This window comes from Rosa chinensis, chromosome 1 (genome assembly GCF_002994745.2).
Source record: "Rosa chinensis cultivar Old Blush chromosome 1, RchiOBHm-V2, whole genome shotgun sequence".
Taxonomy (NCBI): Eukaryota; Viridiplantae; Streptophyta; class Magnoliopsida; order Rosales; family Rosaceae; genus Rosa; species Rosa chinensis.
This window is the reverse complement of record NC_037088.1, coordinates 65,214,757-65,286,845: the sequence shown is the minus strand read 5'-3', so window position 1 is coordinate 65,286,845 and position 72,089 is coordinate 65,214,757. Positions and strand designations below refer to the sequence as shown.

At 39.1% G+C, this 72,089-nt stretch overlaps 3 protein-coding genes across 8 annotated transcripts; 1 reads left to right on the top strand and 2 right to left on the bottom strand.

Annotated features, from left to right (window-relative positions):
- Nucleotides 1-32,764: 32,764 nt before the first annotated feature.
- On the bottom strand, nt 32,765-38,313 carry LOC112182800. 5 transcript variants are annotated; one of them, XM_024321358.2, is made up of 10 exons: nt 37,691-38,307; nt 36,908-36,997; nt 36,441-36,796; nt 36,086-36,367; nt 35,595-35,969; nt 35,192-35,322; nt 34,848-35,092; nt 34,445-34,747; nt 33,287-33,399; nt 32,765-33,190 (listed from the first exon to the last, which is right to left on the bottom strand). In XM_024321358.2, the coding sequence occupies exons 2-5, from the start codon at nt 36,980-36,982 to the stop codon at nt 35,597-35,599; spliced, it is 1,086 nt and encodes a 361-aa protein (XP_024177126.1). In that variant the 5' UTR covers nt 36,983-36,997; nt 37,691-38,307; the 3' UTR covers nt 32,765-33,190; nt 33,287-33,399; nt 34,445-34,747; nt 34,848-35,092; nt 35,192-35,322; nt 35,595-35,596. The 5 variants fall into 5 exon arrangements, with proteins under 5 accessions (XP_024177126.1, XP_024177122.1, XP_040369030.1 ...); XM_024321354.2 differs by lacking the exon at nt 32,765-33,190 and having other exon boundaries at nt 33,374-33,404; nt 34,445-34,575; nt 34,660-34,747; XM_040513096.1 differs by lacking the exon at nt 32,765-33,190 and having other exon boundaries at nt 33,374-33,404; nt 34,445-34,565; nt 34,660-34,747.
- A 4,833-nt stretch (nt 38,314-43,146) lies between these two features.
- LOC112172293 (zinc finger MYM-type protein 1) lies at nt 43,147-45,657 on the bottom strand. The gene is made up of 2 exons (XM_024309579.1): nt 45,393-45,657; nt 43,147-44,711 (listed from the first exon to the last, which is right to left on the bottom strand). Exons 1-2 carry the CDS (start codon nt 45,655-45,657, stop codon nt 43,147-43,149), a joined length of 1,830 nt encoding a protein of 609 aa, XP_024165347.1.
- Nucleotides 45,658-50,483: 4,826 nt separating this feature from the next.
- LOC112186446 lies at nt 50,484-55,607 on the top strand. Of its 2 annotated transcripts, XM_024324916.2 has the most exons (5): nt 50,484-51,130; nt 51,884-51,946; nt 52,583-52,639; nt 53,907-55,007; nt 55,140-55,607. In XM_024324916.2, the coding sequence occupies exons 1-5, from the start codon at nt 50,640-50,642 to the stop codon at nt 55,381-55,383; spliced, it is 1,956 nt and encodes a 651-aa protein (XP_024180684.1). In that variant the 5' UTR covers nt 50,484-50,639; the 3' UTR covers nt 55,384-55,607. The 2 variants fall into 2 exon arrangements, with proteins under 2 accessions (XP_024180684.1, XP_040368368.1); XM_040512434.1 differs by lacking the exon at nt 52,583-52,639.
- The last annotated feature ends 16,482 nt before the right edge of the window (nt 55,608-72,089 follow it).

Sequence of the window (72,089 nt, the reverse complement as noted above, 5' to 3'; positions counted from 1 at the left end):
GTGGACAACTCTTAATGAGCATTGTTGTCTTGAACTTCGTTACATTTTGATGAAGACAAGCAACCAAATAATAATCACTGCAGCCCCGAACGTTGCTGGTCTGACTCATTTATTGTTTTTCATTTTGCATTGTCATGCACGTTAATTTAACTAGTGGAGTGGCTAATCAGATGATCGAAAGATAAAACCGTAAGAAAGTATCATGTTATTATAATTGTAATTGAACTAGAAGATTACATGGATCACTTATATGAAGTCCTAAATTGTAGAATGGATGCTATACTTTTTTGTTAGTTTTAGCTTGCCTAGCTTTTGTTTTTGTTATTTTTCATTCAAAAGAATTAACTTAGATTCTTGATTTGTTGCCAAACTTGCCTCCCAGCTCATGAATGTAGACATCATGCAATACGAGTTTTCATTCACAAAAAAGGATGACCCGTATTTTTGTGGAAAAATCAAATTCTCTTCTGATGAAGAAAGAGAGGCGAGGTTTTTCGTGGTTGAAGACAAACAGATAGCTATGAAGATATGGAAGGAAAGCTCAAACTTAAGACACAATGCAATTTTAAAGCTTTGGTTTGTCAGCTATTGCGACAAATTCGAAGGTTGGATTTTGGGCTATGAGAAATTCGACCATCTTCTAGATGCTTGGCTAAAATTACCGGACATAGCAACAAAGATTAGAGATCATGATTTGCTAAATACTGAGTTTAGCCCTTCCATTAGGTACAAATTTAACATTATTATTATTTGTCTCTTATTTACCTTTCTTATCACATTCACTAAAGTTTTGGTATAAATCCATGAAATTAACATATTTATTTTTATTGGTGTGTACACACACATATGTTGCAGCACACTTATAGAAGGAATCAATTACCTCAACGAGCGTAATCTTTTTCACGGGGGCTTGGACCAAAGCTGCAACTTCGTTGTTATAGATAAGGAGGTGAAAATTATCAATATCGGCAAGCATAGCACTCATATGGCCGAGATAGATCCAAAGCAAGCAGCACAATTCATACAACTAACTCAACTGAGGGTGACGGATATAATGGGAATTAAATCTTTGCTAAACCACATTTTGAATACTACGCCAAACGCTTGGATTGAACGAGACACTTTTCTCGCTTTCTTCAATTTAGCTCGAACATTAAGGTATGTCATTTGTGATATTAAATTTTTAGTGTTACATGTATAAAAATAGGTTATGTGTATATGTTAGCAATTTCATAGGAAGACAGCCACACTTATATGTTAATAATTTGTATAATAAAAATCTGGATAAATTCATAAATATCAGTCTTCTACTAAATCTGATCCTACATATATGTATGTACTTTTTTTTTTTGCAGCTACGAGATGTTCATCTTATTGGTTCTTGGACATCCATTTTTGAAGACTAGTGATGAAGCAAGAGTCAAGACATCTTTCGACATTTTACACGTCAGAGATTGCAATGAGGAAAAAAGATGGGAGTTTCATCTCGCTTTGGGGGATCCAAAATTTGGCAGGTATTACCCTTGGAATGAGGTGGCTATGAGCGATCGGTTGAAAGAAGTTTATGATTACGACTATGGGGACTGGTCATCTAACTACCAGGGGCATAGCAGCGTGAGCCTCCTAATTTTCTTAAGGAATGTATATTGGCATCCCAAAACTAGCATGGAGGCATACGATGCTGAGATTAGGACTCTATATCCCGATTTTCTTAATCGTGCTTATGAGGCGGCATGCAGGTGATAAGTATATCAAATTGTCTCAAGTTTTTTTTTTTTTTTTTTAATAATTTTTTTGGGTCATATGCATGAAAAGAAACAGTTATCTAATTGGTTTCGATTTTGTTTTTGTTGCAGAATATTTGCGGTTGAAGTGACGTCACTTGTAGATTTGGATATAGAGAAGCAGCACGTACAGAATCAAAATGTTGTACCCGGACGTGGCAGAGGCAGAGGCAGAGTTGGCGGACGATAATGCGTTGATATGTTTGGTTACAGTGGAAAGCAAATGGAGACTACGTTTAGAGTCTAACAGACACAAGAATTTGTGGTACTTATAATTGACATTTACCCTTGACCCTTGTATTCTTCTTTCTCCTAGCCTATATCACACTATATGTATATATAGGTGGAAAGAACTGATGTTTCAACAATGCCTGCTTTAGTTCGCTTTTCATCTTGAGTTTCTATTTTAAATTCCTGAAACATTGAGTTGAAGACCAGGGCCACTGTGAATGGTGATTGTAAATGCAACATGTTGAATATTCTAGACCATATGACTTTTGGGTTCTCCCATAGAGATAGTTATTGTCTCTACGCATTCCTATGCAAGTTTCTTGAAGGATTCATGAATATGGAAGATTCATGAAGGAGTATTCATTGGAAGAGTTGAATGGAGCATTAATGAAGACATCTAGAGGGTTCCTCCTTAGCCTATATAAGGAGAGGTCATTTGCTCATTCTAATCATCCAATCCAATCTCATCTTCATCCAAATAGAGAGTGAAGAGTGTCCGCTCTAAGTTGAGAGTGTTGTAGTTGTTAGGTAGCAAAACAAGTGTGAGAGAAATGTTAGTGTGAGTCACCGTTCCCTATTAGGAATAGATACACGGGAATATATTGTTGTAATTACTTACGTTGTGTATGTTGTGTAGTACGGTTGTACACAATAGGCGTAGTACGTTGTAGTACGATTATAATCTGTTTATATACACCACAGAATGGGTGTAATAATATTATCACTGAAATTGGTTCTCTCAATACTTGTCTTATTTGACTTGGTATCAGAGCAAAGATCCGAGAGGACTTTGTCTCTTTTCTTTAGTGTGAGGAATTAATTCAAAAACCATTGTTAGGGTTATTTCGTCCAAGAACGATCGATTGTATCTTCTTCTTGGTATTCAGACTGACCTCGCCTTCAGCTAAAGGCCGTCCTCGTTTTTTTCTCCTTCAGATCGACGCCGTCACCAGCTGCTGTCTTCACCGGCATCTGTTTCATCTCACAGCAGCGTCTCTCGCACCTGTCGTCTTCATCTGCACCGGTCGTTCCGGTCGTCCTCATCACTCGACGTCTCACGCCCAGATCCGGCTTCGTCTCCGACAACCCAGACCGCCGTTGCTTCCATTCCTCACCCAAGTCGGCCGGATTCTTCACTTGGCCCGAGTCGACCACGTCTGACCAGATTACCCTCCCCGTCACAACCCAGATCGATCACTTCAACCGAGTCAACTCAGCCGAGTCAACTCAACTCGGCCAACCCAACCCGGTCCACCTCAACAGGTTTCAAAAAAAAAAAAAAAAAAAAAAATCTGTTGTTATTATTTCTTATTATTTCCGCTGCATACTCTGTGTTCTTTGTTACTGTATTGTTGGGATGGGTGGTGATCAAAGTGAAGGTCAGGGTTCTAAGGCCAATGAGGTTCAGAAAGTTGAGGTCTCTGTCAAGAGCTCAGAAGGTGGTTCTTTCGGGGGTACCAAACTCACTGGTACCAATTTCCATGGAAGAAGATTATGTCAGTTTATCTCCGTGGAATACACAAGATGGGGCATGTGACTGGAACAATCAAGGCTCCTAATGCAGATGATGTGGAGGCCTATGCTAAGTGGGAAGATGATGATGGTTTTGTAATGTCCATTCTATTTCGAGCCATGATTGATGATGTGCTACAAATGGTGGAGGAATGTGAAACTGCTGCGGCAATCTGGAAGACATTGGGGGATTTGTATACCAATGAGTCTGATTTTATACAGGTTCATGAATTGATGTGTAAAGCTGCTAGTATGCAACAACATGGGCAACCAGTAGCTGTGTATTTCACCAAGCTGAAGAATGTATGGGCTGAAATTGATCAGAAGCGTCCTTGCAAGATTAAGAATCAAGAAGATCTTGTGTGGTACCAGAAAGAGAAGGAGCTAGAAAGGGTCCATGTATTTCTGAGAGGGCTGGATGAGAAGCATAGCAGTGCCAAGGGAGAATTGCTTAGAATGACAGATCCTCCTAGCCTGAACACAGCGTTTACTTACATCCGTAAGGATGAGTCTCAACAGGAGAGTGTCAAACATGCACAGATTGAAGTATCTAGCTTAGCCATTCAGGCCAAGCCACCGACACCTTTCCTTCAGCAGCAGAGTTCAGCCCCATTTCATCCGCAAGGTTTCACCAATCGCCCTCGTCCTCAGTGTTCTTATTGCAACGACCTTGGGCATGTTCGGGAGACTTGTTGGAAGTTGAACCCACACCTTAAACCTAAAAAGCAGGGTTATCGTCCTAAGGCGAAAGCAGCTGTTGTTCAATTGGTCCAAGAACCGGATTTCTATGGAGTGGCTGGCCAAGATCATCATACAGCAGGTGGAACTACCCCAACAGCCTCTATAGCTGGTCGAGGTAAAATTGGTATCGCTTTACAGATTTCTAACTTTGTTGGTTCTGATACATGGATTATTGATTCTGGTGCCTCCGATCATATGACTTATGATAAATCATATTTTACTGAATTGTCTTCCCCATCAGTGTCCTATGTAACCAATGCCAATGGTGAGGCTTTTCCTGTGTTAGGGTCAGGGTCAGTGCGTCTTACTCCCACTTTGGAACTTCATAATGTGTTATATGTGCCTGACTTATCTCATCACTTGATATCTGTCCCACAATTGAACACTGAGTCTAAATGCTCTGTAACCTTTTATCCTATGTATGTGATTTTTCAGGATCTTCTCACCAGGGAGATAATTGGTCGGGGGTATCTGAGGGGCAGGTTGTTCCACCTGGATCAGACATAAGCAGGAGAGAAACCAGGAGCACAGTCCCGCGTTGCTTTGACTTCGAGTTCTGATAAGCTAAGTGAAATTTGGTTGTGGCATCGCCGTTTAGGGCATCCTTCTTTTAGTCTTATGAGAAAAACCATGCCGACTTTGTTTATTGGTGTGGATGAGTCTATTTTACATTGTGAAACATGTGTTTTGGCCAAGAGTCATCGTGCTACTTATTCTCCTAGCATTTCTAATAAAAGTGTTGTTCCTTTTGAGTTGATTCATTCTGATGTTTGGGGGCCATCTAGAGAACCCACTGTGTCGGGTATGAGATACTTTGTTTTGTTTATTGATGATTGTACGAGATTGTCATGGGTTGCTCTGCTAAAAAACAAAGATGAAGTTTTTCCAGCTTTTCAAACTTTTCGTACTCTTGTTCAAACACAATACCATAGCACCATTAAAGTCTTTCGCTCTGACAATGGGGGGGAATATGTTAATCATGTTTTCCAAGAGTTTTTTACAACCAATGGGATTGTCCACCAAACTACTTGTCCACAAACACCAGAACAAAATGGAGTGTCTGAAAGGAAAAACCGTCATTTACTTGATATGGCTCGTGCCATTCTCTTTAGTGCTCATATGCCTAAATATCTTTGGGGCGATGCTGTACAGGCTTCCTCCCATCTTATCAATCGTCTGCCATCTAGTGTCCTTCAGGGAAAAATTCCATTTGAGGTTCTTGCATCTCATGTCTCCTTACCTTCCTTTCATAATCTTCCAGCTCGTGTCTTTGGTTGTGTTGCCTTTGTCCATGTTCCTAAACACCAGAGGTCTAAGTTGGATGCCCGGGCACTTAAGTGTGTCTTTGTTGGCTATGGAGGGAATCAGAAGGGATACAAGTGCTATCATCCACCTACCCGGAAGTACTATGTCACTATGGACGTTACCTTCTTTGAAGACATGAGTTATTTTTCCTCTTCAGATACGGCTCTTCAGGGGGAGAATTCATATTTTGAAGAGCTGTATCATGGAGAGGGGGAGGAAATAGAAGGAGGAGAGGAAGAAGTCATACAGGCAGGAGGTATTTTGACAGATCCAGCTGAGACCATCAGCTCGCCACCTCTTAAAGCGGAAGCTCCAAGCATCCAGGCACCAGTTTCTATGGCTGAAAATGAAGTTGAAGACACAACTGTCCCTCCTGCCATCACTTCTACCCCTGACCCACAGCTCCCTGGTACGGAAGATCACTCATTTGAGGTATGTCCACCCACTAGTACTAGTAGTAGTGAGTCTAGTGTTGAGCAATATGTGTTACCAAATAGGACAACTCGAGGTCAATTAACCAAAAGATATGAACCTACTCTTACTGCCAAATCAAAATACCCAGTAGCTAACTATATGTCCACTAGGAGATTGTCTAAGTCATATGAATCATTTGTGAATCAAATATCTGCTGTATCAGTACCTAACAAAGTGCAGGATGCGTTGGGGAATCCAAAGTGGAGGAAGGCAATGGAGGAAGAGATGGAGGCGTTGCAGAAGAACAATACTTGGCAACTTGTGCCTCCACCACAAGGCAAGAAAGCTGTTGGTTGTCGTTGGGTGTTTACTGTGAAGCATAATGCAGATGGATCAGTGAATCGGTACAAAGCACGCCTTGTAGCAAAGGGGTTTACTCAGACATATGGTATAGACTATGATGAAACATTTGCCCCTGTTGCCAAGATGAACACTATTTGGGTTCTGCTCTCATTTGCTGCTAGTTTAAATTGGCCACTCCGACAGTTTGATGTCAAGAATGCATTTCTTCATGGAGAGTTAGCCGAGGAAGTGTACATGAGCCTTCCACCTGGATATGTGGTTGCTTCTCCTGGTGATTTTGTCTGTAGATTGAGAAAATCTCTGTATGGTCTCAAACAGTCACCACGTGCTTGGTTTGGAAGATTTTCACAGTTTATGCGAAAGGTTGGTTACAGGCAGAGCAACTCAGACCACACCTTGTTCCTCAAACATCAACAAGGGAAGGTAACAGCTCTAATTATTTATGTGGATGATATGGTAATCACTGGTAATGATACTGTTGAGATGGATAGACTGCAGAGACAGCTAGCCTCTGAGTTTGAGATGAAGGACTTGGGTGAACTTAAGTACTTCTTAGGAATTGAGGTAGCCAGGGGGAGAGAAGGAATCTATCTGTGCCAGAGGAAGTATGTTCTTGATTTGCTGACAGAGACAGGATTGTTGGATTGCAGACCTATTGACACTCCTATTGAGCAGAATCATTGTTTAGCCGAGTATCCAGATCAGGTACCTACTGATCGAGCTCGCTATCAGAGGTTAGTTGGGCGCTTGATTTATTTGGCTCATACTAGACCAGATGTTGCATATGCAGTGAGTGTGGTAAGTCAGTTCATGCATAATCCGAGTGAGAGTCACATGGATGCGGTTATGCGAATTCTGAAGTACTTGAAGTCAGCTCCAGGAAGGGGAGTACTGTTTTCTAAACACAACAACATTCTTGAGGTTTGTGGCTTCACAGATGCAGATTGGGCTGGAAATATCACAGACAGGAGGTCGACATCAGGTTACTTTACCTTTGTGGGAGGTAATCTGGTTACATGGAAGAGTAAGAAACAGAAAGTTGTGGCACGTTCTAGTGCTGAGGCCGAGTATAGAGGTATGGCTCACGGAGTGTGTGAATTGTTGTGGCTGAGAAATCTGTTACGTGATCTGGGTTTCAAACTCAAAATTCCATGCAATTGTATTGTGATAACAAGGCAGCTATTGACATATCACAGAATCCAGTACAGCATGATCGTACTAAACATGTGGAGGTTGATCGTCACTTTATAAAGGAGAAACTAGATGCCAAAATTATTAGTTTTCCTTTTGTTCCAACTGAAGAGCAACTTGCAGATGTACTTACCAAAGGAGTTTCCAGGAAGGCGTTTTATGACTCACTTAGCAAGTTGGGCATGGTTGATGTATATGCGCCAACTTGAGGGGGAGTGTTAGTGTGAGTCACCGTTCCCTATTAGGAATAGATACACGGGAATATATTGTTGTAATTACTTACCTTGTGTATGTTGTGTAGTACGGTTGTACACAATAGGCGTAGTACGTTGTAGTACGATTATAATCTGTTTATATACACCACAGAATGGGTGTAATAATATTATCACTGAAATTGGTTCTCTCAATACTTGTCTTATTTGACTAGAAAGAGTTTCCTTAAAGTAGTATTCTTGAAGTTGTGTATTTCTTGTACCCACCTTATCATAGTGGAAGTTCTTGTTGTTGCTGCCCCGTGGACGTAGGCACCTTGCCGAACCACGTTATATCTGGTGTTCTCTTTCCATTACTCTCTTTATTTCTTTGCATATTATCCTATTGTGGTTTGAGTTATTATTTCCATTCTATTAATTTTCCCAACAGTGGTATCAGAGCCCTTGGTTCGTGGGGGCGTTAGAATGGAAGGCTCAAGGAGTACCATGATCCGACTCAACCACTCAAATTGGATTACATGAAAGCCGAGAATGGAGGATATTCTCTATTTGCAAAGATTTGCATGAGCCAATTGAAGGAGTGGAGGCCAAGCCAGAAGGGACATCAGATGCAAATTGGACGAAGATGAATCGCAAAGCCATCGGTCATATCCGCGAATGGGTGGATGATAGTGTATTCCACCATGTCTCAAATGAAACCAACGCACATGAATTGTGGTTGAAACTGGAGTCCTTGTTTGAGAAGAAGACCGCTGCCAAGAAAGCATTTCTAATCAAGGAGCTCGTAAACATGAAGTATAAAGATGGTGTTAGAGTGACTGAGCACCTCAACAACTTCCAAAGTACAATCAATCAATTGACCACGATGGACATGAAGATTGATGATGAGTTGCAAGCCTTGTTGCTATTGGGATCGTTGCCGGACAATTGGGAGACCTTTGTTGTAACTGTAAGTAATTCTGCTCCAAATGGTGTATTGTCTATGGATAATGTTAAAAGTAACATGTTGAATGAAGAAACCAGAAGAAAATCTTCAAGCTCAGACAATAGCCAAGTCTTTGTGACGGAGAATAGAGGAAGAAGCAAAAGCAGAGGTCCCAAAGGCCATGGAAGGAGTGTGAGCAGATCGAGGACAAGATTCAATGGAAAGTGCCATCATTGTGGTATTTTTGGCCACATGAAGAAGAATTGCTACAGGTTGAAGAAAGAACCAAAGGAGGGTCGAGATGGCAATATTTATCAACCGACTGACGACACGAAAAATACTGCAGCTTCCGTGTCTCATGATGGGTGTGAGTTCGTTTGTCTTGAAGGTGAATGTCTACATGTTGATGATTGTCCCGGTGTTGCATGGGTCGTTGATTCCGGAGCCTCTTTCCATGCCACTCCACACTTGGAGTACTTCACTACATACAAAGGTGGTGACTTTGGGATTGTGAAGATGGGCAACGATGGCTACTCTAAGATTTCAGGAATTGGAGATATTTGTTTTGAGACCGATTTGGGCAACAAGCTTATGTTGAAAGATGTTAGACATGTTCCGGGTCTACGTCTCAATTTGATGTCAACCGGTGTGCTTGACCGACAAGGGTTTCATCATCATGGAGGTGATCAAAAATGGAGGCTTACCAAGGGATCATTGGTGGTTGCTAGAGGGAAGATGTGTTGCACTCTCTACAAGACATATGGCAAGATATGCAAAGGAGAGTTGAATGTTGTAGACGATTCTTCTCCAAGTCTATGGCACAAGCGGCTAGGCCACATAAGTGAGAAGGGATTGCAAGTTTTGGCAAAGAAGTCTCTAATTCCCTTTGCCAAAGGTACCTCACTTGACACTTGTGATTATTGTTTATTTGGTAAGCAACATAAAGTTAGTTTCACAAGAACATTTACAAGGAAAGAAAATATATTAGACCTAGTACACTCAGATGTATGTGGCCCCATGGAAGTTGAATCACTAGGTCATAATAAATATTTTGTCACTTATATTGATGATGCTTCACGAAAGGTTTGGATTTATTTGTTGAAATCAAAAGACCAGGTGTTCCAAACTTTTAAGGAGTTCCATGCTATGGTGGAGAGGGAGACAGGAAGAACCCTCAAAAGTATCCGTAGTGACAATGGCGGAGAGTACACTTCGAATGAGTTCAGAGATTATTGTTCAAAGCATGGCATCAAACACAAGAAGACAATTCTTGGCACTCCACAGCATAATGGTGTAGCAGAGAGAATGAACCGCACCATTTTAGAAAAAGTGAGAAGCATGCTAAAGACTGCCAACCTGGCAAAAGAGTTTTGGGGCGAAGCAGTGACAACCGCATGTTACCTTATCAACCGAACACCATGTGTACCCTTGGACTTGGAGACTCCCGAAGGCGTGTGGACCGGTAAAAGTGCTTCATATTCCCACTTGAGGGTGTTTGGGTGCAAAGCATTTGCACATGTGCCAAAGGAGCAAAGGTCAAAGCTAGATGACAAGGCCATGCCATGCATCTTTCTTGGGTATGGCAATGAAGAGATGGGCTACCGGTTGTGGAATCCAAAGACCAAGAAATTATTCAGAAGCAGAGATGTGGTGTTCCATGAAGGTCAAACCATTGCGGATTTTGACAAAAAGGAAGTAGAAAATGCAGACCGCCTCATTTACGATTCATCACCGCTTCTACAAGAACCTAGTGACAAAACTCAAGATATGGTAAATGAAGATGTTCCTGATATGACAGAAGTAGAAGCAGAAGCAGCAGAACCTGAAGATAATGATCAGGTGGATCATGATCAGGGGGAGCCTAATCAGGGGGAGCAACCAGAAAATGCCCAAGTACCAGTACGAAGATCCAACAGAATGCCAAAGCCAAGTACCAAGTATCCTTCTTCACAGTATATTTTGGTCACTAGTGATGGAGATGATCCATATTCCAGATACATTCTGTTGACAAATGATGGAGAGCCTGAATGCTTTGAGGAGGCAAAGACTCATGCAGACAGTGATAAGTGGATGTTGGCAATGAAGTATGAGATGGAGTCCTTATTGAAGAATGGCACCTATGAGTTGGTGGAGCTTCCTAAAGGTAGAAAAGCACTCAAAAATAAATGGGTGTTCAAGTTGAAGAGAGACGAGAATGAACAGTTGACAAAGTTCAAGGCTCGCTTGGTTGTGAAAGGTTTTGGGCAGAAGGAAGGAGTAGATTTTGACGAGATCTTCTCACCAGTTGTCAAGATGACTTCTATTAGAGTTATTTTGGGCATGGCAGCTAGCATGGATCTTGAGATAGAGAAATTAGATGTGAAAACGGCATTTCTTCATGGTGATTTGGAAGAAGAAATATACATGGAGCAACCGAAAGGTTTCGAAGTTGAGGGAAAGGAGAACATGGTTTGCAAGTTGAAGAAAAGTTTATACAGTCTTAAGCAAGCACCAAGGCAATGGTACAAGAAATTTGACTCATTCATGATGGGTCATGGGTACAAGAGAACTGATGCAGATCCATGTGTGTATATTCAACTGTTTACTGGAGGTAACTTCATAATTTTGTTGCTCTATGTTGATGATATGTTGATAGTGGGCCAAGATGTTTCTATGATTCGCAAGATGAAAGCAGATTTATCAAAGTCATTTGATATGAAAGACTTAGGGCCAGCTAAGCAAATTTTGGGCATGGAGATTGCTCGTGACAGGAAGGCGAAGAAATTATGGCTGTCACAGGAGAGGTATGTTGAACGGGTGCTTGAAAGGTTCAACATGAAAGAAGCTAAGCCAGTAAGCTCACCTCTAGGCAATCATTTCAAGTTAAGCAGATTATTATGCCCAACTACACAAGTGGAGAAGGACAAGATGACAAGTATCCCTTATTCATCAGCTGTTGGTAGTCTTATGTATGCCATGGTATGCACTCGCCCAGATATTGCACATGCAGTTGGTGTTGTTAGTAGATATCTTTCTAACCCTGGCAGAGAGCATTGGGAAGCTGTTAAGTGGATACTTAAATATTTGAGGGGCACCTCAAAGTTGTGTTTGTGTTTTGGTGGATCAGGACAGATCTTGGAAGGTTTCACAGATGCGGATTTGGCAGGAGACCTTGATAATAGAAAGTCCACTTCTGGATACTTATTTACATTTTCTGGGGGAGCTGTGTCATGGCAGTCCAAGTTACAGAAGTGTGTTGCCTTATCCACCACAGAATCTGAGTACATAGCAGCAAATGAAGCAGGCAAGGAAATGTTATGGCTGCAAAGGTTCGTTCAAGAGTTGGGTGTGAAGCAAGAAAATTATGTGGTGCATTGTGATAGTCAGAGTGCTATTCACTTGAGCAAAAATTCAGTGTATCACCCCCGCACTAAGCACATTGATCATCGTTATCATTGGATTCGAGATGCAGTGTCAAAGAAGTTTTTCCAGTTGAGAAAAATTCACACCAACAAGAATATTTCAGATATGCTGACTAAAGTTGTTCCCAAGCAGAAGCTGGAGTTTTGCATTAAGGCTGCTGGGATGGACTTCCATTGAGAAGTCATGGTACCCATGGTCTAGAGGGGGAGATTGTTGAATATTCTAGACCATGTGACTTTTGGGTTCTCCCATAGAGATAGTTATTGTCTCTACGCATTCCTATGCAAGTTTCTTGAAGGATTCATGAATATGGAAGATTCATGAAGGAGTATTCATTGGAAGAGTTGAATGGAGCATTAATGAAGACATCTAGAGGGTTCCTCCTTAGCCTATATAAGGAGAGGTCATTTGCTCATTCTAATCATCCAATCCAATCTCATCTTCATCCAAATAGAGAGTGAAGAGTGTCCGCTCTAAGTTGAGAGTGTTGTAGTTGTTAGGTAGCAAAACAAGTGTGAGAGAAAGAGTTTCCTTCAAGTAGTATTCTTGAAGTTGTGTATTTCTTGTACCCACCTTATCATAGTGGAAGTTCTTGTTGTTGCTGCCCCGTGGACGTAGGCACCTTGCCGAACCACGTTATATCTGGTGTTCTCTTTCCATTACTCTCTTTATTTCTTTGCATATTATCCTATTGTGGTTTGAGTTATTATTTCCATTCTATTAATTTTCCCAACACAACAGGGGTGTTTTCATCAAATCTTATCTAACAGAAAAATTAAAAATTAAAAAAAGTACCGCATGGACATAGAGAGACCACTTCAGGCCTTATGGCCGCTCCCGCAAGAATGGAGATTTTAGACTTTAGGCATGGTGAAAAATTGAATGAAAGTGTAGTAAATGGTAATTTGTTATAAAAAAAAATTAAAAAAAAAAGTCTTTGATAAGTCATTTCAAAGTGTCTGAACTCTTTCCATATATCTTTTTTTTTTTTTTATCAAAAAGAACTTCATTAATAATGAAATATTACAATGATTTGTGGAACAATACTCGTCAAAAGTACACCGACATGGTGACTATTACCCGAATAGTGATCCAACTAGACTTCGCAATGGAAATCCATACTGACAGACTGATGGAACCAAGAAGGCCCCGACTCCAAACAAAGCAAAGGTTGACTAACATTTAACGCCTCTTTTGCAAGCCGGTGGGCAACCTTGTTACCTTTCCGCTTCACAAAGTGGCAACTACGAATGGGAAAAGACTTAACTAAAAACTTAACTTCATCAATAATATGACCTTCAAAACTTAGATCATCAGAACTATCATGTAGAGTGTTGATGACTGAAAGAGCATCACCTTCAACCTCCAGGTTTAAGAATCCAACGTGGATCGCAAAGCGAAGTCCATGTAATAGTGCTAAGGCTTCTACTGACCTGGGAGGAATATTGCCCACTTGTGGAACAGCTAAAGCCCCTTTTAACAACCCTTGATGATCCCTGAACACCACGCGCACACATACTCCATTTTTCACATAACAAGCCCCGTCAAAATTCATCTTCAGAGACCCTTCTCTTGGAGCTGTCCAAACCGCTCGATTTTGGAGACCTGTTACATTTCCAGCTTTATTTGAATCCCTGATATGCACACCATAATTTTGCCACTCACCAGCTAAGCTAGTAATCTCAGTAGGGTCCATTGTCTTTTCTCCATGTCGAGAAAGATTTCTATTTCGCCAAAGCCACCAAGCTATAGAACAAAAATAATCAAACTCGTTGCCTACTGCAGTTGAAAGAACATGGAGTACAAAATCCATAAAGGTAGGTTCTTGCCACACTTTGCATACCCCACATAGAAAAGTCTTCTTCCATGTCTTTTTTGCTTTTGGACACTCCCATAATACATGCAAGACCGACTCCACAGGGTGACCACACTGCCAACAGAAAGAATCTTCCAGAATCTTCCTTCTTTTCAAATTTTCCGCGCATGGCAAGAAACTTTGCATTGCTCTCCACATAAATACTCGCACTTTATTTTGTGTATTGATGCTCCAAATTCTCTCCAACACTTCCTTCACTCTATTTGAGCTCGAACTAGGCTCAGCTCCCCCTTTACAATCATGCATATCTTTTGCAACCCAGTATCCAGACTTCACGCTATATACTCCATTTTTGGTGTAATGCCATTCCAACTTGTCTAGAGTAGTCCTTAAACCAAGTGGCATACTCAGAATCATATCAGCTTCATAGTGCAAGAAAGTAGCTTTAATCAAAGGGACATTCCATGCTCCAGAACCTGTGAATAGAGACTCTACCTTTGGCTCCCCCGAAAGCGAGACCGGGCTAACCACTTTAAAGTGAATCGGATAAGGCATCCATCGGTCAGAAATTATACACACCCTCTTTCCATCACCAATCCTCCACCTTGTCCCCCTATCAATCACCTGTTTACCCCAAAGCAGACCCCTCCAAATTGCAGACGGAGTACGTCCCAATGTCCCGTTCAAGAAACATGTATCTGGAAAATACTTGGCTTGGAGTAGAGTACTAACCAAGGATTGCTTCCCCCAGTAAATCCGCCAAATCGTCTTTGCCAACATAGCTTGGTTAAACGCCTATAAATCCCGGAATCCTAGTCCTCCTTCCTCCTTTCTTCTACACAACTTATCCCAGCTACACCAATGGATGCCTCTCGAATCCCCTCCTTTCCCCCACCAAAATTTACTAACCTTGGATTGGAATTTCCTACAAATTCCCACTGGCAATTGGAAAACACTCATAGAATAAGTGGGAATAGCTTGAGCCACTGCTTTAATTAGCACAAGCTTACCCGCTTTTGAGAGAAACTCCCCTTGCCACCCTTGTAGATGAAAATCCAACCTATCATTCAACTTCTTAAAGACATTTTTTTTATTTCTCCCAATGGTTGTCGGTAATCCCAAGTACTTCTCATGAAATTCAACTACAGGTACATCGAGAATTTCTGTTACTTCATTCTTCACATCTTCAGCGACATTGGGTCCAAGAGAGAGAGAGCAGACTTTTGGAAATTAATTCGTTGACCTGTTGCATTCTCATAAAGGAGAAGGCATTGCTTCAAAGTAACGCAGTCCTGCATCGTTGCGTTAGTAAATAACAAACTATCGTATGCAAAAAGCAGATGAGAAATCGATGGTGCGCTAGGAGTCACTCTGACTCCGTTAATGAGAGCCATATCATATGTATGTTGCAGAAGAAGCCCAGATAATCCTTCCGATACGAATAGAAATAAATATGGAGATAATGGATCCCCTTGCCGGATTCCTCTAGATGGCTTGAAGAACCCCACAGGTTGACCTTTCCATAGTATTGAGAAGGATACAGAAGTAACACATTTCATGATCAAATTCACCCACTCCTGCACAAAACCTAGCTTCAACATCACCTCTCTCAAAAAGCTCCACTCAACCATGTCATACGCTTTACTGATATCCAATTTAAGTACCATTTTGGGTGATACCGTGTTCTTCTGTGTTCTTATGGAATGGACTGTCTCAAACGCTGCAATTACATTATCTTGTATATTTCTACCGGGAACAAAAGCACTCTGAGTACAAGAAATAACATCTGGGAGAAACCTCTTTAATCTGTTAGCTATTGTCTTGGAGATGAGCTTGTAAACGATGGAACAAAGACTAATGGGTCTAAATTCAGTCACATGCTTGGGGTTTGAGCACTTCGGAATAAGAGAGATTAATGTATGATTAAACTCACCAATATCCTTGCCATCATTTAACACCTCTAAACAAAAATCACAAACAGAGTTGCCAACAATGTGCCAATAATTCTTGAAAAATAATGTCGGCAACCCATCAGGCCGTGGTGACTTTTGTGCTGCCATATCTTTCAAGGAAACCTCAATCTCCCATCTTTCAAACTTTTCCAGCAATTTAGTATTCATCTCATTAGACAGACGACGTGGAATTTTATCAAGTACCAAGTCAAGGTTACCATATCCCTCCGTGGTATACAGCTTCGTGAAGAAAGAAATAAAGGCAGCTTGTACTACGTGTAGTTCCTCACACCAAATACCCTTCTCATCCTCCACTCCTTGCACCTTGTTTTGCTTACCCCACCCCTTTGCATAAGCATGGAAAAACTTGGTATTTTTGACACCCTCCTGTAACCAATCTATCCTAGATTTTTGCTTCCACAAATCTTCTTCCATCTCAGCGTACTTCTCAATCTCTGTTCTAATCACCATACGCTGATGTCGATCATTGTCACTCTGCACACCAATCGGAAACTGCTGAAGGGAGGCTTTTAGTGCAGCAATTTTCCTAGGTACATGCCTGATTACCGCTTTATTCCACCTAGATAACTCCTCCGCACACTTATTAAATTTAGCCATTAGATTACTGGCCACCATCGCTTGATCCTCCCACATTTCCTTTACAATTTCACCACATCTTTCTTCCTTAACCCAAAAACTCTCAAATAGAAAACGTCGCCTACCCCCAGATTTCTTTGGAAGACCAGGTCCTATAATATCAAGGACTAACGGAAAATGATCACTAGCTCCAACCTCTAAATGAAATTCGTGAGCTCTTGGGAAAACAGCGAAAGCTTCATTATTCATGAAACCCCTATCTAGCCTTTCATGAACCGTACCATTACTCCAGGTGAACATGGAACCCGTGAATTCCATTTCCTGTAAGAAGCAATCATCAATAGCCTGAAGCTGTCCATTTGAGAGAACGGTCTTAGTTTGTCTCCATTTTTCTCTTCAAAGTGACGTATCTCATTAAAGTCTCCGAACACAAACCATGCAACATGAGGATACAACTGGGACAGACGTCGAAGTGCTTCCCAAGAATGATGTCTCTCCCCAGTTTTCGGGCTCCCGTAGAACCCAGTAAGTCTCACCTGTTTGCCATCAATTAACACCGTCACATCAATGAAACCAGATGTTGCATCAATCACCTTCACACTCATAGTATCCCTCCAAAAGAAAACCAAACCACCTCCTTGTTTCCTTGTTCGTTCCACTACTCTACAGTTAGCATACCCCAGCTTACTACATAATCTTTCCATCATCTTCTTCTTCTTCTTTGTCTCCATAAGGAACACAAAGTCGGGATCTTGAGCCCTTAAAAGTTTCGTAAGAGCATTGAATGTGGTCGGGTTCCCAAGCCCGCTCACATTCCAACTGATAAGACTCATTGTTCGTAGTGGGTCCGCATCTCGGATCCCACCACTTTAGTCCCCGACACGGGACTTGCGCTCGCTGCACCTCCCATCTTCTTCTTCATATGTTTATTTGGAGAACCAAATATAATCTTCTTACTTGGGGAGCACGGAAGAACAAAACCCTTGCTATTCTGACCTTTAACCGGATGAGAACTCCCCTTCTGCATACCTCCCTTAGGAACATCTCCTGCATCCAGATTCTTCTTCCCCTTTCCACGTCCTTTCTTCATTGGGAAGGAACTCTGAGTTCCCACTGCCTGACTATTACCGCTCCCCTGCTGTTTCTTTCCAGTACTTGCCATTTTAGGGGAGCGTTCCGCTACAAACTCGCAACTAGTAACTGGTACATTGAACAACTGCAATGAATCAGTCGCATTCACTTGTGCCTTTCCCTTCTCCGCATCCCCATTACAAGCCAAACCAGTTTCTGATGCAGACATTAACACCACATTCGTAAGTTGCTCCCAATTAAGTCGACGATGTTTCAGTAGAGGACTTTGAACCGACATGCCCACTTTATCAACCTCCCCCTCCAAAACTCGAACCTCCAATTCAGAAAACTCATCACGCTCCCGTACTACTCCAGTCAATCTAGGCTCAGGGGCTCTCATGGACCACGGTTTTTGACTTGGAGTTAAACCAAAGGATCTTCCTTGTAACTGGCCCTACAAGTCAATGGAATAGACATCCTTCGATAAAGTCTTCCACCTTCCATATTTTTCCTCCATGAGCTTACCTTCTAACCGTGCCTGACAATTGTTACCCACATGATCCAATAGTCCGCAAAAGAGACAGAAGTGAGGTAGATGTTCATATTCAAACATAACCTTACTAAGTTGTGTGTCCCGCGGATCCAACTGCATTCGCAAACCTTTTCGTAGTGGACTCGAGAGCTGGAGTTCCACTGTCATCCGTAGGAAACTCCTACTCCCATCCCCAAACACATTCGGATCAATCTTTAAAAATCTGCCAATGCTACTCCCAATCTTCCGTCCCATTTTATCCGTCGGCATTGCCGGGGGCAGCCCCTTAACCCTAATCCATAACTCCTGATTGTCTAGAGGAACAACCCCGGATCCATCATCCCATATGTAGGAACCAACACCAGTAAGGAGTTATCAAAAGACCAAGGGCTTCCTTGCAGCACCCTAGACCTATCTTCTTCAGACTTGAAGGAGAAGACAAACCTCTCTGAACTTTCCCACTCCAAGATCGAAAATTCCTCCTTCGTCAACCAGATCTTGCGTATGATGCGTCTGAAAGATTCGACGTTGACCTTCTTTGTTGTCAGCACCTTCCCCACGAGCCAAAACCGCTCAGCCATTTGCGATTTCGGATCGTCCACTGTTATTACCTCCAGATCGTCATCATCCTGAATAGGTAGACGACGACTAAAATCGTCCACTACCTCCTCCATTCGTACCAACACTCCCTCAAACACCAACCATACCCTCTGCACAAGACGGAGGAAACCCCACATGCACGGCGGAGAAGCCCATGTTATGCAGAAACGGCGGCACTATCCAACCCAGACTACAGCAAACCCTAAAACTCTCCAACCCTAACTCCAAAAAAGTAGGGGACTTTTTAATTCTTTTCATATATCTTGAATAAAACATCTCTTCTCATATATCTGTTCAAAATTAAAAAAAAAAACCATCTGAACTTTTACTAATTTTTTTTTTCCACCGAACTTTTACCAAGTAAATCCCCTCACAGTATATTTATTCTTTTATGCATTTCTATGTTTTGTACTTGATATAATGGTTTTAATGCAATCCCCCAAGAAGCTTGAGGTGCTTCTGCCTGAGTTGTTCACTCAAGCGGGCAGCGCTGAGGCTCCAACAAAAAAGTTGAAGATGCCGGAGTTTAGCTCCAAATTTAATGCTCGATCACTTGGTTTGATTGAAGCTCTGGGAAGCATTCTGATACCTAAGTCTAAGGTGGTTGGTACTGCTAAAACAAAGAAGAAGCGTGGAAGACCTCTTGGAGCAAAGAACAAGAACCCCCCAAAACAGAAGAAGGTTGCTGATGCACAGGAAACTTGTTTAGCTTTCCTAACTAAACCTCCTAGCCCTAGTGTCAAGGGCAAGGACAAAATTTAGAGTTACTTTATTTTTTTTTTTGGAACTCGGTCTATTTCCTATGTTTTTACTTTCATAGTATATAAGCTTGCTTTTAATAATTGAGCATGAGTGTTCGTTAATGAGTGGTACTAGTTTTATATACCACGTTTTCTTATTTGCCCTCTGTTTTTTCAAGATAGTGGAAATGTATGTAATGTACTGCTCTAGCGTAAGACTATTAATGAGAAATGTTGAATTTCATTCAAAAAAAAAAAAGGTTTTAATGCAGTCAATATAATTAAATTGGGAAAAATATGAGTTCGTATTCCGGAGGACAGAAGGAGGTAGCTTCTAAATGAACTACACCATATGATGAAATCTATGGTTGTTGTTACGTAAAAAAGAGATTAGAAAGCTGAAATATAAAATAAAAGAAGTATATAATAAAAAGTTGAGAACTTTATAAGAGGAAAGAAATCATCCAATGAAATGGGATATGTTAAAACTCCTATTTTGTCTACCAGAAGTTATACTAGGCTGTCTCTCTCTCTGTTTTTTTTTTTTTTTTGATAAAATACGGCTGCCTTTGAATCCTAAGAAGGGCCAGAAATTCAGGTACAAAAATCAGTTTACCACTGTGTTGGTGAAATTGTTTAAATGTGGTTTAATTGCTTCATAGTTCTTTGTTTCCAGTGGGACACAGTATGTGTATTGATTTCGAAAGCATTGGTGTTTTGCTAGGAGAGCTTAGTCGCTTCTTTTAAAAGGTTTCATGATTCTGCCTCTGAACATACAAACCATTGTTGCATGTCATAATGGTACAATCATCTCGATGAAAATGCTTGAATTATGATGGACATCTATAGCCTCCTTGAATAGGATTTAGAGGCTGAAGTAGATTATGATCGATATTCATTATCTATCCTTACAATGCTAGAACATTTGCAAGGATCATGATATAACTGATATGGCAACATTTTTTATATTGTTGTTGGCTACTGAATCCCGATACATTCTAGCTCTTTCACTTTTTATGTCACTATTTGGTTGAGTTCTTACTTTATACTGTTTGGTTTAGTTTGCAATTGATGTTGCTATGAATGGGAGAAAATGATGGATTAATTTCATGACTTTCATCGTCTGTGTTTGCGTCCATTCACTTGCAATTGTCATGAACGAGACAGAAAGAGGAGGACTTGAGAAATACAAAGGTAAGGTAGGGCTTATGCAGATTGCAGATTAAAGTAGTACTGCAATTGAACGTTTAACATTGCCATTAGTTGGAGTCTCCTTACCAATGTACGTAGTCAATGTGTTAATCATCTGAGCATTAGCATAAAATTTCTTTAGATGGCAAGACAAATTGCATTAAGGTAATCATGTATGGTTAGGCAAATCTGCTAATTAAGGTACCAAAAAAGAAAGAAAGACAAGGGGTGAAGGTGTGAAGCTATATGGCACATTTCACATGGCTTTCCAAAACCTTCCTGCACCATGCATCCTATATATATGCAGATAGAAGCTGTCTATAGATTTGTAAACTTTGGCATTAATAGTACACGATGTACTTCTTTTCTATGGTTGCAATTATATAGTATATTTTAGGAGGATTTATTAGCTTGGTATGTTCAGAACTTTAATTAATCTACATGCCTTCCTTTAAAATACAGGCCACTTGAAGATGTGATGATACTTGAAGCATCTGTCAAAGATGTGATTCAATGAACTCAGGGTTGCTGTGATAAGTTAAGGCTCGAGAAATCGTGTCATTCATTTACAAATTGATGATTGATCAGAAACTAAGTGGTATTACTCTATTTTGGCCTCGGGCATTTTACCCAAGACTTGAGTTTTCTACCTTCCTTTTAGATGATATCGCATGCAAATATCCTTAGGTTTCTCTGTTTTACTTCTTGCTTGAAGAATGAAGACGTGAACAACTGCCAAAGTTCTCACTCAAATGGATATAATGTAGACAATTGATTGTTAGAGAGCAGACAACCACAATTTCCTCTTATAGGCCTGGAATTTTTTTAGTTTATTATTTGTGTTGTTTTGTTCAGAGTACTTGGTGTGTCGATATTATTATGTTTTAGAAGCTGACAGGGTTAATGTACTCCTCTACAAGTTTTAATGCCAGTCTTTCCTGCATCTTTTGCACTATACTGTTGAAAAAAAAAAAGGGAGCCTCGCAGAATCTCCTGGGCAACTAGATAGTTCAAAAGCTTCCAACTCAAGCCCATTCGTCACATAACCTGCAATCAAGCTATTCCATGTAACCTCATCTCTACTTGCCATAGTATCAAAAACAGCTCTAGCCTCACTATCCATCCCTGACTTTAGATACATGTTAACCAACGAATTGCACACAAATGTAATCGCCACATAAGCCTTCTTTATAACCATGGCATGAGCCAGATTTCCTTTCTCAACCAACCCGTCATTGCCAAAAATCCAAGCACAGCCACATACGTAAAACGGGTTCAGCACTTCAGCTTATTTCCCAACTATCTGACACAGGCAGAGCCGGCCCGTGGGTAAGGCAACACCTGGACCAGGCATTTTTTTTTTTTCAAAAGTCCATTAATTCAAAGATGAAAAGTAAAATAACGTGACGAAAATGTATTAGACCCAAATCAGTCAACAAGCTTATTAATAGAATCTTTAACCAACGTATGAGCCTTTATCTTTAGGTCTTTATCCTTACATACTAGTAATACTACAAAGTTTCTATATAATAGGTTGGTTGTCAGTTTAATAGGCCTAAATTTTTAACTTTTTGATGGGACATATTTACTCTATAGCATTTTGTACCAGCTAAAGTAATTTAGATTTGAGTAACAAAGTTTTTTTTTTTTTTCTCTCTCTTTGTTGTTTGGGCATTTTCGCTAAAGGGTGTGACACACAATGAGTAAAAATTAAAATTTGAGGCTCCCATTTAAAAATAGGAGGGTTTATTTAAGTTTTGACTTAGGCCGCATCTTATATTGGGACTGCCCTGGATACAGGATGCTAAGTAGAAAAGCTAAATGAAAATTAAGTAAAAATGCAATCTTGCAACTTTACAGCTTACAAAGTGGGAAAAAGGTTGTTTAATCCCAAAAGATGAAAGATTTGAGTTTTAATATGAAAAGTTCAGTGATTAGGATATGGGTTTTCTTGGGTATTGTTTTTTTTTTTTTTTCATCTTGCGGAACCAGATTGGGGATCACCATAAATGGGTCAAAAATTTCTGGAATGTTTCTCATCTCTCTCGAATCCCCTGGCCAGAGACTCGCCTGATTCAAGTGTTTTTGATAGAGTTTGGACCATCTTGGGGTGAAAGATCAAGCCGGGAGGCAGATCGGGTTTGGGATTTTAGGTGAAGAGGACGAGGTGGGGTCAAAGGTGAGAAGCAATTTGAAGACACAGGTGAGTTCTCAGACCCAGCCAATCCAAGTATTCTATTGGCAAAACAGAGCAGGTTGGTTTAAGTGAGAAGAGGAAGAAGAGAGAGAGAGTTCTTTTTTAATTAGTTAGTAATAAAAGACTATTTTGCTATTGATAAAAATAATTGAGGTATTAAATTGATCTTGACACCAAAGTATGGACACTAAAAGTAAATTTTTCTCGATATACATATTTGCAACACTGATGGCCTAGAAAAAGCACAAAAAGATACAATGATACATTTAAGTGAAAGGTTCCCTTTCCAAAGGTCTCTAGTATGGTAAAAATGGCACGCAATGCCTTTCCTTAATTAAGAGCAAGCATATATATATATATATATATATATATATATATATATGTCGGATCACAGGCGGACATGCATAACTTATGCAAAAAGTGCGGACGCTACTCACGGAGACTCGGGGTGACGGCAATGGCGGCTTTGGTTCTGTCCACTGAGCATAGGGACACCCCGGACGTGATCATCATCAAGTTGAGGGCCAACGTGAATTAAGTCGGAGGTCTGTGTCGGAAGTTCAACAGAAACTCTGAGCAAATCAATTTTGACTTCGAACTCGTCACTGAGAAGTCCACCGGCAAACCAATTTCAACTTCGATCACATCTGGGGTGTCCTTGGTCTCCGAGGACAGAACCAGAGCCGCCATCGTTACCATTCCGACCCTCCGTGAGCAACGTCCGCACTTTTGGATCAGCTGCGGACGTCTGCTTCTGATCCTCTCTCTCTCTCTCTCTCTCTCTCTCTCTCTCTCTCTCTCTCTCTCTCTCTCTCTCTCTCTCTCTCTCTCTCTCTCTCTCTCTCTCTCTCTCTCTCTCTCTCTCTCTCTCTCTCTCTCTCTCTCTCTATATATATATATATATATATATATATATATATAAAACCTTGCTCAGGCGCGGATATCCGCACCTAAGCAAAAAGGTACAGATTTCCTATTTTTACCCACTTTCCGATCATATTTTCACATCTTAACCGTTCAGTTTTAGATCCTAATGTATAGATCATCTCTACAAAATTTCAGCCAATAATCTATTGAACCGGAACCGTTCGTGCTCATTATTCTAAATTGCAGTTTTGAATGTCTAAACGATCATCAATTTGGCTGAAATTTTGCAAAGATGATCTATATATTATGACCTAAAAACTGAAAGCTAGCTAAGCTTGAAGAGTACTCTAGGTGTTAATTTGGCTTTCCAAAGTGAAGAGTTGAATAATAGATATAGCATGCATATACTGAATATCCAAATTATTGACAAGGCTTACGAACTCTTCAGAGTGCGAAAATACTAGAATCTTAATACTGAACTCCTTAGAATCTTAATCCTAGAATCCTAAATCCCCCTTCCTTTCTAAGGTTTTAGGTGGTGAAGTCTGGTTTCATTAGTTGTGTACATAAAACAAAAGAAACTTATTCTCAACACACACTTCAGCTGATCAAATTCACATTACCGGCTACATATCAGGGAGCATGTTGGAAAATATGATAGTATTGTTCTCCTCCTATCTGACTCTGGGAACATTACTTGTTATAATTACCTAGTTAAACTGATCGAGATCTCATGCCATTCCGGCCCCTAGAATGCTACAATAAACTATTTTAGCCTCATTGACCAATTTTTTTTTTTCCTCTCTCTCTCTGTCCTTTTTACCTCTTCTTCTTCCACTGTGAATCTTCCTCCTCTCTGATCTCTTCTCCTCTCTAATTCGACTTCATCCCTCTCTAATTCAACTTCAGATTTCTCCAATTCGACTTGCTCTCCCTTCAATTTGACCTTCTCCTTTCTGTCCAGTTGCACCTCTCTACCACACCTCCGACCTCGGACGGAGCCTAGTGTAGTTCCGGCGACTCGATCCGATGATAGCTCCAATTTCCGGCTACGCTGGACGCCGAACTAGTCGGATTCTCTTCCTCTCGGCGGCTGCGGCGTGAAGCGGAGCCCGGTCCTCCTTTCTCCAAGAGAGCAACGGCGGCGGCAGGACGAAGCCCAAAAGGTTCTCGGGTTCGCGGAAAATTCTCCGATTCCGGCCGATTCGGGTTTTGATCATCACTTGGTTCCCTGGCAGTCTTATTAACTGTAATTGAAAATTTGAATGGAATTCTAGATCGATCGAAGTATTGTTGGTGTTGTGCTCTTGTACTGTTGTTCTGGTATAGTATTGGAACTGTGTTGCTATCGATTTGTTTGGTCTTCCTTTGTTGATTTCCGTCCTTGATGCAGTCCAAAGAACAATTAGGGTTTTGCATGATATTCATTATATCATTAGAATTTTCAGTGGGAAGTTTTGGAGTGTTTGGTCTTTCAGATCATTAGATTCCCAAGATTTTTTAGGAAAGAATCCCTAGATCAATTAGGAAGAGGATCCTAGATTTATTAGGAAGAGGATCCGATATATAACTTGGAGATCCCAATCTCTAATAAGAGAGTCGTAAAACTCTATATATAGCCATCTCAAGCCCCTATTATCCCAGACCCAAATCTCTCTCTCCTTTCTATCCTTTCTAATCGATCTCGAGCTCAATTAACCTGAAATATGGAGATGATAGAGAAGAATCGGGAAGCCAAATCCGTATTTTTTATGGTGGAGTTTGATCTGTATGATTCCTACACTGGTGGTATATACGAAATCAAACTTGACCAACTCCAGCAACTCGAGCGTGGTAAATCTGTGGGCGGACTTGACACTGACCCTTCAACTCTACCAATCCTCGAACCAGTATTGAAGTTCTTTGATGAGAGTTGGAAGATGGGGGGGATCTGTTTAATTGATGGTGCTAGATTTGGCAGCTTCTCGAGGTTATATATTATGGTAAATCAAATCCCATGGCCTTATCTCAAGCCTGTCACACCCAAGCACGCATTTTTCTTCGACACATTGAGCTCAGACTTAGAACTGCACAAGGTTTCTCCACCCAAAACGTCAAAGCAGTATTGTCTTGTCATATCGGCATATGGAATGCTGTACTATCTTGCAGAACCAATGTGCTTTCCTAAGATTCAAGAACCATCATTCGAGCGATATGATCCATCCAGTGATTCATGGGAGTCCTTGCCTCCTTTTCCAGATTATTCTCTGCATCAGGCACACACCGTGATGACCGGCTATGCCGTTTGTTATGGGTATATACTATTGTCCATGAAAAATAAGAAGGGATATGAAGCGGCGGCTTTTCATATTCGTAGCAGAACATGGCACAAGGTTAAAATTAGTCCCAAGAATCCTTATTATTATCCTTTTTACGGGAGGGCTGTGGTTGTGGATAATACTATCTATGCCTTGGCACGTAGTCTAAATTTGGTTCTAGTATTCTCTTTCTGGTGGGATTCAGATGAGGACGGTGATATTGCCAAACGTCGACATTTTCTGGGCACCCCATTGTCTTTGATATTAATGGACATGTATCATCCGCCGTGCCTGCTAATAGGGCTTAGAACTCAAAATTTGGTTCATTTAGGGAGGCGGTACTTTTGTGTTGTACAGACTGGTCAAAACAATGATTCTTTTGAATATCGGTATCTGTGTGCGACGACCTTTAAAATTGCCGGTGAAGGCCGAGAAATGAAAATCGAGACTGTTCAGTCATCTGTTTTTCGCATAGCGATTGAAGGGAATAATGAACTTAAAGTTAGGTTTAGCTTTACGCCTGATTATAAAGACATTGAACCGGAAGAAGAAGAGTATAGCGCAACTAATGCACTGCCTGAAAATGAAAATGCTGCATGGACTTCGAAGGTGGAAGAAGACTTCTTTTCCTTTCCAACTGGTCCTAAACTCTTCTCAACTGGTCTTACGCTGGAATTATTGGAATTATTGGAGGCATTCAGAACCAAAAAAGAATGACAAAAAATAATTACTGATCTCCACTACTTCACCTAAGACACTCTCCAAAAGTTCAAAAAAAGAAGAAGAAAAAAATATCTGGTTTTGATGGTCGTCCAGTCACTCCGGTGTACCATTGGAGCTTTTGAGGGTCGTTTGGGGTACCATCCTATTTCTGTATAAATTCTATTTTGTTTTTAGTACTCAAAGAGATTCAAGAGCGACTGAGCAGTGAGCACCTTATGTTATTTTCATTTTTTTTTTTTCAAATATAATTAGGTTGTCATTCTCTCTACTTGTTCCATGTTTACATTTCAACCTGCGTGCTAACTGATTGTTTCACTAATAGGTCTTTAAGACATTTTCAACCTTATATTTGGTTCCTGGGAACATTTCGACATTTCGTGTTTATGTTTCTCAACAGCTTTGGGCCTCCGGGCTTCTGAGGCTATGTTGTAACTTGTAAGGCATCACCAGAGGATTTGATTGACCCTTCGAGTACGAGATTTGGTAAAATTGCTTGGCCTCAAACTTACTCTACAATGCCATGGATATGACTGGCCCGTTCAGTGAAATCTGGTCGTTTCAATTCACAAAACTTGGTTTAGGCAACGCAAAAGCAGCAGTACCGGCAGGGATGGTCGGACTTTCTCCAGATTCCCACCCTAACAACTCCAGGGTTTTTTGTTTATAACTTTATATGACAGGCAAATTTAAACTTAGGGGTATATGATAGCGGTCACTGTCATTTTGTTGTTTTTATTTGGGTCATTGGAGTCAAATGCAATCATGAAAGTAACACTAGTGAATCTATCTGCAGCAAAACTACCTAGTGATTAAACTTTAAATCACAGTACCGTACCATGAAGAATATCTTGTGATTTGAAATATGCAATGGTTGCATATCCAAATGCAAGTTCATCCATCTACCCACTCTAATATGCTTGTAAGATAGCCTAACATATACCGGGTGTAATTTGTTTGTAAGACAGCCTAACAAATACTGCAAACCTCTCTTACAGTTGGTGTACAGATCGATAGCAAACCAAAAAATTTACGAGCTAACCCACTGTATAATTTCATTTGCTTGTAAGTTTTTTTTTTTTTTATTATTCAAAAGATCTGAGCTGGAGCTTCTACTTGATTATCCGAATGCCATGCATGGTGCCAAATGTTCCTCTACCTTGAAGTGGACTTTTCAGCTTCCTCAACTGTTCAAAAATCAGCTCATGAGTGTCTAACACTGCCTTAATTCTTCCATGTGACTAAACCAAAGGAAACAAGTCAGTTATTGCTTCTGCCTTGGGCTGCCTTCTCCATACAGATCATTCTCTACTATTTGAGCTCATTCAATATTGATCCCAGCAAAACTTGCATTGCCACATAACACGCGTAAACATGTATGCAAAAGATGAAAATGGTAGTTTCCTTTCAGGGAAAAGTAGATAGAATATGAAGTTACCTGATTCTTTGCAGCGGTCAAATTTGTGAATTTCAGGGTTTAGTCATTGAAACATTTCATGTTATCGAGCCAAACAATCGTCTTGCAGTATCTACATTATCCCCTACTGTATTTTAATTTCTTTGATCAACTATTCCTTGACATCCAAGCAGATTTACAATGGTAAGAATTGATGAGTTTGTATTTGAAAGCTGAAAGCAAGAGAACAGATCGATTATCAAAAGGCTAAAGCTACTTGACCACAAACATCAATGGATTAAGAGTGGGGAGCGGTCCTCCTAAGCTGATTCTATAAGAGGTAAAGCTGCAACTTAGATTCTTTAGTGACAAACTGCACTTTTAACAGATCCATTAAAGCATAGTAGCATACATGATACATCTAATGATTCACCTTATATATGCTCTTTTGAAGGCTTTTCTCCATAACAGCGTATAACTTTCATCTTAACCTGTCTACTGTTATGCTGTTCCTTGATATACAAGTCATTTTAAGAGTCCCTAAAGAACGTAGCGTATTGCCTCTGCCACAGCCGGTTATCACTTGCTGCGAAATTCCATGGCCTTCCTTAAAACAATCAAGAAGCATTAGGAGGTGAATCCAGTTTAATTGGATCTTCATCATACCAAGAAACTACGAATAAAAGGAATTACCAGCAGACTAGTCCAACAGAGGCTAAAGACTGAAAATCCAGGAAACTGAATACGTGAACAAGAACATCTTGTGGCAGATGGGCAACTGCAGAAGAGGAAAGAACAAGTTCAAATTCATATAGCAAACTTCATATCATCTTTGAACATGGAAAAAAAAAAAATCAGGTATAGAGTAATATATTATTACCACTCTTCATGGCGGCCTGTTGTGCCCCTTTTGTGAGCAACCATTGCGTTCTTATATTCTATAACGGCCAAGTTCTTCTTTTGCTTTGGAAAAGTGGCCTCAACACTCTGAAGGAGGAGATGAGCTGCCGAGACAGCACTGCTTGTCTTCATTCTGGTATTGTAATAACAATCACAAACATCATGTCAGCGAAACAATAAACAGTTTATCAAGAAATTCTAGCATTGACAAACGAAATTCAAGCTATATGAAGCATTTTATTCCAGAAATTGCTAAATGAAGTTTCATCGTCATCATCATTGTCCATGTAATTCAGGCTAATTGAAGTTCCGTTGTCATCATCAAGTAATTTAGGGATTTAATCGAAAAGGAAAACTTGTATATTCTCCTTTGGGTTGCTTTGCTTTCCTTGCTTCACATTCACATTCCTAGTAAGATTCTAGTTGACGTGGGTCTTTATCATAACATCTTAACATCTTAACATGGGTCTTTATCAAAACATCTTAACATTCACTACGCTACGCTGCTGCCTTGCAACTCAAGCAACCAAAGTCCATAAGCACGGAATAATCAGTTCCTGCTATCAATGTCGGAGGGTTGTCATTGAGCTTCCCTGTGTTTTACGAACATGAAGGAAAAGAAAACCCCCTGGACTGGATCCCAATCAGCGAGCGTTACTTTAAATACCTCAAAACTCCATACAATGAGAAAGTACAGATTGCCTCCCTTCACTTACTTGAGGATGCAAGTCCATGGATGTGCGTGTTGGTTGCCTGGTACGAGTCGTATAACAGCTTGGATTCATGGACACATTTGTGAAGGTATTTTTGGAGCAATTTGGCCTTGGTGATTCCCTTTCTGTTGATCTTTGCCTATTTGATCAGAAGGATTCAGTGAAAGAGTTCCAAAAACAGTTCTTAAGGTTAATTAGCTGCGCGAGTACCCCCGAGTTGCCTAATGAACAGTTGATTTTTCACCTCTTTATCCACGGACTAAATTTGAAATTGCTACTTGATGTGGGATGCTCTGGCCACAAATCACTGGAATCTGCCATGAATCTTGCCTGCTACTTGGAGAAGCTCAGTTAGTTAGTTTTGAAGAAGCAGGAGAAACCCCTTTAGCAGGTGAATCTAAATGGTTCTAACTGCTAAACAACCCATTAGACTAATACTAGTTTTTGTGAGATAAATTATCCAGAAACGACTCATTTACTGTAGGGCTGGGCTCCTGAAATCAATATCCCGGTCCCGTCCTGATCCCGGCCTAAAAATTGGCGGGACGGTACGGGATGAATTTTGAAAAATGTCGGTCCCGACCAGAACCCGTCCCGTTTTGAGAAATCGGGCCCGGTACCGGTTCCGACCCTAACGGTCCCGTTTAATCCCGTCCCATCCCGTTTGATGACGTCTCTATATCTGATTAGTCCTACGAATGGTTTCATATAGGACTGAATGCACACGATCTCGATATTAACTATGAACTATCGACCATTCGACCCCATCCCTAATTCCCTATTCTCTTCTTCTCTGTTCTTCTCTTCTCTGAATCCATCCCTAATTCATCCATTTTCTCTTCTTCCATTCTTCACTTCTTCTCTTCTCCGAATCCATCCCCAATTCATCCATTTTCTCTTTTTTCATTCTTCACTTCTTCTCTTCTCCGAAATCCCCAATCTCATCTCTTACCCCATTCTTACACTTTCTCCTAAACTGACCAATTTCAACCAATTCTTCTATTCCAATTTCCATGGCTAGGGGGAAGAAACTAGTTGCTCGGCCTCATCCAACTGCTTCAGGGCTTGAAGATTCTTCAACTGCAACCTCACCTTCTGCTCCTCTTCAAATTGAAGCTCTAGCCACTTCAAGCCAGCAAGCTCCTACGGGTTCAAGCCAGCAAGCTCCTATAAATGATGAAGCTCCTGCAACTCAAGTAGGTTCTGCAACTCCAAGTGATTCTGCTAATCCGGTTAGTTCTGCTAAACATAGTTTTGGTTGGGAACATTTTAAGGAGTATGACAAGATTGAGAAGGGTAAAGATGCTGAAGGGAATGAGATAGGCATTGTTAAAAAAACAGCTCACTGCATTTACTGTCCTAGAGGGAAAATTGGAGACTTTGCAGTGGATAGTTCTAAGAGTGGATAGCTCCAAGACAATAGCCTTAGTACAGTTTGATTTGTTTTCAAATTTGGGTACTAGTGGAGTTAGTTTGTTAGGATCTTGCACTTGCAGGGCTGCATATTGAGATCAATGAAATGAATTGGATCTACCATTAAATCAGTTGTAGATTTTTGACTTGATATTTTGTCATGTGCAGATATTGACATGTTGTGATTGTTGTCAACTTGTCATTCTTCTTTTCATGGCAGATGTGCTTCATTTTGATTTGTTTTAAGACAAAATTGAATGTGTCAACATTGTAGATTTGTAGGTTGTAGTGCTAGGATTGCTAGAAATATGTATTTGCATTCTGGGATGAGTGAAATCTGGAAAACCAGATATCCTTAAGTGAATCAGGTGATAGGAAAAAACAAGGGAGTCAGGGATCCCGAAATGGACCCCGGCCCGATCCGATCTCGTTCGGTTTTGGTACCGTCGGTACCATATTCAAAAAAACCAAGGCCCGTCCCGTTCTGAAAAATATTTCCGGCACTAGGCTCGATATCAGCATATAACTGGCCCGTCCCGTGCCCAGCCCTACATTTACATGCTTGTTTCTCTTTAATTTCTTACACATGCATGTTACCTTGTCAATACCCATTCATTAAACGGCTCATTTACATGCTAACCGGCCAACATGAAATAACTCCAGTTGCATGTTTATTAAAAGGATCCAGTTGGGTTATTTGTGATTAACATAAACCGGTCCATTTAGGGATTTAACATCTTAAATGGGTCTAGACCGTCAAGTTGTGACCCGTAAATGAGTTATCGAATTCAACATGACACAACCTATTAATTGAACGGATTAGGTGTTATCTCAAGTTAACTATTAGTAAATCGATTGCACGTTTGAACTTGTAATTTTAAAACAATCATTAAAGTATGATGAGTTTGATTTTATTTACCATAAAACATTTAATCTACCCTTATAAACAATAACCTGGCCTTTGTAGAAGTTTCTTAATGGTTTTTCTAGTTTCCATTTTTTTTTTCTTTCTTTCTATATTTACCTATTGGCTAAATAGAGCACAAGGCTCCACTATCACACGTTGACACTTGTTTCGTCTTCCTCACAGAGCCTCAATTCCCAAATGAGCACCACCAAAATGGTTTCCCTAGGGTTTGAGCTAGAGCCCCCAAAGACCACACCCAGCCATCAATTCAAGACCTCCAGCGCTCCCTGGAATCCCTCTCAACCAATCAAATTGAGCTCCGCAAAAACCAGAATTCAATCCTGGAACAAATCCCCAACCCCTAAACCCTCTCAACCTCAACTTCCCAGTCTTCCATAGCGGCAAAGACAGAGCCTTGGTCTTGGGTCAAGCCTCAAGAAGGTTGATATGGCTTCGCTTCATTTGCTGGGCACTGCGGATGAACTGGTACGAGTCCAAGACCGGATTAGGCTCCTGGGACCATTTCGTGTTTGTGTACCTCAACAGATTTGGGCCTCCACGTTTGGGCTACCACTAGTACAACGGCTCAAGCACAAAGGGTATCTGGAGGAGTTTGTTGCTGGGTTTCTGAGTTGGACCGAAGAGGATTTGATCAGGCGATTTTTGGTGAAGTCTCTTGGGCCGGACTCGCTTTATAATGCTATAGATATGGCCCAATTTGTGAAGGCTGGTGGTGCATAAATATTGTTTATTAGGCCCTAAGTAACTCCAGGGGTTTTAAAATGTATATTTTATTATTTTTAATAATACAACACTGTACAATGAGAAATTACAAAAGATGGAAGTATGGAACAATGTATGAAATGCTAGCCATCTCCGAACACTGCATATCGAATGCAAGTTCGCCTACCTATTTTGCTAAAATCCCAAATCATCTCCAAATACCACAATCTCCCGTTCCACAGGATTACATTACAATGTAACAGAGATACATGAACAGCAGAGAATGCTTGCTGAATCATTTTTAGTACACCCATATTAACTCTGCATCGGTAAAATGCGAAAAATGGCATACAAGTAACTGTGATGAGCCAAAGTTTATTGAAGAGTAAAGCTGCAAATACTCGGTTAACATCCAACAACAGCAACTTCAATTCAAAGAAATGAGCTAAAGCCTTGGCGACCATTTGATGATGAAGTTCTGCGGGAATTAAACATGCAAGTTAGATTGACTCTAAGAAAAAAATGAGGCATAAGAATGTCAATGCAAAATAGAAAAAGATGTCAAATAGCATACCTGCAGGTCCTGATAGCCAAATAGCTCTGCTCGCAGGTGAAAGGTTCCGGATGTGTTTGGATAAGTAGTGTTTCAGATGAACATATGCAGCACTTGTTAATAACATCCAAGTTCTTCCCTGTCATTGGCATCATAAAACCAACAATTGTAAAACAAGCAGAAAATATTTCATTAATACAAGCTCAAGTTTCAGAATTATACAACTAGGAAGATATGGAAGTACTTTGGACTTTCAAAGATTGTCCATCTTGGACCTCCAAAGTCCACATGGACACGTGACTTTATTCAAGGGTGTATGCCATGAAAATCAGAAAAGATGGTTCCCATGAACTGAGGTTTTCAGAGAAAAATGAAATGCCTCACACTTGCAGAAAGGTTTAAGATGGTTTCACCAGAACTAGAATGCATATCATTTACTGTTTTCTGTCATACATAACAACGCCATCTTTAAAGAATATATGTAAGGGGGCAGGTTTCAGGAGAAGATCAGACCACTTTGACATGCAATACAGAAAAATCTGATGATAATCATTTGAGAACTATATCTAACATGAAATCACAAAGCAGATAAGCATATTGCAGATTTGTTATTATATGGATGAAGCTGAATGAAGCCTAGACTTGAAAACAGTCATAACTTTTATATTGTGCCAGAATGGAGATTCCTACTGATCTCCTGCAATTCTTTAAAGGATGACCAAAGGGATTGTGGCATTAAATGCAGAAATAGGATCTATGTCCCTTTAGGCCTCAATACTTGGTCTTCTATCAACTAGTTTTGATACCTTAACGAGATATCTTTTGATGGGTTGATCTGGAAAACAGGACTTAAAAAGCATTTAACAAATTCAGTGCAGAACGTATAGCTTCCATACAGCCAAAATTTGGATGCAAAAACAAAAGCAATATATTCAAACCACGAAAACTACTTATTGACAAAATCCATAAGATTAAGAGCATCTAATTAGTCAAATATTCATGTCAACAAAAACTTGTTACCCAGAAAGTAAAGAAAAAGATGAAACTTGTGCAGAGGATCTTATAGCATATACTTGATCAGTAACCATTAGCAAATTCAATGAGACAAGGAATAAATGGAGACAATATGTATCGTTAACCAGGTGGATTTTATTATAGAACTGACGAATTTGAACTTACAATTTTTGAAGAAGGTGGATTCTCGCTTTCCTTTTTCGCTGCAGAACCAGATTTCTCTGCTTCATTTTTGGTGTCAGATTTATTCGCTGTTTCAGACTTTGATTCAGTCTTTCACTGACAGCTTCTTGCCCCTCAGTTTGAGAACAAATGATAAATCATTAGTCCAATTGTTGAGATGCACAATATCAAAGGTGAAATTAAGATAAAATAAAGACCTCGTCAGAATCAGCATCTGTCTGCAATTTCAGAGAATCTTTGCCGCCATATATTCCCTCCTGGAATATACTCAGTCCAGGGGACAAACTGTTTCACATGCCGACATTAGTGCGGTTTATTTGCAGCAAGATATAACCAAGAAACCTATATTATTGAGAAATCATGCACACAGAAAGTGTGAGTGTACCTTGTTGATGATATAACACGCTTTCCATTACGGTACACTGGATCTTTGTTTTGCATCAAATGATAAGATATCGCTCAAACCACGATTTCTTCTATATAATTGCTGAATTCATTAGTAAGCTTCCTCATCACCACATGCTCCCCAACTCTAGTTCCCTGCTTATGTATGCAAAGGAGACACCTATGCATTTGCAGGGATAACCTCTGGCCTTCGTGCACATCTCAAATTCATTCTGAAGGAACTTCCTGCACCACACCATGTAACTTCAATGAGACACGAATATATGGAGGAAATATGTATTGTTAAGCACGTGGATTTTATTATAGTACTGAAGGAGAACTTACAATTTTCAGTGGAGGTGGATTCTCACTTTCCTTGTTCGCTGCGGAACCAGATTCTCGGCTTCATTTCAGTTGTCAGATTTCTCCACTGTTTCAGACTTCGATTCAGTCTTTGCACTGACAGCCTCTTCCCCCTATGTTTCCAAAATTGAGGACAAATGATTCAGTCTTTGCACTAACAATTTCAATCGAATTGTTGAATTCTCACAATATTTTATTTTTTAATTCGGCAGTATCCCAGCTCTAACGTCCTAACTCAAGAAATGCACAGGCATTTAAAATTATTACTGAACAAAAAAAAAAAAACAGAAATTTACATTTAAACAAGAGAAGATAATACGCATTATTGGGACAATTAACAACAAAGCTAACATCCATATCAATCACAATAAATATATAGTAATACCTTCATAAAGACTCATAAAGCCGACCATATAACCCAGGAAACGAATGCGGCACATGAGAATCGACCTCTTCAACTTGACCACAATGGTGGACATAAATATCTTTTAAAAACTTGATGAGACCTGTTACCTTGAGGACGTTATATCTGATTCCAGCTCTTATTTGCCGTGAGTATATATTTGCCAGCCAATTATCAAGTTTCTTATCCCAATTCTCATACTCGGAGAATTTTTCACCATTTACAGCATTCCGAAAATTTTGACTGATCATTTGGGTAATAATTGCATGTTGTACATTTGTAATAAGCTGCATCTTTTCTTCAGCACGCAAGAGAAAAGGATGTCTGATGAGCCGATCGACGAAAACCTTATATTTCCTGAAAACAAATAGCACAAAGAAATGACAATTAAAAACCAACCCAATGACATAACACACACACATACACACATATCCATATATAAAATAGTCAAGGAAACTAATCATATTACTTACCCATTTTGGCCCAGACCAAAATAACTTAGAAACAACTTTAGGTCATCCGTTTGTGGCAATGACTTCAACAGAAACTCCAGCACGTCCTTATAATCTTTCCAATCATCCAATTTTGCCTTTTTTATGTTGTACACCGAATTCTCACTCGACGAATTACGATCAAAGAGGATTTTGATTTTGAAACCATTCTTGTCTTTAATTAGGGCGTAGCTACTTCTTTTTTTCAAACCCAGATGAAGAAGATAGCGTTCATGTATGTATTTGATGGTCTCCATAGAGTTCCTGCAATATACAGTCAGCTTAGTAAATAATATATTATATTTAAAAAAGACAAATGCTAAGAGAATGTCTATACCTAACAGAAAGACGCCAATTTTCAGGCAGCTCAAAAATGTCGTTATCTGGTAGCTCACTGAGAAGATAGTTGAAGCGCTCGTAACATAAAATCCACGTCTTCTCTAATTTGTTATTGGTGAGAAACCAGGGCTGTAGGATTCCATCTTGATTCAATTTGGAAGCTGCTTTAAAAATATGCTTAGCTATTTCTCCTTCATTCTGTGCAAATTTGAAAAAAGAGGCTTCTTTTTGTGTCTCGTTGTCAAATCGGATAGTTCCAGTGTAGTATGACTTTTTTTCTGACAACTCAGTGTAGTCTGATTTTGGCACGAAGAAGTTCTTTATCTCATACGAGATTAAACGAGCGCCTATCACCTATAAAAAAAAATACACACACACACACACACATCAAATTTAAATTCTTTCAGATTACATTAATCAATATTCACATATACTTATGCAGACATATAAATAGAGAAAACATACCTTATTGAGGAGGTACAGACGATCCTGTTTTGTTACGATGCTCCTCAATATGGTTCTTTCGTCAACCAGACTCATTTTAACTCTAGATACCTAAAAACAAAAACAGAAAAAAAATAACAAGGTTCAGTCACAAAAAGTTCAGTCACATTGACAAGGCCGAAACCATTGAGACTTCAAATCATTTAAAATAAAATTCAAATCATCACAAACTCTAGATTACCAAACAGCATAACAATTTCAATGCATATAGAGGCACACGAAACCGCTACCCCAATTGATATTGTAGTTTCTCTACTCTGGAGGGTGCTTACATATTGATCGGATAAAATTTAATGCATATCCCCAGTGCATGTACTTGGTCTTTTGGTGAATATCTTCTTAGTCTCTGCTTTCTGCTAACGGAACCCCTTTATCTTGGATCCTAGTGTTGATTAATATTGCAGTTTGTATTGTTCTTGTTCATTTTAATGTCTTCTTTTCTCTACCGTATGTGAATTCACGGCGAAAGTTATGAAAGAATTGTCGCTAGCTATATATGCAGTGGTACATCATATATACACGATGAAATTGAATTACATAACGCATACATGTTAGAAGATGTATTTGATTCAAAGTCAAAAACTTGGGAACGAATCAGACAAATGGGATTCGAACCCTAAACCACAATCCGAGCAATCTCAAAGAGGCACTGAATCAAAGACCTTGCGAACAGAGAAATGGAAGGCCCATATTTTGTTTCACAACAATCGATCAGAAGTGAGATTTAGCTCAATCAAAACATACCTGATAAGCTGCCGAAGAAGAACAGTCGAGACTGCGAGTTGGCAAAATTGCTTCGAGTCCGGCGCACTACGGTGGTGGCTTAAACTTTGCTCAGACAGTCCAAGACTGAATATCGAGTTTAAGGTCCTTACCCTAACGCCATAGTGGGTCCATCAGTTTTATTTATTTATGGATTAATTTCAGTTTACCCCCCTAAAGTTTGGGGGTGTCATCAGTTCACCCCCCAGACTCTCAATTTCACTTTTTTACCCCCTAAACTTTCTAATTTGTGTCTTCCGTGCCCAATTTCTGCCGCTCCGTCCAAATGTTGAGGGCTAAAATGGTCATTTTATGACCGAATAATTATACAAAATAAGTCTTGAGAGTGGTGAGGTTCGAACCCCCCACCGCTGGAGCAAGAGCTTTCCTCACTATATTATGTACAAACTTCATATTTATACTCTTTTTAGGCAAGGCCGAACAATAATACATATAAACCTTGAAAGACATGAGGTTCGAACCCCCAACCTCTTTTATAAAAGCTCAACTCCCCACCACTGGAGCACGAGCTGTCAATTGAACAATGTCTACAAACATTATATTTATACTCTTTTTAGGCGAGGCCGAATAATTATACAAAATATATAATTCCTCTTCCAAGTTCGAACCCCCAACCTCTTTCATAAGAGTTCAACTCCCCACCACTAGAGCACAAGCTACCAATTAAACAATTCCTACAAACTTTATATTTATACTCTTCTTAGGTGATAGATTTAAATATTAAGATATATATATATATATTAATATCTTAGTCTTAATTTCCAAGGCTTATTTTATATATAATATATATATAGCAAAGAAATTAAGATATATATATATATCTATAGGTGATAGATTTAAATATTATCTTTCAAGATAATATATAGATATTTAAATATTATCTTAGGTAAATACGAGGTTTTATATATATATATATAGAACAAACCTTGAATTTTTTTAATATCTCTTTTGTTTCAGAATAAATAAAAACCCTCTAATTTTGATTCCGATTCAAAATGAATCCGTAATGAGATTGACTAAAATCAAAGTTAACTTTGGCGTCTAATTATTAGTATCTTTCTTCCAACTACTATCGTTAGTCTTCTATTGCGATCATATATTTATTGTAAGTGATTAGAAAAATCAAAACCTACATATCATACGAGTATAGTGTATCATACGTTGTTATAGATGATTGATCATGAAACATGTGACAACACCAAATAAGCTTTTTGCAAAGCTAAAAGGTATCAGCCTTACAAAAGTTGAGAGTCATGATCGAATAGCCTAAATAATACGTACAACACAAGCACCTTACTAGACATGTGTTGTTAGAAACTCCCTCCATCATATACAATTTGCCACTGCCTCGAAGAGTCAAAGAGAAAAAATGCTATTGGCCGAGTCACTATCGAAACTCAATGCTATACACATGTATCTTAAGAGTCCTTTTTCCATAGTTTCATAGTTTCATCCTTTGGAGTCCTTTTTTCAGTAATCTGGATAGATTTGATACAGGCTTATTTATTTTTCTAATATTCTTTTGGAACTCAATAATGCTTCATCAGTAATGGATGAAAGCATTGAACAACCAAGAGCTCATCAATTGCAGTGCCTGGGGAAAATCGTCATCAGTTTGGTTCTTTGGGTTAGTATTGATGGGCTTGAGTTGGTCGTGTTGGCCATGCTGTCTGTCACATATACAGAGATTTAGTTGGCATGTAAAGTTTATGCGATATCTATTTTCTCTTTCCGATATTTAGACTGAAAATAAAACACTATTGGTACTCTTAATTAGTTCAAAGTATTTGTGATTTCAATTCAAGACATTGATGTTTTCAGTGTAATTTTTAGGCATAATGTTGTTATTGAAAAAAAAAAAATATTTGACAAAGTACGTGACGTACTCAATATATCAGAGATATTTCATAAACTAAAAGATGCATGCCATACAACATACATGATCATGTTCCCATCCATTCTGTAGTTTTCTTCCTCGTCGCATTGTTATAGTAACAAACTCCCATTTCCGCCACCAAGCAACTTCGTTAGTTTTATGCACATAGCATATTCTCAGTTCTGAAAACCATATTGTCCAGGTTATATATCGTCATCTATGGGATGTAGGCTCTCATTCTCGTAGTACGTATAATATATATATATATGTGTGTGTATATGTATGTAAGGGTTGTCATGTATGTATGTGCTTGTGTGTGTGTATTTAATATATCACATTAATTATAACTATGTCAAGTGCGTGTAGCGCGCTAGGACAATAGGACTATAAATTAGCTAGGAATCACGAATATGCATCTAGTGTAGCAATGCATGTCGTCAAGCGAAAGCGGTAGTCGATCTGATATATGCTTTTATCAAAGGCCAAAACAAAGTCTCAAGACAAAAGCATATCACAGAGAAACTACAGTAGCAAGCTCGTGACAATATAGACAGTAAGCAAATGATAATATATTACCGACCCTCTTCTATTATCTTAAGCATCACATTCCCTCTATTTTCAATCGCATTTTTTGTTTTTACTCATCTTATGCAGCATAAAATATATATGATGTACCAAGATACACTACTAGAAAAATAGGTCTTTTCACACGGATGATGTTGTCACAGAGCTTCACACGGACAAATATCAGTGTATAAAGTACACGGAAATCCGTGTGCATGCATTTTTCACACAGACTATTGTGGCCACATAAGGTTCAAACTGGGACCCAATATTTTTCATTTTTTCTAGTCAATTTACACACGGAGTCTGTGTGAAATAAAGTAAAATTTAGAGAATCTTGTAAATTTGTCGGCGATAAATTAAAAATTCACACGGTTTTCCGTGTGAAATATTTCTTCACACAGATATATGTGTAAAAATATGAATAATAAGATTTTAGTAAAAACATAATTATATATAAACAGTGTTAATATTTATGTAACCGAAAAAAAAAATGTTAATATTTAGAACTGACACGGCCATCCGTGTGAGTTTTATATCAACATAAACTGAAAGAAAAAATTTAAGTACATAATTTTAGTAGTGTAATTTTGTTTGGCTCACTATTTACAGGTTTCACACAAATATCCGTGTGAAATCTTTTCAATAGCTTTCTGCAAATTTCCAACAGGGTCTGTCTTAGTCATTCTAATATCTCTTCATTCAAGTTTTTCATGTCTCTGAAGTCAGAACCACCCACCTCTCTCTCTCTCTCTCTCTCTCTCTCTCTCTCTCTCTCTCTCTCTCTCTCTCTCTCTCTCTCTCTCTCTCTCTCTCTCTCTCTCCAGATCTATATATGAAGTACATAGCTTTACATATGGTTTTCAATTATTTCTCTCTACCATTGTCTTGTTATTCTATGTAATTTGGGGTTGACTAGTGGTTGGATCTGTGAGGTTTCAGTAGTGAAATTTTAGGCTGGATCTGTGATGTTATTACTTGGACGGAGATGTAGGCAGTAATCATGGACTTTGGGTTGGTGGGGTTGGCTGTGGAGATGTTTGATCAGATGCCAGAGAGGAATTGTTTTTCTTATAATGCTCTAATGGCTGGCTTTTGTCGAAATGGGGAAGGTTTGAGGGCATTGGAATTATTTATGAGAATGGTGGAGGAGGGTATGGAGCTGATAGAATTCACTCTGACTAGTGTTATTGGTGCTTGTGGATTGCTTATGGCTTTTCACTTTGCATGTTTATATGTAATCGAGTAATCTGACTCTTGTGTAATTTACTTGTTTCAGTTTAAAAGGAGTAAGAAGATAGCTCAAGGACAGAAAGAAGATAGTTCAGGCCGATTGGAACCTATTGGTACCAAACCGATCGGATTCATAACTAATCTGTATTGCATTTGAGATTCCAGCGTCCCGAACAGAACCGAGCTGATTATAAACTCGGTATCGGTATCGGTATCGGTATAGGCATGTTCCCGAGACGAGCCGAACAGATCCCAGGCCTATTAAATATGATTCCATTTACAAAAAAAAACTATCACTTTACCAGTTCTACAACAAATGTTTTGTTTATATGGTAAATAATCATTTTAGACCTAAAATTTTTCAAGTCCTTATTCTTGTAATCCAGTTGTTCTTTTTGTAACTAGAGTCATTTCTTTTGTAAATTATATCATCGATGAGACATTTTACAACAAATGACTACATTGGACGTATTTAGTGATAATTATAGTTGTAATCAAAGTAATTACTATATTTACGATCTGCATTACAAGTTTTTAAACGATTTACGTATAAAATTATAAATGAGTACTTAGTATGATAATTTTTTTTTAAGTACACATGTCAAATTATAAGTGGATAACCTGTTGACCTATACAACAGGTTTCACCAACTAATTTAATTTAATATATATTTATTAAAAAGTTGATGTATGACAAACATCAACACACCTTAGACTTCCCCCTTATTTAGGATAAACTATTAAATCCATTATGTTGTCTTTTGTGCCAAATTCAAAATCATCAGATTTTTTTTTTTTTTTGGATACATCAGATGCTACAGCAAGCTAATTCTTGATGGATAAAATTGATGTACTTGAGAAATTCCTGACCCTCTTACCTAATGAGATCGTTAAACAACTGTCATCAGCATAATCATATGTGCAAAATCTAGTTGTTCTTTTCATTCATCAATATTTATATGTTATGTCTCTTTCATTATAAAATTTGGGTGACTGGTCGATCTCTTCTACAGTCCGGATTAGTCCCTAGCAGTGACCATGGTATTCGAGGCTTCATGATTTCAATCAAGTATCAAAAAGAACTATAATCTTATACAATTGAATTAGGTACATAATCGATCTACACTTTGACAAAAACAAGTACGTGGCTCAAATCGAGAACAACCACTGCAACAGCTACGTGGCCTCACCACTGCGTTAACTCGTGTGGTTGATATTAAATTCCTTTACCGCATTATAAACGAGTATCGTCCATCGACTGGTATCATAATTCATAACAAGCCGGAAAAACCATATCCGATGAAATCAGAAAGACAGCCCAGGGCCTTTCATCCTCCAAACCCTCTTATGTAGCTCTCAAATCTCACTAGAGGTCAGATGACCCAAGTCCGACTCAACTTTCTCGACGACCAGAATCAGAACGCCAATAAGCTCGAGTCTGAGAAGTAGTGGCAGTTGAAGAGCATCTTGACGCGGAGAGATCGCAGGTCTTGACGCAGAAGCCGGAGTCGGTGGCGGAAGCAGGTGTGGTCCTTGGATTGGGTTGCGGTTTCTGGAACGAACGGGTCTAGTCAGGCCCGGCCCTGGGAAATTCAAGGCCCGGGGCAAAAAATAAAATTGGGCCCTTTATATAAAAAAAAAATCAAAAATATTTTACATTGATAAAAAAAATATGATACAACGGGGGGGACATAAAACCAATACCCCGAAAAATAAATATTACATCACTTTATATCAATCAAATCTCATCTAAAATGATTTCTTCTTGCACTTTTAGAAGCAAAATCATCAATTATGTGCTCAAGCTCAATATTTTTCAACATATTCTTTTCAATACTCAAGATTGCTAAACCATTCAACCTATCTTGAGTCATTGTTGTCCGCAAATAAGATTTTAATAACTTTAATTTTGAAAAACTTCTTTCTGCAGATGCCACTGTAACAGGTATAGTCAATAAAATCCTATAAGCAACTAAAATATTTGGAAACATATCCATTTTTTTTGCAAACTCCATAATTTTAATGGAATTCCATGGGTTTCCTGTTTCATATGCTTCATTTGGTAGCATTTCCTGCAATACTTGTAACTCAGAAAGCAAATATTTTGCATCAATATCAGACACCTCACCATGTTTCAAAGCAAGTTCAAGTTTCAAGCAACAATTTTTCATTTCTTCGTCATCCAATGAAACCAACTGTGATGCATCAAATAAGAAGCCAAATACAGATTCAAAACTTTCCATTTGTTCAAATCTACTCTTCAATTGAGAAATAGCCATATCAACTAAGACAAGAAAGTAATCAGTTCTAAAATCTTCTTGAGCTGATTGTTGTTCTCTATCTGTATCATGAATCTCATCAAAATGTCTCTTTCTTTTAACCCTACGCTTCACAGGAAATACAGGCTCAATTCCCATTTCATTTGCAATTTCTTTAGCATCAATTATAGTAGAATTAAATCCATTTTCTCTATATTTTTCAAAAAATGAAATCAACCCTTTTAAACTTTTATTAGCAACATCAAGAATCATATCTTTAGCCTGCAAATTTTTGCTCACCATGTTTATTTTGTGCAAAATATCATGCCATATAACCAGACTTAAAATGAAATCAAAACTTGAAAATTCACCATCTAATAATTTCCCAACTTCCCAACTCAAATGATTATCATATGCATCACCAATTTCAGCAAGTTTGATTAAAGCTTCTTTTATTTTGGGAAATTGAGATTTTATTGCTTTCACACTTTCAATACGACTTTCCCACCGTGTAGCCGACAAAGATTTCAATGTTAATTCATCTACATATTCAAGTAAAAGGTTCCATCGCTTTGTTGAATTAGCAAACACATTGTAAATGGCCTGACATGCTCCAAAAAATGATTTTCCTTTTACACAAGAGTTTGCCATATCACAAAGTACTAAATTAAGAGAGTGACAACCGCATGGCATATAAAAAGCTCTAGGATTTATGTCAAGTAACCTTTTCTGGACACCTTGGTGTTTTCCTCTCATATTGGAACCATTATCATAACCTTGTCCCCTCAAATCATCAATATCTAAATCAAGAGAACTTAGAGCAGCTTGTAGTTCATTAAAAAGACCCAAACCCGATGTATCTTCTACATTTAAAAACTCCAAAAAATACTCTTCTACTTTTATTGGGCAGCTTGCAACATCTACACATCTTATTATCAAAGTCATTTGCTCTTTGTGACTAGCATCAGGGGTGCAATCAAGAATCACAGAAAAATATTTAGCCTCTTTAATCTTCTTTATAATCGCACTCTTGACACTTGATGCCAACATAGCTATCAATTCATTTTGTATTTTATGACTAAGATAATGATAATGAATATTTTTATTTTGAATGAGTCGAAAATGATGCTTCATTATTGGATCAAACTCTCCTATTGATTCAAGAAAGCCTAAGAAATTTCCATTTGAATCCTCATAGATTTTTTCATTTGTTCCACGAAAGGCTATATTATTCATAGCAAGACGTTTAATAACACTAATTACCCTAACCATGACTTCTTTCCAATGCTCTGTATCTTTCTTGATTTGCTCTTGTAATTCTTTATCAATTGTTTGATTTGTGCTCAATCTCACTCGTAGCTCATTCCAAGCTCTAAGGTTAGAGAGGTGTTCACGACTCTTTTCATGTTGTTTAAGCTTATCCCCCAAATGTTTCCAATCATTAATTCCTTCATTTGCTAACTGACTCCTAGAATGAGATTTTCTTACAAGTTTACAACAAAAACAAAATACTTTATCCAAATCTTTTGAGTAAACCAACCATTTTCTATCGGAAAGTTCACCATTACTCATCTTTTGAGAAAAATAATCCAAAGAGAACCCCCTATTTAGATTATCCTTAGGAAAAACAATATTAGTTTCTCTAATAGGACCTTTTTCAACAAGCATATCTCTCATTTTTCCATCTAAACTTTCCCAAACTCTAGGATCATATATATTCAAAGGTATTGTACCTTCTAAAGGTTCACTCACACGATTTATTTCAATATTCTCACTTTCAAGCACATTTGTTTCTTCCATATTTTCTGTTTGATCATTTGATTCATTTTCATGTTCACCTATACCTTCAACTCCTTCGGCTACCTCATTTTCAGTTTCACCTATATCTTCAACTCTTTCCGCTACCTCATTTTCGTTCTCACCAGACTCACCTATATCTTGAACTCCTTCAGTTACCTCATTTTCACCATGATTTTCCGAAGAAACACCTCTTTTCATAAAAAACTTATCCAAAGAACCTCTTTGGGAGCTTATAAAATCTTCTTGTTGTTTTTTTCTTTTTCTTTTTTCACTACCAGAAGCATATTTCTTAGGAAACATTACTCTAATGAAAAATAAAAGGACAAATATCAATCGAACAAATGATTGAATGAACAATAGAACCTGAATGGCTGAATATGAGAAATCTAATATGCTGGCAACGCAAGCCTCCCGTCCTCCCTCTTTGAGTCCTTGAGACTTGAGAGTTGTGAATTGAGAGAATGAGAGGAAGAAGAGAAGAATTTGAAGATGAAAAAAAAGAATCTACCCGAACAGAAAACTTAATGTTGTCTTCCTTCTTTTTTCTTTAAAGTTGCAGCACTAGGTGTTTTGTTTAATTGCAGCAGGCCAGCAGCATGAACTGCCCAAGTATTTTTTTTGTCTAGCACGCTAGCTGCTACTTCTACTTTTATATATTGTAAACAATTGGCCAATTGCCCATCTTGTATTCCTTTTGTCTAGCACTAGCTGCTTCAACTTTTATATATTGTAAACAACTAAACAATTGCACTCTTGCACTCTTGCCGTTCCTTTTCTCATATGCCTAACAGAAAATTTTTTTTTTTTACCCATCTACTGCTTCAATTTGGGCCCTAGGTAGTCACCCTTCAAAACGTGGGCCCTGGGCTATCGCCCTGCCTGCCCTGGGCCAGGGCCGGGCCTGGGTCTAGTTCGGAGTCTGAGGCCGGTTTTGGAAACTTTGGAGGATTGAAATCTGGGATGCAGCTGGTTTGATCTCGGTGGAGATGGACGTATGAAGTAAAAAAAAAGCCGGTTTTTATTTTTAACTGACTTTCGGTTTTTTTCGCTTGGAATTTGACTGATGCCTGACCTGGTAACACTAACGTCGGTGCATGGAAGCCTGTCCGTTGAACTAGGTACATAATCAATCGATCGGCTCTCTATTTCTTGAGATCCAGGACGTGTATATGCATGCACGTTTGATTAATTTTTACATGAGAGATAAAACGTGTTTCTTAATGATTTTTTTAGTACTTATTTTCAATGGTTTTTGAACAAAAAATGAATGGATCTTATATGAAAAGCTTTTGTTGGGTCATAATTATTTCTTCGATTTTCTTTTTCAGTTGAATTGACCAGGGTCCAAATATCCGAGTATCCTCGCTCAAATAAAGAGCAGATACAAAAATGGAAAGTTGTGTGTGTGGGTCACCTTATCTTAGGGAGATTAGATTAGGGCAAGGGAACACCGTTTTGGTTGAATTGAAACATGCATGACAGGTACGTCAAACGTCACCATACTTCTGGTATACTGGCACAAACTGATTTCTATTATGTTACACGAGTAATAATTAGTCCGAATACAATATAGGTGGCCGTCGATTTATGACTATTTTTTTATGGTACACTCTTTGTATCATTGAAGTTCAAGATTATATAGTATTATTCTTCATGAATTCTTGACAAAATCTACAAATACTTCAAATGTCGTATCTTATACTATGTATTAGTCATCATGTCATTGTAGTTGGTCTTTCCGGTGAAGCCACTCCAAATGAGACACATTTAAGAATAGTCAATCGGAGATGAGAACAGAGGATCGATGCAGAATTTTAATCCCAAAATGCTTATACTATGTATCAGTCATTATGAAATTGTAGTAAGTCTCTCAGTGAGACCACTCCAAATGGGACACATTTGAGGAGAGTTAATCGAAGACGAGAACGAGAACAGACAATTATGATCTTAATTTTTTTTTTTTTGGGATGAGAATATGAATATATTTTAACTATTTATAATTTATGTCTGCTTTGGGGGTCCATTTTCAAAGATTAAAAAAAAAAAACTAAATACTGTTTAGTTATTGAGCTTTTGACCATAAAACACTTAAGTCCCTGACATTCTAATTTCACACGTTTAGTCCTTGTACTTCAAAATTTCAGACCAATAGGTCCTTGCTGTCTAAAATTCCCGGTGAAATGTCTATTATGCCATCAGTTCTTTTTTTTAAAATAAATTTATTCCTTTCTCTTTTTTTATTTATTCTTTTTTCTTCATTTTATTACTTTTTTTTTCAAACATAAAGAAAAAAGGAAAAAAAATCATTTTCCAAAAAAAATAAAAATTAATTAATTTTAAAAAAAAAGAACTGATGGCATAATAGATATTTTGCCGCGACTTTTAGCCGGCAAGGACTTATTGGTCTAAAATTTTGAAGTATAAGGACTAAACGTGTGAAATTAGAAGGTCAGAGACTGAAGTGTTTTATGGTCAAAAGCTCAAGGACTAAACAGTATTTAGTCCAAAAAAAAATTTTGAGCCAGTTTTAGGTTTGTTATAAGAATAATTTACCAAGCTAAATAGGCTCAGTCTTACTACCATGCGCAAAAGTCATCAGCGGGTTTCCCATGCGGTTGCATTAATGCTGACGCAATCAACATAGTTTTCACTTTTGTCTAAGAAGTTATTAAAAATTACAAAATTGCCACCGCTTCAGTCAAACTCATATGTCAGCTTTTTCTGTCTTTTCTCCCTCTCTGGATATAAGGAATTAAAATTTTTCACACTCTAATTAACTTTAAGGGACATGGACCCCAATTTTCAGTGTTTATAATTTGTCACTTCACTGTTCCACTTTAACAAATTAGATAGTACGGTATAAACCCATTTTATAAGCAAAAAGTAGTATGAAACTCCAAATTACTATTACATAAAAGGGTATAAAATAGAGCATAAAATAGACTCTGAACTAAAAGTTTATAGCAAATAAAACTACTAACCCTCAATAGTTATTTAGTTACTGGTCCCAAACAGCAAGTGATTATATGCCCTCAATAATAAAGGTATTGACCTTCACTAGCAAGTAATGCCAGTAGCCATCAGTAACAAATATTGAAAGACATGAATAAGAAAAGCCTTATTTGTATAATACACTAGAAAAACCTATAAGAAATAATGCTACTGACCCTTTGTAGTAGATAAGGCTATTGATCCTCAATAGAAACAATGCTACTGACCCTCAATAGTAAATAATGTTACTGGACCTCAATAATTTACAATGCTATTGACTCCAAAATGAATTGTAAGAGTGTAGTATGTCTCCTTAACACAATTTAAAGTGATATCAAAGCAAAAGCAAATATATCATTAACCTTTAGGGTTGTTATATTTCTTGGTGATGCTAACAATAAAGAAATCCATTGATCCTCAATATTAAATAATGATACTAGCCAACAAGGACAAACACTAAGAAATACTAAGATTTATAGATGAGCAAAGAAAGTTCTAACTATTACCAAAATATAATCTTTATAATACAAATCACATAAATATTCCATCACAAAAAGTGAATTGCGTGCGACAACATCAAAATCCAAAATAGAGGTAGCACTGAAGCTTTCAATTACCTACCACCACCTAAAGATGGTTTCCTGTGGAAGTTAAAAGTGAGTTGATTAATTGATACACCGATCTCTAAAGCAAGGAAAACCTTGTTGGATTATGGGAGCCAACTTTTTTTTTTTTTTTTTCATTAGAAGAGACATGACTAATGATTGAAAAAGCTACAATACATCACCTAATTCATCGATGTCAGCCTACCAAATAGGTTACAATATGATGAAGTTGTCCATTTAGAACATGTTTTTCTTGCACGCTCTGCATCAAGCTATCAGCTACTATATGAAATGATCATCAAATATCACAACCAATCAATATATGATGTATCAAAAATATAAAATGCAATAGTTCGATTAAATACTGAATAAAATGAATCTTTTCTATACCCAAATGTGCACATGATTATTATTTATCTTAAGAACAGACATATCAATAGACACAATTACATAAATCCCAATATTTTTCATTTTACTGCATAAAATATCAAGTTTTTAGTTGTTCAATGAGAATTGAAAAAACTATAATGAATAAAACCTTTTAAAGAAGATAATATCAGATCTAATTGCTCATCCAAGTCCCACTAATGTTTGACATATGAACAACGAATCTGCATAAGACACAAGTACTTGTCTTCTAACACATGCCAAACTCATGAGAAATTTAGGTCAGATTAAGAAACTCTCAAGTCGATTCTTCTTAGATTTGAGATAACAGCTAACATAGTCAATTTTGGATACTCTTAGAGGTAGAATGGGAGTTTAGCTATTTGACTCGCTCTTTTGAGCAAAAAATATATAGGTGCACATATAAATAATTTCAATCAATCGAATCAAAGTAGAAAAATACATACCTCAAATTGTAAAAATCACAAAGCTTATATCCTAAATCTGGATTCTCAGTTCATCTTCAAAAAAGCTGTGCGCTTTTCTGTTTCATCGCCCATCAACCATAGCTTAACCTCTCTGCTTCTTTCGCAAATTCCTAGATGGAAGAGCGATCAATGCATTCTTATCTGAGAGTCTATGATATTTCCATGAACAATGATGGGTAATTTTGTCAATTCATCTTAACAGAAGAATTAAAAAAATAAAAAGAAAAGTGGCCGAATGGGTTTTAATGTTCCGCATGGGTATCTTAGGCTTACCACATGGGAAGTAGCGAAGTGGGCTTTGCTGATGGAAATTTTTTTATTGATATTGTAGTTTTTGGTAATTTTCTATTGTTATAAAGCAGGCATTTAAAAGTGGTTTGGACAGATAGGTACAAAAATATTTTTGAAAAACCTTTTAAGTTATTTCAGAAGTAAATTAATTACGTACAAAAAAATCTTATAAATCTTTTGCTAAATTTGAAAAACATATTTTGATATTTCGGAAGTAAATCTCAAAGAGGCCCAAAAAGATAAATCAGGGCCGCTTAGCATTACGGGCTTCGCTTATGCAAGCGGGTCAGAGAAAAGTTTCGGGGAGGGATCTAGTTTGTATTGAGGTGTCGGAAACCTAGCTCAGAGCCGACTCTCTCGCTCTGAATTCTCTCTCCTCGTTCTTTTAGACCTGCCAATTCCTGGTACAAGAGGCGACATGGCCGGAGATGACGTTTTGCCGCCTCAAATCCACATGAAGGGAGGGGAGAAGAAGAAGAAGAAGAAGAAGCAGAAGAAGAAGAAGGGAACAACGGGCGACATGAGCCGTCCCCGTCCCGATTGTCATGATATGTCACCGCCTTGTGAAGTCTGTCACCGGCGATTTCCCGACAACATCACCCTCCAAATACATAGGGAGAATGTCCATGTGCTTCATATTTGTGAGATATGTGGATTATCGTTTTACTCTGATACTCTCCTCCAAACACATAAGCAGTGTGTGCATACGCTTCATACGTGTGAGATATGTGGAGTATCGTTTCGCTCTGATGCTCAACTCCAGAGTCATAGGAAATCCAAACATCCGGATTTAAAGAAGAAAAAGATGATGAAGAAGAAGAAGAAGAAGAAGAGGCAGAAGAAGAAGAAGAAGAATGAGGAGGAGGAGGAGGAGGAGAAGGCGAAGGCGGAGGGGGAGCATGCCAGCAGGTACCCGGACTGGTTGCCTTTCTTACTGCAATTGATCTCGTTGATTGTTTTATTCTTCTAAAAAGACTAAGAAATTGATGATTCTTTCCTTTCGTTACTGTTTATGCCAAGCATTAAATATCCCATTAATGACTTCTAGGAACCCTAGTCTACAATTAATGACCAACAGCTAATGCCTTGGGAACACTCAGCTTCACAACTCTGGCAAAAAAAATAAGCAGATTTAATGTATTTGTTTATGGGCATATTTGCTGTGAAATTTCTTCTTTTTTTTTTTTTGAAAAAATATTGCAGAACTTGCACAAGTTCAAAGTACCTTTTCAACCTTTGGAAAAGTCTTTAGATATATAGCAGAATAATGAACAAAGACAAATCACTTGTAGTGCTATTAGATGATCTCTGATTTTACTCTATTTTTATCAACTCCATTGGTAATAATCACACATTATGCTTGGAATGATCAGCAAACAAAAAGATGCTTATTCATTAGCTATTTATCAAAATATTGAGATAAATAGAAACATAGAAACATGAATCAGCAAGGGAAAAAATGCTAGGTATTATTTGATCTGCCAGTAATATGATTGTGAAGCTTATTAATAACCTAAATTGAAGTCTTGATTCTCAAATTCATTATTTTTAACATTGGAGATGATAGTAAAGTTCTGTTGCTTGATCTGGCTTCATCATCTATACATGTCTATTAAAAGAAAAGAAAACAGTGATCTGACTTGTACTGATCCCATTCTCCAGCTTCCCCATAGAGAAGACGATGAACAAGGCGCCCTCACCCTCATCCTCAATTTCTGGCGAGAGGTACCACTTTTTGTCTCTTATTGCAATTGAAATTTTGTTGTTGATCCTTTTCCTTTTTTTCTATATTCATCAGTGTAACTTTGCTCAGTTTCACTTTTTTGAATACATATTTCAAGAATTTGCACAATTTCAAAGTACCCTTTTTGACGATTTTAGATAACAGGATACTGAAACATTAAGATTTCTTCTGGTTAAATTGTCCACCTTCCAACTTTTTATGTTCTTTCATCAAGATGTCTTCTGGTAAAACAAAAACAAATCACTTCTAGTTCTAGTTCTATTTGGTGATCTCTGATTCTATTATATATTTATCAACTCTTATTTTTAGTAATTACACATTTTGCCTGCAATGATCAGTAAACAAAAGGGCTGCTTACTCATTAGCTCTCTATTAGATTATTGAGACAAATAGGAGCATAAATCGGCAAGGAAAAAGTGCTAGGTATTATTTGATCTGCCGGTAATATGATTCTGAAGTTTAATATACCGAAATTGAGGTCTAGGTTCTCCAATTCATTATTTTTAACATTGGAGATGATAGTGAAGTTCTGTTACTTGATCTGGCTTCATCATCTATACATGTCTATTAAAAGAAAAGAAAACAGCGATTTGACTTGTACTGATCCCATTATCCAGCTTCCCCATTGAGAAGACGATGAACAAGGCACCCTCACCCTCGATTTCTGGCGAGAGGTACCACTTTTTCTTTCTTATTGCAGTTGGAATTTGTTGATGATCCTTTTCCTTTTTTCTATATTCATCAGTGTAACTTGGCTAACTTTCACTTTGGGAATACATATTTCAAGAATTTGCACAATTTCAAAGTAACCTTTTAGATGACTGGAAAAAGTTTTGGATAAGAGGATACTGTAACATTAAGATTTCTTTTGGTTAAATTGTCCATCTTCTAACATTTTATGTTCTTTTATCCAGATGTCTTTTGGTAGAACAAAAAAAATCAATTGTAGTTCTAGTTCTATCTGATGATCTCCGATTTTTTAGTATATTTATCAACTCTTATTTTTAGTAATTACACATTTTGCCTGCAATGATCTGCAAACAAAAAGCTGTTTACTCATTGGCTGTCTATTAAATTAATTAAGACAAGTACGAACATAGATTAGCAAGGCAAAATGCTAGCTATTCATTTTATATGCTAGTAATATCACTGAAGAGTGTAACATCCCTGAAAGCCTGAATTGAAGTTTAGGCTGTCTAATTTATTATTTTTAACATTGCAAATGATAGTAAAGTAAATTGTGTGGCTTGATATATCTTCATTCTCTATAGGTGTCTATTTTTAACATGGAGATGATGGTAAAGTAGACTGTGTTGGTTGATTAAGCATCATTATCTATAGATGTCTATTAAAAAGGAGGAGGAGGGGTTGGGTTTGGGGGGAACAGTAATTTCACTTGAGTATTTTGATCCTTCTTTCTCTATATCAACGCCTTGAGTAAGGGTAACTTTGTAAGAATACATACTGCAAAAATTCAAAGTACCCTTAATTTGGATTAAAGTTTTAGATATCAAGATACTGAAACATCAAGTTGTCTTTTGGTAAAATTGTCCGCCTTACAACTTGTACGTTCTTCATCAAGATATGTTTGGTAAAAAAAATACAAATTAGTTGTAGATATACTTGATGATCTTTGGCTTTATTCTGTATTTTGATTCCTATTATTTCTAGCCATTATGCCTAGAATGGTCAGCAATCAAAAAACACTTGCTTATTAGCTAGTCAAATTATCAAGACAAACAGGAATATAAACCAGCAAGGCAAAATGTTCACTATCAATTTGTGCTGCCAGTAATTTGATTGTACCTGTATTAAAGTTTCAACTCTCAAATTTAATTGTTTGACAATAGAGATGTCCTGCTTGATCTGTCTTCGTTCTATATAGGTATTTATTAAAGAAAGAAAAAAGCTTATTTGGCTTGTATTGATCCCATTGTGCAGCTTTCCCATGGAGAAGGTGGACCAGGCAGAATCTATACTTATTATGGTGAAGTTTGACATGGATGATTCATTTTCTGGCGCAATATACGAAATCAAACTTGACCAACTTCAGCCACTTGAGCATGGTAAATCTGTGGGCGGATCTAACACTGACCCTTCAACTCTACCAATGCTCAAACCTGTAGCAGAGTTATTTGGTAAGGGCTGGAAGACGGAGGAGCTCTTTTTATTTGATTGTGCTAGAATTGGCAGCCTCTCCAAGTTATATGTTTTGGTAAATCAAATCCCATGCCCTTATCTGAAGCCTGTCACTCCGGAGTATGCATTTGCCTTCGACAGAAGCTTAGTTTCAGAACTGATTTCTCCACCAAAGACAACCAAGCAGTATTGTCTTGTTATATCGGCATATGGGATGTTGTACTATCTTGCACAGCCATTGTGCTTTCCTCAGATCCAAGAACCGTCATTTGAGCGGTATGATCCGGCCAGTGATTCATGGGAGTCATTGCCTCCTTTCCCAGATTATTCTCTAGATCAGGCACAGACCGAGATGACCGGTTATGCCGTTTGTTATGGATATATACTATTATCCATGCAAACTGAGAAGAAATATGAAGCGGTGGCTTTTCATATTCATAGCAGAACATGGCACAAGGTGAAGACTAGTCCAGAGAATCCTTATTATTATCCCTTCTATGGGAGGGCAGTGGTTTTAGGTAGTACTATCTATGCCTTGGCGCATAATCTTGATTTGGTTCTGGTATTCTCTTTCTGGTGGGATTCAGACAAGGATGGTGACATTGTTAAGCGGCGACATTTTCTGGGCACCCCATTGTCTCTGTTAATAACAGCCAAGTGTCATCCGCCGCGCAGGTTACTAGGGGATAGAACTCAGAATTTGGTTCATTTAGGGGGGCGATACTTTTGTGTTGTGCAAACTGGTCAGAACATTGATTCTTCTGAGTATCAGTATATGTGTGCGACGACCTTCAGAATTGCCGGTGATGGGCAAGAAATGCATATCAAGACTGTTCGCTCATCCGTTTTTCGAGTCGCGATCGAAGGGAATGATGAATTTGAAGTTCAGTTCAGCTTCACACCGTAAGTTCCTCAACACTTGTTTTTATTACATTTCTGTGTGATCTTAATACATTGGGATTCTCTTGCTGATTAATTATTTGCATTGACCAATAGAATACTCATTATTATTATTATTTTATTTTACAATTTCAGAGATTGCAATGACATTGAACCAGTGGAAGAACAATACTTTGTGTCTAGTGCATTGGCTGAAAGGGAAAGTGCGTGGACTTCGAAGGTCAAAGATGACTTCTTTTCCTTCCCAACTGGTCCTAAACTGGGATTGGAGGCATTCAGAACCAAAAAGGAAGACGAAAAAGAAGAAGAAAAAAAAGATATAAGGTCCCAAAACGTCCCCGGTTTTGTTGTTCCTCACGGGTACCATCGCATCTTTTGAGGGTCGTTTGGGGTAGGGCCTTAATGTAAGTACTAATTCAATTTTGGCCGGTCCGAGATTCATTCCATGCACCACTAATCCGAACTGTCAGTATTTCAGAGGAAGAATGAGTCTTTGGATTGATGTAGAAATGTAACAAGTAGCTTGACTTTCTTGCTGATGTTGATCTCTGATACTCTGCCTGGCTGCTAACGCTTCTAGAATAGTAGCTGTTCTCTTATAAATATCCTTCATCTTTATTTCTAGATTGAGAATCGAGTGGTTGGAAATGTTATATACTGTTTTGGCTTAATGCTTTCTGAATGTGTGATTGAGTTTGGTCCAAATAGTCAGGAACATTAATTCTAATGTTGAACATTTTAGATGGTCAGTGTGTTCAACATTGGAGTTATTTTGTTTTAGCAATTTTTCAATATATATTGGTCCTTGAGAATTGTTCTTACCAAGCATCAGGTTACTCACAGAAACCATGGGAATCTGGCTCTTATTCATTGTCACCACCCTTGTGTTTCATTTCTTGTCAATAGTATTCTCAGTCTCATCTCCACCAAAGCCAATGCTACTGGAATAATAAGAAAAAAGCTTCAAGTCTGCAAGGCACTATGACCCTTAAGTGGTTACTTATGTCTTGTGTTCTTGGAGCCCCTTTCAATTTCAGTCAAAACTTTGAAGGTTCTTTATATTGAGCTATGATGCCTAACCAGAAGAGACCAGTTTGTGAATTTGTAATTCCACTATTGATCACATCACTTCTACTGAAATACCATTTTGCTGGCCTAAATATAAAGACCAAATAATGACTCGCTGAACACACTTGTTTCTTGAGGCTGACTTTTCCGAGCAATTGTAGAACCACATATTTCTCGAAACCATGGATTCTGTATCAGGGGATAGTGTACATCTACTAGACTACATATAATAGTACCAGACTACTACTTCGACATCATACTTTAGCTGTGCTTCAGATCCAATATTTAAGAATTTGTTTTACCTTTTAGGAGAAATCAACAGATTTAGATAGGGTAATTTTGTATAAAAAGTATTGATTGGAAAAACCAAATACCTTCTTTATGTGTTTTTGGTGATAATGTCTAATTAGATACCAAGTAGAATCTTAACAATTGAATCTAAGGATGATTTTGTAAACAAATTGGTTCTCTATAGACAGAAAAGTCACCAAAAAGAGTTAAACCCTAAACAACATCATGTCATCAACTAAAATCAACATATAGCTAACATGTTCGAAATTTTCTCAAGTGGTGGTGATGAGTCTTTGGCAGTGATCACTTTGATGGAATTTGAGTATAAAATTTCCTTGCATTGAAAAGAATAAGCACGTGCGACTGTGCAATATAAAAAGAACATGAATGAATAAAGGAGAGCCAGAGAGGTTTGTTGGAATGTTGTCAAAGGAAATAATGATTGAGAGGGATCCGGCTCCTCTAAAGTGAGGAGAATGTGAATTTATTTCAATTTTATAAAATCTGGACTTTTTATTTAATCTAATGGTTCTAATAAATGACACATCACCCTTCCACTAATTTTTGATTTTTTGTCTAATTTTCAGGTAACTTGCTGTTAACTCCAGAAAAAAAAAAGAAAAAAAAAAGGTATTTCTCCTCTGCGTCCAATTCCTTCTTTGTGTGTGCTTTCTTGGTATTTGTCTTCCATGCCCAAATCATGGAATGACTTCTCACATTTAAGTCAATCAATAAATGGTCTTCTTATTTCTAACTGCGTCAAAAAGGTACGTATGTTATGCAGGTATACATGTGTGTGTGTGTGTGTGTGTGAAGGTTTACATGCTCTGTTATTTGTTTTCATCAACAGTTTCTTAAAGGAAGGAGAGGAACCCTGAATAGGGCTTTGATGAAAGTCAAAACACGTAATCGCAAGTCTTTTGCCAATTTACTTGGCCTCATTCTTTATTCCACAATTTTTTGCAATGATTTGTTTTTTGGTAAGTAATCTCTCTGCTCTGAACTGAAGTCTTAACTAAGAAGTGGGGAAATATAGAATCGATTATGTCATATCCTGTCCTATTTAATTGTGAACGCGACAAAAATGAGGCCTCCAATTGTTGTACTGGGAAAACAAGAAGTTTTAAGAGTGATCAATATTGTTGCTATTGCTTAGTTAAATTAATACAAAACTTCAATTGATAAAGCTATTGTTTATGACGCAGTCGGAAAGATCACCTAGGTTTACAAGCAATAAACCTAAAATAAAGGTTTTGGAGTCCACCAGAGATAAAAAAGAAAATTCTCAATTTGAGTGATAGTAAGATAAAAGATAGGTTCTACAGCCGTTTAAGGTTGCTTATATATGAGAAAAGAAACCCTAAGGTGACTAACAATGAAACCCTAAAGCCCACGGGTAAAAATAAAACAAATCCAAAACAAACTAGGAAACTGAAAATTCTAAAAAACAGTAAATTACAGTTTTGAGGCCCTAAACGACTCCGAAAGCCTGAAAAAGCCCACATGTCTTAGCGTAACACTGAGTTTTCTTCCTGGCGTCGTTCTCTTTATGGAAAGCTATAGCAATCGCGAATCGGACACCAAATGCCAAAGTTGCAATAGTAACTTGAGTTTTCCTCCTTTTGCAGGATCTGGGCCCAAGTGAGAGATGTGAACAGGGTTAAATAGATGGTAAATATTGTTCACAAATTTTGGAGCAATTGATCTACAGTAGTTCAATTTAGATAAGTAAAATTAACTATTGCATGTCCAAGAAAACAAATATAAGCTGCAGCGAAATGGAAATCATATGCTAAATTTACGAAGATTCAGGATGGTAAGAATTAATCTTCACCATAATCTGTGGTTAACTTACCATTCCCAAAACTTTCATGCCCTCAAGCTGAAAGACTAACATCGAACAAGTTTACAAGACACGTTCAAGGATATAAACTTAACATTACTAGAAACAGGATGATTAAGAAACTCTGCAATATTAAACTTCAAGCAATTTTTACCAATTCACCTAAGATATATATGGGGTGGGAGGAAACCCTTGAATTATTTACTGACGAAAGTTTAGCCCCATTTGCATACTACGTGAGAAAGTTGCAATAGCAACTTGAGTTTTCCTCCTTTTACATCTGGTCTCAAGCTCGATAGTTACTCTACCAAAGTATGCTTACTTTTGGATGTGTCGATGTGATATTCATTTACTGTTTCTTGACCGAAGATTATACAATTGAAGTGTCGGTTGTCTCACATCTTACTTGTTGCTGATAAATATAGGTATATGAAAAGGTCAGCATTCAAGAGTGTGAAGCTGGTTCAAAAGAGGGGGGAAATGATGATCGGCTGGGATCAAAAGTCCTTTATGCTTTCGTTCATACCAATTTCATGATTAATAGGTAACTAACATTGGAAAAAATGACAAAACGAGTGAATCAGTAGTTACATCTATACGTTAATTCTCCTATATCAGTTCTCCCTGAAACTAGTAATGCTATTAGCCGTGTGTTGTAACTTCTTTCATTTTCATATAGGAAAGAAAGAAATAAAAGTTTTATTTTTCAGTGTCCTCAATGCAAACGATGTCGTTTTCATCTACATCAAAACATATTAACCACTTTTGGGTTATGGACCTTTTGACTTGTAGTCCACATTCTTCAAATGGGCTTCAGAGATATGAGGGAGCCCATTTAAGTGCCTTCAAAAACCTAGAACTTCTGCATCAGTTTAACCATTCAATCATTGCAACAATTTATGCAAAATTGAATCGCAAGTCGATCTGTAAGTTTGCTTCGACACAGCGCACCATTGCTTGTACGTTTAAGCTTGCATCATCGCCTGCATCAAACCACTGAGCGCGGCAGCCGTAGCCTCCATTAAACCAGAAGCTACTCACTAACTTTGCTAGCAAAAACCCTAGGGTTAGTTAAGCTAAGAGAAAACAAGTTAGGGGATATAAGGACCTGGAATTTCAGGAATACGCGAGAGGAATGAAGCTGAAATGGTAAATGGAGTTGGGGAATAGAGAAAGGGGGAAGTGTATCGGTGACATGGTGGATTTCTGTTATCTGATGAAGAAGTCCACCGTGGTCTAAGTCAGTGTTGTATGATTGAAAGATCACACAACGGTGATTCCACTGTCGTCTGATAATAGTTGGCTCAACACAATAATTATTTTTTGTTGTGTGAATTCTACGCAGGCATGTGCTGCCATGGCATGCGCGGGGATGGGTCGAGCCATTCAGACAACAGAAGATAATTTCTGTTGTCGTCTGAGATTCATAACACACAACAGCTATAATTCTTTCTTTGTTGTGTGAGATTCATAAGACACAATAGCTATGACTCATCATTTGTTGTTTGAAATCCATCACACACAACAACTATAATTTTCTTCTTGTTGTCTGAGACTCAATACACACAACAACGATGACTTATTAATTGTTGTCTGAGATTCATAATGTTAATGTCTAAAAGTCTAGCGGTAGCTGGACCTTAGTTAACGCTGATCCGGTGGGCGGATCGATACTTGTGTTGTTATTGTAGTTCCCGTTACCTGTCAAGTAAAATACAATGGGCGTCAGAGGGAGACCGCGTTGGGCGGTCTCCAACTCTCCGATGCCTAAGTTAGTCGATGTATTTATGTTGACAAAGTAACAGTAGGTAAGTATTGAATGCGTAATTAATGAGGAGAGAGGAGAGAACCTTTTATAGGTGAGGAAGAGACTGATCTTGTCTTTGTTTTCGATGTGGGACTGATATGCTTCAGTTCTCAGTTTCAGAAGCTTCTGACGCTATCTTGGCGTGGCGCGTGGCGGCGCGTCGCCGGCGATCTGGGGATGGTCCAACGCTGAGGTTGTAGCCCGCCTGGCGGTGCGTCTGCATGTCATTCCTTTAGTTGGAATTAGTACCTTTGGCGGTACAATGAGCGTGGCTCATTATAGCTAATTATGCTTGCAAATGCACATGTATGTACAAGTCCCCCAAGTCCCCAGTCAAGGAGGGCAATCTTGGTTGGGGAGTTGTTCGGCGGTTTGAAGCGTTTTCTTCCGCTAGACTTTGCAAGAGCATAATTAGCGTCAGTGCGTTGTCAACCGTTGGTTTTACTGATCAAACGCTTTATACCCTTTCGGGTGGGCCCCTGCTGGGCCCCCCAGGGAGTCCCCCACTCCCAGGCGAAGATAGACCTCCGGATGGTCGGTAATTTGTTTGATGAGGGGGAGCTGCACGGAGCAGAGGGTGTTGGGTAGCGAGCCCAATGTTTAGCACCCAAATGACGGGGGTCAACGTGCCTGATCAGGGCCGTCGTAGACTGTTTGACTAGTCCCCGTGTCCCGTAGGGACGGTCTGACGGTAACGCCGCGTGGCGGTCGTTGTCAGAGTGAGGCGTAGCCTCGGGATTTTCCGTTGGCGGACATCCCCCCGCTGGATGCAGCAGGAAGCAGAGTCCGATAGACGTGCCTGGCGGTATTTTTGCAAGATGAAAAGAAAGGTTCCGCCAGCGGTGTGTAGCGAAAGACACCCCGCCTGCAGGGTAGCAAGGGGGAAGTCCTGCTGGCGGGGTTTCGCTGGCGGAGACTTCGTTTCTTGGAAAATGACAAGGGAGAAGTTCCGCTGGCGGGGTTTGCTCAGCGGAGACTTCGTCTCTTGGAAAGTGACAAGGGAGAAGTTCCGCTGGCGGGGTTTGCTCAGCGGAGATTTCGTCTCTTGGAAAATGACAAGGGAGAAGTTCCGCTGGCGGGGTTTCCAAAGTTGCCCCTTCGGTGGTTAATACGTGTCGAGCCTATAGCGGGTTAGCGTGCGTAGGTTTGTCTGCTAAGCATGTCCGTCTTCTAGCCTTTAATGACAGTAACTGTGGGTTTCGTAACCGAGATGACGCCTCGGGCAATCCGGAGAGTGAGTGGAGACGTACCACACGTGTACGGCTAACAAGTGATGTCGGTTTGGAGCGGACGGCTGAGGACGCGTTGGGGCCGATATAAAAGGGGGGAAACTCTGGGGGATTCGACACTTTGTGAAAATTTTGAAAGCTTAGCCACCGTTTGTCCGAAACCGGAGAAGGAGTCTACCGAAGTTTGGGTATACCACTCCCAGAGAGACGTCGGTCGTAACTGTGCACCACCGTGCCGGAGATTGCACCACTGAGGTTGGTATTCGGATCTCTGTCTTCTGCTATTTGTTTCTGCTAGTTTCTGGGTTTTGTTGTGTTTGCTTTTCTGGGTGTGTTCTGAGGTGTGAGATGGGGTTTTTTGTGGGGGGGTTGAATGATGGTTGGCCAATGCGTTTAGTGGTTTAGGATTTGGATAGCCGAGTCTGGGTTGAGTGCGTTTGTTTATACTTTGGAGTTTTCTGGGCTTTGTTCTTGATTATTTTGGCTATATCTGATGCGAGAATAGGCTAGATCTATGTTTGTGCTAACTGATGTGGGTTTTAGGGTTTTGGGATGGCTAGCGTTATAGAGATTTCGAGCAGTGAGGATTCCGGGTCTGACGTGTCGCTCAGCGCGGCGGATGGGATTTTTATTGATTTTTATTGATTCCTGCAGGAACCTCACTGCCAGAAGCGCTAGACGTCGAGCCGCTACAGACCATCCCCTAGGAAGTAGTTATGGGTCGGGGTTCGCGTCCGGAGAGTTCTAAGGCGGGCGAGGCCGCTGCCGCCAAAGCCAGGCGCGACGAGCGTCTGGCGAGTAATAGTGCTGCTAGCGGCTCCGCTGGGGAAGAAGACGTAGCGGGGCAGCATGCGGAATCGGCGTGGGTCCTGTCAGATGGCACTGCCGTTGACGAGGCAGGTGGGCGGATGACGGCCGCTGCGGTTAACCGGCTGAAACAGACGTTCCGGTTGCCGGGGTCGGTGAAGCTGCGTCCGCCGACAGCGGATGAGAAGGCGTCTATTCTCCCGCCGGGATCTGCTGCCGTTCACGAGGCGGTATTCCGCCAAGGGGTGACACTCCCGCTGGTGCCCAACCTCCAGATCCTGGTGTGCGAATTTGGCCTTGCGTTGGGTCAGATTTGCCCCAACATGTGGCTCCTGTTGCTCGCCGTGAACTCCCTTTGGCGGTTATCCGGGTGTGAGGGGCCAACCGTGGCGGAAGTGCTTCACTTCTACGAGTTGGTGTACGTGAAGCGCCGAGGCTGCCAAGGGCAAGTGAACTTGAGTCGCCGGCAGGGAGCCCCCAAGCTGATCGAGAATCTGAGGGACTCCATGTCCTATTGGCGGGGGACCTTCTGCGTTGCTACAGACGGTTGGGAGTACCACGCTAGGTCGAACGAAGAAGGGCCGTCATTTAGGATTAAGTCTGAGTTCCAACCTATTCGAGGTTGGTGTCCGGTGTCCGCTGAAAATGTTTGGCGTGCTTGCGTGCTTGAACTTGTATTCTTACTATCGATGTGTTTTTTTTTTGTGCAGCGGGACTTCGGTATACGCTGACTCGCGAAGAAGAGTGCCGTGTGGCGAGGATCAGAGGTTGCTGGCGGAACCGAAACTTGCTTGATTTCCGCCTGCTGACTGGTTGGGAGTTATTGGTCGACCTGCGACTAACACGCTCCATTGGTGAGGAGTCTACCTTGTCGTTTCGTTTTATACTACTGAATTGTGTCTGACTGGTGGCTGTCTTCCCTCTTTTTTTTTTTTTTAGAAACTCCGCCGGGCAATAAATCAAGTCGCGACGCATTTGAGAAAGCGATGGATCGGGCGGAGATAGAAAATTTTTTGGAGGCCATATACGCCGAGGGGCTGGCGGCCCAGCAGACTCTGGTGAACCCGGAGACGTTGGCGTTGAGCCAGTCCGAGGTTCCGGTGGTGATGGCGATGCCGCACTAGTCTCACCTTGGTGAAGATGGTCTGCCTGTGGTGCAGGCGGGGACACAGACGGCCGGCGGGGATCAGAGGGGAAGTGTTGCGGCCGGGCCTCAGAAGGAGCGGATGCCTGCCCAGAGGCGTGGTCCTCAGAAGGTGGTTCAGCCAGCGGGAGAAGTCATTGTGACGAGGGAGGAACCGCCAGTAAGGGCGACGAGGGCCGCCGCTGGGGGCCAGAGGGCGCTGGAGAAAAAGCGCCGGACGGCTGAGTCTCCTAACGAGGAAGAAGGAGAAGAGGTGGAGGTGGTTGGGGCCCGCCGACAGAAGAAGGCCCGCCAAGCTCCTGCAAAAACTGCGACGGTGGAGGGAGAGGCGCCCGCCGTCAGCGATCTGGACTCCTTCGCCGAGTATGCGCCATTCATGACAGAAGGGGAGCGGGAGTTCCTCTTCCATCTGTGCGAGCGGTTGGGGTTCGGGGGTCTGGCGGGCATATCGCGCCCGACGGCAATTGACCAATCGCCCTTCAGCTCGGCGTTTGGTCAAATATCGGCGGGGTTACACGATATGTTCGTGGCGGCGTCAAAGCAGTCCCGGGTTGAGGAAGAGCTCAAGGGAGAAATCGGAGGTCTCCAGAGGGAGCTGGCGGAGGCCAAGGAGAGACTGGCGGAGCTCGAGCGGGGACTGGTCAAGGCGGAATGTGATTATGCGGACGCCCGCGGCAAGCTTAATGCGGCCATTCGGCGGGATCTGGAGAGGAATGAACACGTCTCCAAGTTGGAGCAGGAGATCGGGCTGCTGCAGGAGCGGATAGCCGCCAAAGACAAGAAGCTCATTATAGTGCAGCGGGAGTCCGCCGAAAGGATGGCCGAACTGAAGCGGCTGGGGGGTGAGGTTACCCGTCTGAGAGCTGAGGGGAGCGCCGCTGCGGCCGCTGCTGTTGAAGCATTCAAGCAGTCGGCGGAGTTTAAGAAGACGCTGACCGAAGCGGCGAAGTCTGGCGCCCGGGCCAATATAGATATGTTGAAGCGGAAGGGTGCCATTGACTTTGCAAAGGCGTCACAGCCTGACGTGCCGCCGCTCGAAAGTGTCCCGGCGGAGACAGAAGTGGCCGCTCCAGCTGCAGGTGCTCATTGATAGGAGCATTTTAATGCGACGTTTTAACTGCATTTCCCTACATTTCTTACGTTATTTCCTTATTAAAATCCTGTTTAGGAAAGTTTCCATTCTTTGATTGGGAAAGTTCCTATTTGTAGAAAGTTTATATTTTTGTAGTTTCTATTTATCATTTTTAGTAAGTTGCCATTTTTCATTTTAGGAAAGTTTCTATTTTTCTTATTAGTTTCTATTTTTTTAGGACCTCCAAGCAAGTGGAAAATCTTGAGGAGGAAAATCAAAGTTGCAAGGAAGTGGAAAATCTTGAGGAGGAAAATCAAAGTTGCAACCAAGTGGAAAAACTTGAGGAGGAAAATCAAAGTTGCAAGGAAGTGGAAAATCTTGAGGAGGAAAATCAAAGTTGCAACCAAGTGGAAAAACTTGAGGAGGAAAATCAATTCAAGTTGAACAAGTGATAAACATGTGGGAAGATATTTTTTACAAATTTGTCTAACATATCTAGCCCTTCATTTATGTTCATCTCCACCCTCCATTCATCATTTTTTGGGCTATAAATACACTTCTCCTCTCACTCTCAATACCAATTCCTTCATCCATCTCATCTTCTTTGTCTCTCCATTTCCTTTCCATTTTCCTAAACCAATTCCTTCATCCATCTCATCTTCTTTGTCTCACCATTTCCTCTCCATTTTCCTTAGTCACCATTTCCTACAAGAATTCCTTCATCCATTCCATCTTCTTTGTCTCTCCATTTCCTTTCCATTTTCTCTCCATCCTCTAGTGCATTCAACATTTCAAGCAAGGCCAAGGGAGAAGAAGAATTGCCGTGAGCATCATCCTCCATCACCATCCTTGAAGCTTGCTTTCGAGATTCAAGAGACCACATCCTCAATTCGTTCATCTCATCTCCATCTCACGGTGTAATCCGATTCTCCTTTGTAACCTTTGCTTTGATTTCGTTGGTTTTGTTCTAGTTGACATATGTGTTTGAATGAATATTAATTTCTGGAATTTTATGATTAATTGAGAATTTTTAGATTCATATAATTGTGATTCTAAGTTGCTTATGTGAGTTTGTTCGATTAAATTTGCTTTACAGAAAACTTTTATATGTTTATCTTATTTGGGTCGACACTTATAGGATTTGCATGTAATTGGTGCTAGGTTTAAGAACATGAAATCGACTTTTCGTTTTGTGTAACTTGAATCAAAAGTAGTAAAGGTTCTGGACAAGAATCGAATTTAATTGAAGAGGATTGCAATTAGGTGGACTTTTCCATAACTAAGTTGTACACTTGAGTTGATAGCCTTTCTCTATGTCTAATGCATTAAACATGTCATGATTGACTAGCTTTCTAGGGCTTGATTGCATGTTTGATAGGATTAATCTAGGTGCTTTCGCTTAGGTTAATTAGCATTGAAAAGTAAAATATGGGAAATCATTTGCTTTCGAATGTTTCACATGATCAACTCCTCTCTCATGACTTAGATGAACAATATTAGGGTTTGAATCAATTTTAATCATATGTTTCGGTTTTTGATCTTTGTTCTCTCACTCTATTTTATTTTTATGTTTTTGCATTTTAATTATTTTGTTAACTTAGTTTTATTTTCGAAAATCCAAAAACAAAATCCCCCCTTATTTTTGTTCACTTGTATATATTTATTCTTTATTTTATTTTTGTAAATAATACTTTATTATTTTAATTCTTTATTTGTTTATACAATTGTATATATTTATATTCTTTATTTTATTTTTGTAAATAATACTTTTCTTTATTTGTTTCACAATTACAAGTGTACCCTCAATCCCCGGAATAGAACGATCCCTACTTACTTATACTACTAACGATATTACAGGGTTAAATTACGCGCTTGCTTTCAGGCGCGTCAATTTTTGGCGCCGTTGCCGGGGATTGAAAAATCACTTGCTAAATTGTATCATTTATTGTATATATTTGTTGTATATAAATTGTTTAAAACTTAGTTTAAATATTATTTATATTATTGAACACGAATTTTAATTGTAGGTTGTAAATTGAGAGGAATAGGTGAAGTCTCTTTTGTTAATATTGGCCTAAACCCCTTATTGGTACCTAGCTCAGGTCCCTTAAGGTTGAGGGCGGCCTTTATTAACACTTGTTGAACTGTCTTCACACTTATGAACTTTCTCATCTTAGTAAGTATAGCCTATGTGGAATGGTGTCTAGGAAGGGGACAACGTTCATGACGGGTTTTTGAATCCAGAAGTGCTTGCAAATGGGCCTAAACCACTATGTGGGAGTAGCTCATGCCAAAATGGATTTTTCCTCTCGTGTTCGTCCTCCCCCACCTGGCCATTTCAGTAAGGTTGCCCAAACGATTTGAAAGGGAGTTTGTGTCTAGGCGACTATACTTGGGCCGCACGTCCACTTGATTTACCCCTTGGAATTTGATTCGATATCAATAATGTTTATAATAAAAGAAATACTTGTGAATACTCTATACGTGTAAATTAGTTTTGTTGTTTCACACTTTAAACTTGTAAAAATACTTTTCACGTTTTATACTCACTTGAGTACTTAACTTGTGTCTTATGTACATTATACTTGTTAATTATACTTGTAGTTTGCAATTAATAGTTATACTTGTTTTTATTTTGTATTTCTTTGTTAATTATAGTTACTAACTTTATTTAATGTAGGTACCGTCTGGCTGCAAGACGTAAAATACAAGCGCTACTTGGGAGGCAACCCAATTCAGAATATAATCAGATTTGCTTTCTCTTTCCCTATTTCTTTTTTATTTTTCATTTTTTTCTCTATTGTTTTTATTTTATGATTTGTTTTCGTAAATGTCTTCTATCTATGCTTACTTATTTCATTGCATGCTTTTAATTGATTACATTGAGGATAATGCAATATTTAAGTGTGGGGGAAGGGATTTATATTTTTGTCTTTCATTTTGAGTCCTATATATTTTATATATATATATATATATATATATATATTTTTTTTTTGTCTTTTATTTTTGAGTCCTATATTATTAAAAAAAAAAAAAAAAAAAAAAAACTGCATTCATTCAGTCTTATTAAATTCAGCTATTTACAAAAAAAAAAAAAAACAAACAAAAAAAAACAAAAAAAAAATAATAATAATACTCTAAACTAAGCCATGTCTGCATCTTTGTAGGAGTTGAGGCTGAGCTCAAGGGAAATGCGAGAGTCACCGCCATAGCCACTACCTCCCTCGGAAGTAGTCTTCATGTTGCCAAAGATGTCCTCACCATGCATGGGGAATAGTGGAAGGGTTTCAATCTCCTGGTGATCTCCTCCTCGTTGTTCCATGAAAGATTGTCCTCCTGTTGTGCCAAAGGAGATAGTACTGGTATTAGTGTTGAAGGGTGAGGAGGAATATGGGTCAACACCATAGCCGACACGTGACCCAAAGTTTAGATCAATGGATCTACCATCATCAGTAGAACTAGTGGATCCAAAATTGAGATCAAGAGATCCACCAACCGGAACGTTCCGAAATTCCTTCAACTTCTGCCTCTCACGAGCCTTGAGGTTCTGGAACCAAAAGAAGACGTTCTTGTCCTCGATCTGCCCATATTGTTGCAGATGAAGGCAGATCTCTTGAATCTGCTCTGGAGTTGGGTACTTAAAACCCTTATCATAGTAAAGGCCCTTGAGGATTCTTAGTTGAGGCGGTGTGGGAGCCCACCGGTTACTACTCCCGGCTGCTTGGATGCTTCCTCCCTCCTCGGTTGGTTGCTGGGCTTGTAATTCCATTTGTTGCTGGGTTTGTAACTCCATTAGTTGCAGAGTTCGTGGTTCCATGTTGATGAAGAAAAGATTTGAGTTTCGAAAGAAAGGCTGAAGGGTTGAGAAAGAAAGGCTGGAACTCGGAAGAATTTTCTTTTGGAGTGAACAGTCGCTCAGAATGCACCTATTTATAGAACGAGTGAGCAGATCTCCACCGTTGGATCGACGATCTCTGAGATTAAATCTACGCGTTGGATTAAAGTCCCCCGAAAACACGGAAAAGCTGTTGGCTCGTGAAGGACACGTGGGGGAACCAAACTGATCTCGAGGAGCTGTGACAGATAAGCTACAGCCGAAAGCAGGTTTAATTGCCGTGAATCAAGGAAAAGAAAGGACGCGTGGGGGAATCAAACGAATCTCGAGGATCTGTGACAGACAAGCTATAGCCGAAAGCCTGCCATAAATCCAGGAAAAGAAAGGAATATTTACACGTGGGGGAGTTTCTTGGGCCGTGAACTGTCATAACTCTTCTCCTTCCCGGAGAAGCTTTGTTAAAACTGTGTGCCTGTTGAGATTTCTACCCTATTTTGTGCTTTACATATACATCCTTTTTTGTCTCCTCCAGATTTTACTAAGGTTTGTCTAAGCGTGCAGTTTCAAATTCCTTCTACTTCCTCATGGCTCGAACCAAGGTTACCCCTCGCAGGGGCGTCAATCAACGCCGTGTTCTCTCTTTGGAAGAAGAAGGTCGTCAAGCGGCCACTAGAGCTGGGCTTACTCGTCCATGGGACCATCGTCCTATCCGTGAGCGTACCCGCAGTCCCCCTCCTCTGCCTCGTCGCTCTCCCAGACTGCATCCCGGAGAGTCTTCTTCCTCACCAGCTGCTCGTGCTCCTCGGCCTATGGCCACCCTGGAAAGCTTGTCGGATTTGATTGATGATTTGCGTTCCTCTCTCCGCGATGGTATTATGGTGACAGATTGGAGAGTCAATTGCATGATCGATTACATCTCTGAGATGAACTGCTCTTTGATCCGCTGTCACACTGCAATAAACAAGCTTGCTCAGGAAGTCAATAACTTGCAGAGTTATCCTCCTGGGTTTCCTCGCAAGGACGCTACTGCATCACAACATGAGGACCCGCCTCCGAAGGCTGAAACCAACAAGAGGGCTGCCACTCGCCCGCATACCGCTCCTCCAAAGGAGTAAATGGAGGTACAAGTCTAGGCTGAAAGACTTTAAACATTAAGCGCTGCATGGGAGGCAACCCATTTCAACTGTAGCTGTTGAGGAGACATCAAACGCAGATTTGCTTTCTTGAACTCTTCCTTCTATTTTATTTTCTTAAATTTTAAGTTGTTTTAGGTTTCGTTGTGTTTATTTTCTCTTCTATGCTTGATTTATGCTTTGCATGATTTATATTTGTTTATACATTGAGGACAATGCATGAATTAAGTATGGGGGAAGGGTTATTGCTTTATTGTGTTTTTAGTAGTTAGTATAAAAAAAAAAAAAAAAAATAGTTGAAGTTGGATTGTGTTTTTTGTGTTTTTAATTGATGTTGTGATGCACTAAGGTATATTGGATTAAACATAGTCTTGAAAAAGGGTAGCTGTTTCAGTCCCATTGCACATCGAGACTCCCTGTTCCCGTACCTAAGTGTTGAAATTAAATTATTTAAAAAAATAAAAAAAAATAAAAAAAAATAAAAAAAAATAAAAAAAAATAAATAAAAAAAATAAAAAAAAATGGCGCTAGAATTTGGTTACTTTTGTTTTTGTTTTTGAGTCTTAGAATGCCCTTTCAACTGTCTAAGATGATTCTATATCTCTGAAATCATGATTAAAAGATGATCACAAAATTGAGATGATTTTTAAAATGGTATTCTTTGGTTAATTGAGATATATGAAAAATGCATGCATGTGTAGTGGATATGGATTTCGTAACCTTGGTACAGAATATGAGCATGTTAGGATGAGTTTTGATTCATAAAAGCTCATGTGAGATATTTGAGCCATGTCCCTTTTTCTTGGAGTGATAATTGAAAAACATATTCTTAATTTCTTGGCGATGTTTTGATGATCTCATTACTCTTTCATTTGATTGATTGCTTGCCATAGATTAAGTTTGATGGACTAGAGAATGCTAGAATTCGCTCTTGTGCTTGTTGAGACGTTTGTCAATACATGGCCCTGATTCTGGAAGGGATAGAGGCAACCTAGGAAATATCACCATTGCCAAATAAGCATGTGTCCCTATTTGTGCCCGTCATGGGACTCCCTTAGATAAACCCCTTTGAGCTTACATTAAGCCTTTTCTTTCATCACCCTTAAATCCTTAACCCTGAACCTTAGTATAGCTACACTCCTACCCTTTGTTCTAAAAACTTAGTGGAGCTATATTTTGGGACTTTACTTGAGGATTTGGCATTGAGAACGAAGATTGAGAAGAGGTGAAAGTTCAAGTGTGGGGGTAGACTTGTCCATGAAAAAAAAAAAATTTGTGAAAGCCGTGAAAAATGAAAAGAAAAGAAAAAATTGTGTACGGCTAGAAAAGAAAAGAAAGAAAAATGTTTATGGATTTTAGTCTCCCATACTTAGTGATTTTGGAGTTTACTTTGAACTGAAGGCCCACTACAGAAAAATTTGGCCTTTGTCCATTCCACTATAGTTCTAGGGAAGTTTACAATGAAGATTTGGCCTAACATGAAGACATTAGGCCCTTTTATGTTACCTCTAGGGAAAGTGACGTTTTTGCAATGCCTTGGTGGATTTCTTGAGGTCTCTACATCTACATGTGCTCTGCTAGGTTTTTAGGACACTTTGATAAATCCTTACCCTTCATTTCTTAAAACCTTGAGCCTTGGCCCCATTACAACCCTAAATAAGACCTTCTTGATCCTTAAGATGGGACAGCCTTTGATTTGTGGAGATGAGTTACAAGAGTTGAACCTATGGCTTGGGTCCATCCGTGCAAGTAGTTGATATCCTTCATGAGATCTTTTCAAAAAAAAAATTATATTCACAAAGTGCTTTTCGTTTCTTATATATGTGAGCTATTTGATTGCCTCAAAATATTTTCTCTCACATATAATTGAGTGATTATAAGCTTTTAAGCATTGTCTTGAATTCTAAGAGAAGAAAGAGTGGATATACCTTGTGAGGATATGAATCATACTTGTTCGAAGCATGCTTAACAGAAACCATCACCATTATTACAACCAAGTCCTACTTGTGTATGTGTGGATTATATGTTTTAATTAACTCTTGAATATCTATATATTGATTCTTGGTTGAGTGCTAATCTTGATGTAGTGAAAGTAGGAGATTTCTGAGACAAAAAGTTGAAGGGCAATAGAGTCATTGTTTTTGTAGAGTCTTTAATTTTCGTTGAGTGTTAGTGTGTGTCTTAGTGTGATTTTGCTAAGGGACTAGCAAAAGCTAAGTGTGGGGGAATTTGATAGGAGCATTTTAATGCGACGTTTTAACTGCATTTCCCTACATTTCTTACGTTATTTCCTTATTAAAATCCTGTTTAGGAAAGTTTCCATTCTTTGATTGGGAAAGTTCCTATTTGTAGAAAGTTTATATTTTTGTAGTTTCTATTTATCATTTTTAGTAAGTTGCCATTTTTCATTTTAGGAAAGTTTCTATTTTTCTTATTAGTTTCTATTTTTTTAGGACCTCCAAGCAAGTGGAAAATCTTGAGGAGGAAAATCAAAGTTGCAAGGAAGTGGAAAATCTTGAGGAGGAAAATCAAAGTTGCAACCAAGTGGAAAAACTTGAGGAGGAAAATCAAAGTTGCAAGGAAGTGGAAAATCTTGAGGAGGAAAATCAAAGTTGCAACCAAGTGGAAAAACTTGAGGAGGAAAATCAATTCAAGTTGAACAAGTGATAAACATGTGGGAAGATATTTTTTACAAATTTGTCTAACATATCTAGCCCTTCATTTATGTTCATCTCCACCCTCCATTCATCATTTTTTGGGCTATAAATACACTTCTCCTCTCACTCTCAATACCAATTCCTTCATCCATCTCATCTTCTTTGTCTCTCCATTTCCTTTCCATTTTCCTAAACCAAT

What these genes read in the sequence shown, in the direction of transcription:
- LOC112182800 (XM_024321358.2), bottom strand. Translation starts at nt 36,982, where the DNA reads ATGAGTCTGGTTGACGAAAGAACCATATTGAGGAGCATCGTAACAAAA. An exon ending in GTCTGTACCTCCTCAATAAG is followed by an intron (nt 36,797 to 36,907) that starts GTATGTTTTCTC and finishes TTTTTTTTATAG; the next exon opens with GTGATAGGCGCTCGTTTAAT. An exon ending in AATTGGCGTCTTTCTGTTAG is followed by an intron (nt 36,368 to 36,440) that starts GTATAGACATTC and finishes TGTATATTGCAG; the next exon opens with GAACTCTATGGAGACCATCA.
- LOC112172293 (XM_024309579.1), bottom strand. Translation starts at nt 45,657, where the DNA reads ATGAAAAGAGGTGTTTCTTCGGAAAATCATGGTGAAAATGAGGTAACT. An exon ending in TGTGAGTGAACCTTTAGAAG is followed by an intron (nt 44,712 to 45,392) that starts GTACAATACCTT and finishes ATGAATTGATAG; the next exon opens with CTATGTTGGCATCAAGTGTC.
- LOC112186446 (XM_024324916.2), top strand. Translation starts at nt 50,640, where the DNA reads ATGGCCGGAGATGACGTTTTGCCGCCTCAAATCCACATGAAGGGAGGG. An exon ending in GAGGGGGAGCATGCCAGCAG is followed by an intron (nt 51,131 to 51,883) that starts GTACCCGGACTG and finishes CCCATTCTCCAG; the next exon opens with CTTCCCCATAGAGAAGACGA. An exon ending in TCCTCAATTTCTGGCGAGAG is followed by an intron (nt 51,947 to 52,582) that starts GTACCACTTTTT and finishes CCCATTATCCAG; the next exon opens with CTTCCCCATTGAGAAGACGA.